The sequence below is a fragment of the Humulus lupulus genome, chromosome 2 (assembly GCF_963169125.1).
Source record: "Humulus lupulus chromosome 2, drHumLupu1.1, whole genome shotgun sequence".
Taxonomy (NCBI): domain Eukaryota; kingdom Viridiplantae; phylum Streptophyta; class Magnoliopsida; order Rosales; family Cannabaceae; genus Humulus; species Humulus lupulus.
Window position 1 is genome coordinate 121031928 of NC_084794.1, and position 72089 is coordinate 121104016.

The 72089-nt window shown below is 39.3% G+C and overlaps 3 protein-coding genes and 4 long non-coding RNA genes across 7 annotated transcripts; all 7 read left to right on the forward strand.

Annotated features, from left to right (window-relative positions):
- Positions 1-10566: 10566 nt before the first annotated feature.
- Positions 10567-10998, forward strand: LOC133814679 (uncharacterized mitochondrial protein AtMg00860-like). The gene has a single exon (XM_062247609.1). It carries the CDS (start codon positions 10567-10569, stop codon positions 10996-10998), a length of 432 nt encoding a protein of 143 aa, XP_062103593.1.
- A 19640-nt stretch (positions 10999-30638) lies between these two features.
- LOC133816275 (uncharacterized) lies at positions 30639-31731 on the forward strand. Its single transcript, XR_009885126.1, has 3 exons — positions 30639-30960; positions 31073-31183; positions 31346-31731. It is a non-coding gene; the product is annotated as an uncharacterized LOC133816275 (long non-coding RNA).
- A 335-nt stretch (positions 31732-32066) lies between these two features.
- LOC133816276 (chromatin-remodeling ATPase INO80-like) lies at positions 32067-33896 on the forward strand. Its single transcript, XM_062248858.1, has 6 exons — positions 32067-32334; positions 32441-32606; positions 32726-32816; positions 32970-33391; positions 33503-33611; positions 33720-33896. The coding sequence occupies exons 3-6, from the start codon at positions 32739-32741 to the stop codon at positions 33879-33881; spliced, it is 771 nt and encodes a 256-aa protein (XP_062104842.1). The 5' UTR covers positions 32067-32334; positions 32441-32606; positions 32726-32738; the 3' UTR covers positions 33882-33896.
- LOC133814680 (chromatin-remodeling ATPase INO80-like) lies at positions 33893-35690 on the forward strand. The gene is made up of 5 exons (XM_062247610.1): positions 33893-34059; positions 34220-34345; positions 34773-34934; positions 35031-35141; positions 35660-35690. Exons 2-5 carry the CDS (start codon positions 34305-34307, stop codon positions 35688-35690), a joined length of 345 nt encoding a protein of 114 aa, XP_062103594.1. The 5' UTR covers positions 33893-34059; positions 34220-34304.
- An 835-nt stretch (positions 35691-36525) lies between these two features.
- Positions 36526-37118, forward strand: LOC133816277 (uncharacterized). Its single transcript, XR_009885128.1, has 3 exons — positions 36526-36619; positions 36778-36894; positions 37009-37118. It is a non-coding gene; the product is annotated as an uncharacterized LOC133816277 (long non-coding RNA).
- Positions 37119-37571: 453 nt separating this feature from the next.
- LOC133816279 (uncharacterized) lies at positions 37572-38164 on the forward strand. Its single transcript, XR_009885130.1, has 3 exons — positions 37572-37605; positions 37725-37867; positions 38052-38164. It is a non-coding gene; the product is annotated as an uncharacterized LOC133816279 (long non-coding RNA).
- A 9-nt stretch (positions 38165-38173) lies between these two features.
- LOC133816278 (uncharacterized) lies at positions 38174-38816 on the forward strand. The gene is made up of 2 exons (XR_009885129.1): positions 38174-38377; positions 38507-38816. It is a non-coding gene; the product is annotated as an uncharacterized LOC133816278 (long non-coding RNA).
- Positions 38817-72089: the final 33273 nt, after the last annotated feature.

The window sequence follows — 72089 nt, forward strand, 5'->3', positions numbered from 1 at the left end:
ATTGTAGGCGATATATCACCTGGGCTTATATCCCAAGGCTCGTCGATGCGTTTGTACAAAGTTCACGTGTTTTTCGTATTCCCCGTGTGGCGATATATCACCCCTAAAGCTGCGATATATCGGCATACGCTGAAATATTATACATGTAATTGCACTTTTTCGGCATAGTTTGAATTGGGTAAACAGCTTTGACTGACTCATAAAACATTTTTAAAGCTGTTGGTAGGTCCTAGATTTTTTTAAATATTTCTCTTATAAAACTATTCATCAAAAATACTTAATTCCTTAATAAACATGAACACGACAAGTGTCATGAGCTTATTAATTCTATCTAAACCTTATAGTATAATTAAATAACATCTTTATAATCAGCTATATTAATCAAACCTTATGTTATAATTAATATTCTTAAACTATAGGTTAAACTTATAAAATCTATAAGAGTTGCTACGAGTGTTCAACTAAGTCCCGGCTTGAACCAAAATCTATAGTAATAAACATACTATAACTACTACTAGCTATTGCTAGTACTACTATCTAACTAGCTAAGTAAACATTATGGGACTCTACAATTCTCCCCTACTACAAAGAATTTCGTCCCTGAAATATACTTACCAAACAATTCCGGATACCGAGCTTGTATGTCCTCCTCCAACTCCCACGTTGCCTCCCGTTCAGAACTATTACTCCATAGGACTTTGACTATCAAAATACTCTTGGACTGTAACTGCTTCATCCCTCTATCTAGGATGCTAATCGGTCGTTCCTCGTAACTCAAGTCTTTCTGGAGTGCTATCATATCTTACTTGAGGACGTGAGATGGGTCTAACACATATCTACTCAGCATCGAGATGTGGAACATATTGTGGCTATCTGCTAGAGCTGGCGGTAAGGCTAATCTATATGCAACTGCTCCCACTTTGTCCAATATCTCAAAAGGACCTATAAACCGGGGACTAAGCTTGCCTTTCTTCCCAAACCGCTTCACACCTTTCATAGGAGATATCTTTAGGAAGACTTGATCTCCAACCTTGAATTCCACATCTCACCGATTGGCATCCGCATGATTTTTCTGACAGCGAGAATGCGCTTTCTAATCAGCGCTACTGCTTCCTAAGCTTTTCTAACAGCTTCGAGACCAAGAAGTTGCCTTTCTCCTACCTCGTCCCAGTGTAATGGCAATCGACACCTTCTTCCATAAAGTAACTCATAAGGTGCCATCTCGATCGTTGACTTATTGCTATTGTTGTAGGAGAATTCGATCAGTGGTAAGTACTTATTCCATGATCTTCCAAAATCAAGTACACAAGCGCGCAACATATCTTCTAAAATCTATATGGTATGCTCCGACTGACCGTCTGTCTGAGGATGAAATGTTGTAATAAGACTTAACTTAGTACCCATGGTTTGCTGTACGCTTCCCCAAAATCAACATGTAAACACCAACCCTCTATCGGACACTATTGTCTTAGGGATTCCATGTAACCGTACTATTTCTTGGACATAGATGTCTGCGTATTGATTCACTGTGTATGAAGTCTTAACAGGCAGGAAATGAGCTGACTTGGTTAGTCTATCTATTACTACCCAAGTCAAATCATGCTGCTTATTTGTTCGTGGAAAACCTGTCACGAAATCCATGGCTATATCGTCCCCCTTCCATTCTGGAATGTTAAGTGGTTGCAATAAGCCTGCAGGCCGCTGATGTTCTGCTTTCACTTGCTGGCATACTAAACACTTAGACACAAATTTCGCTATATCCTTCTTCATTCCTGGCCACCAATATATTGCCTTGATGTCGTGAGTCATCTTGGTCGACCCTAGGTGAACTGAGTACGGGGTATTGTGTGCTTCTTCTAAGATCTTCATCTTAATCCTTTGATCATTTGGCACGCATACCCGATCCTTATATCTCAATAACCCTTGACCTGATATTGAGAAATCTATGGCCTTCCCTTCTCTAACTGCATCCATATGTGCTACTAATGTGTCATCATGCCCTTGCCCAATCTGTATTTCTTCTAACAGATTTGCTGGATAGACAAGTTAGCCAGCTTACCGATGACTACTTCTATTCTGGCACTGATTAGCTCCTGCTGTATCAGCTTTTCTATTCCAGCTAGAGCTACTAGACTTCCATAACTCTTCCTACTTAGCACATCAGCAACTACGTTTGCCTTTCCCGGGTGGTATAGGATTTTGCAGTCATAGTCCTTCACTAGCTCTAACCACCTACGCTACCTCATGTTGAGCTCCTTCTAAGTGAAGAAGTACTTTAAGCTTTTGAGGTCTGTATAAATCTCACACTGTTCTCCGTAAAGATAATGGTGCCAGATTTTTAACGCAAATACACTGTTCTCCGTAGGATAGCGTTGCTCGTACTCCTTCAGCTGCCTTAAGGCGTAGGCTATCACCTTGTCATTCTGCATCAGCACGCAACCCAATCCTTGCTTCGACGCATCACAGTAGACTATAAACTTGTCATTGGATGTCGGTACACAGAGTACTGGTGTTGGGCACAACTTATCCTTAAGCAACTGGAAGCTCTCTTCACACTTTTCAGTCCAGTTGAACTTTTGCTGCTTCTGGGTTAGGTTGGTGAGCGGAGTGGCTATCCTAGAAAAGCCCTCTACAAACCTTCGATAATAACCTGCTAATCCCAGAAAGCTTCTTACCTCTAATGCATTCTTTGGTCTTGGCCAATCCTTTACAACCTCTACCTTAGATGGGTCTACTGCAACTCCGTCCTTGGATACAATGTGCCTGAGGAATGCTACTTGCGAAAGCCAAAACTCGCACTTCTTGAACTTGGCGTAAAGTTGATGCTCCTTTAGTCATAATAAGATCAATCCTCAAATGTTCCTCATGCTCAACTTCGTCCTTCGAGTATACTAAGATGTCATCGATGAAAACTACGACGAATTTATCCAAGTAGTTCTTAAAGACCCTATTCATTAAATATATAAATGCAGCGTTGGTAAGACCAAAAGATATAACTAAGAACTCATAATGCCCATAACGAGTTCTAAAAGTTGTCTTAGGAATATCCTCTCCCCACACCTTGAGTTGATGGTACCCGGACCGTAAATCAATCTTTGAAAACAGGGTCGTACCTCGGAGTTGATCAAACAAGTCATCAATTTGGGGTAGCAGGTACTTATTCTTAACCGTCACCTTATTCAGCTCGCGGTAATCTATGCACATCCACATGCTTCCATCCTTTTTCTTCACAAATAGAACCGGTGCTCCCCATGGTGAATGGCTTGGTTTAATGAAACCCAAGTCCAGGAATTCTTGTAGCTGCGTCTTTAACTCCTTGAGTTCGGTAGGTGCCATTCGGTAAGGTTCCTTGGAGATAAGCTTGGTGCCTGGTACTAATTCGATTGTGAAGTCAATTTCCCGAGTCGTCAACAACTCTGGTAAGTCGTCGGGAAATACTTCTGGAAATTCTTTTACAATGCAAACATCTCCAACCTTAAGTGGTGTTTCCTTTACAACATATGTGATGCTGGCTAAGAATGCTGGAAATCCTTTTTATATCATTCTTTGAGCTTTGAGAGATGATATTAACGGTGTGCATAGTCCTGAAACTTGTCCCATGAAGCACAGTCTCTGGCTGTCAGGAGTCTCGGGCGTCACTTTCTTGCATTTGCAGTCGATAGTCGTGCCATGCCTTGCTAGCTAGTCCATGCCTAGTATCACATCGAAGTCTTTGATCTCCAGTTCTATTAGGTCTCCTTCTAGTTCTACGTCCTCAATCTTGATCGGTACACCCCATGCTATCCGTGATGATAGAACTACTTTGCCTAAAGGAAACTCTGTTAAAAACCTAGTTCTAAATCTTTCACAAGGTTTGTCTAGTTTTTCTATTATTTCTAACGAGATATACAAATGGGTGGCTCCTGAATAAAATAATACAGAACATACATTATTGAGGATAGAATCCTAACCTGTGACCACTTTATTGCTAGCATCAGCTTCTCCTTGGGTTAAGGAAAATACCCTGGCAGGAACCATCTTGTCTTCTTTTTTCCCTTCTGGCTTGAGTTGGGGACATTCTCTCTTTCGGTGTTCTTCCTGACCACAGTTGCAGCATCCTTTGGTGTTCGCACGGCAATCACCAGGAAGTTTCTTTTGGCACTTAGCACATTGCGGGTATTCTACATAACCCGGTCTATTACCGCCATTGTTCGTTCGTGCCTTTTTATCACTATCGGACGACTTATTGTCAGGATGCCTTCTTTTCTGACTGTTATTGTTGTTGGAATGATTGTTGTTGTTGTTGTGGTTGCTCCGACCATTCTGAGGTTGACTCGGCTGTTTAGGCTAAGGATTACTGGCCTGCTCTTTACTAACATTTGCCTGAAGCCTTTCTACTTCTATTGTCATTTCTAGAACATCGACATAGGTAGTATTTCCCTGGTTTGTTAGCATAACCCCTAGCGCAATCTTTGGTCGAAGTCCTCTAATGAACTTGGTCACCCTCAGAAAGTCAGTTGTAACAATTTCCGGTGCAAACTTGGCTAATCGGTCGAACTGCCGAGCATATTCTGCCACTGATAAACTCCCTCGCTTCAGACGAGCAAACTCCTCGACTCTTAAAGCAATGACTTTCGAATTATAGTAATTTTTTTGGAACAACTCCACAAATCTAGTCCAAGTCATGGTGGCGACATCGTGAGTCTACTGAACTAAGTCCCACCATATTCTAGCATCTTTCTTGAGCAGAGATGAAACGCAGGATATGCGGTCCGTGTTGCTGAGGTTCATGTGCATCAGGATTGGCTCAACATTTTTGAGCCATTCTTCCGCTTCGAAGGGGTCTGTTGTCCCTTCAAAGTTTGGAGAGTGTTGTTTACGAAACCGCTCATAAACTGGCTCCATGTGCTGACCAGGGTATGGCGCATAGTTCACCACTGGCCATCCCCCATATGGACCAACTTGATGGGGTGCTTGAGCCATTTGCTGAGGCTGTGTTTGTGGCGGAGGCGGAGGCTGAGCCTGTTGTTGTTGTTGCTGCAGTAATTCCTCAACTTGCTGTCGCGGTCTGGCAATTTCCGCAGTGTTGTCAACCGGCGGCGACGCGCATTTTGGTTGGCAGTAGCACGCACTGTTCTTCTGCGAACTGGAGGGGCTTCACTGCTCTCAGGAACGGCGCTAGAGACATTAGCATTGGTGTGAGTGGAACTTCAGAGCGACATCTTCAGCACAGTTCTAACAGTTGAGAAAAACATGTTAGAACTTTACCCTAATAGGCTCTAAGGCAAAAACTTAATCTAAACAAACATAACTCGTACCTATTAATTATGATTTCCTTTGAAAATTATATAAGCCTTCTTTATCATTAGAGTGGGTTTCTATACTTGGAAAAATAAGCCATCCTTATTATTTTCTAAGTCTGTTTCTACTTATCCTATATGACTTAATCCTCAGGCTCGAAACTCGTCGCTATTCCAAAGTTAACCATATTGAGGGATGGCTGGGATCAGTAAAATCATTCCTACTACTATGGCCCCCTAACTCTCAATATGGAACCCGGTCCATTAATTTGTTTCCACCCTCACCGAACTTAGTCATTATTTATTAAATTTATTACTTATTATGATTGCAAAAGAAAATCAAACTCATACATGTCATAAAAATAACAATGATATTTATTTGGAAAAAAAAATTCACTAAATACAATCATAAAAGAAAAATAACAAATAAAATAAAGAAACTAATCTAATCTAAAAATCAGGATCTTCTACATCTGATCCTTCATCTAACATATCGTCATCTATCTCTTCATAGTTATCATTATCTTGAGCCTCAAAATGCCCTCGAGGAAGATTCATAAAAATTCTATGTTTTTGCTCATTTGTGAATTGGAATTCCATTTTAGAAGTGAACCTAAGTATGAGAAAATAATATCTCATAGCTACTGGTAATTCATCTTCATCATCTATCGTCTCCCATATATCTTCTAAAGTTGCGATTATAGCAGGATAATCTTTAAAGAGTCTAATTACTAAAACATATTGCTCTGCAGCTCTCATCATCATTTGCGTAGATTCTTGGAGGTGACCTATCTCCCTGTGGAATAAGAGTAGTCTTCGAGTGATTATTTCTAGCACTCCTATGGTGTTTCTTGGTTCTCTAATTCTTTTTAAGGCCTTAATGGCTCGGATATCCTCATAAGTTAATGCTCCATTCATTCTTAACTGAAAACATAAAGGCTAAAATCATTAGCTATACATATAAATATAATAATTATAACATAAACACTTACTTGGCGGTTACATTCGGAGCTTGAGCATGTGTATCAAGGAGAACTTCATGCGAATGAACCATTTCTCTGATACCAACTGTAATGTCCCAACTAATTCTAAGACTTTGGACCATTAAAACTACTATACATAGACACTATTCTTAAGAAAACATACATACGAAACATTCATAACTTTATTAAAAACTATAAAGTAAAAGTTGAAATACATAAACGTGGGGTATGGGATCCCATTGTTTGAAAAATAAAACATAACTTTAATCTTAAATAAATTTTTTACAAAACCAAGTGCGGAAAATACATAGAAAACATAATTAAAAAGACTGAAAATAGCATCGTCCTTGAATCGTTCACGCAGTCCATCGACTCCATTCTTTCTCAATACACAACCCCAAGCTGCCATGAATCCTTCCGCCGCCATAACTATTTTCTTGCATACATAAAAATAAGGGAATGAACCTAATGCCCAGCAAGGAAAATCTACTAAAAACATAAAACATACACATAACCTATATCAAAAACACATACTATAAACATATGTCATATACTACTACAATGGCCATTATACTACTTGGGGCTTGTTAACTAAGAAAGTCATATGCCCAAGAGATTTGTGGGGCTTGCTAGCCAAGCAAGTCATATGCCCATAAATTATTGGGGCTTGCTAGCTATACAAGTCATATGCCCAAGGTCTATAAACATACTACACATAATATAACATAACATAACATAACATAAGAAAATCATAACATAAGATAGCATAATATATCATATAAGCATATAAAAGTCTATCCTATTTTGCTTACCAAAATCGGGATATGAGAACAAAGACGGGATTTGGAACACTCCTAAAACCAACAATAAGAAGGTGAGTATTTCTAAAAGACAGAGATGAAAAGGAAATGAACTAAACCACTGAGAAGAAGAGCTTATCGAAAGGAAACCTTAAGTTCAAAGAACTTAAATACCTAACCGAGAATTGAAGACAATGAGTTAGTATCTGAATGAAAACTAAAGTAACTAAAGAATTAAACTGAAATGAACTTAAGATTAGGAATACCTTTGAATGTATTAGAACCGAACTACACCTCGATATAGAAAAACACACTATTTATCTTACTTCCCAAGTGTTTATAAAGCTTAAAATGATAAAGCTTATAACCCAACCCAAGTTTTTATCACTCTAAAGTAAACCTAGCAGCTTGAAGGCTCTGAAGACAGCTTGAAGAATGAGAGAAATGGCTGGGTACTAGGTCCTATTTATAGAGTTCAAGGAGTGGAAAGATCTTGTTTTAGCTTGAATAAAAATAATGAATAATACTTGAAAAACATTTGAATATTCGTTCAGCAGAGGCTTAAGACTCGGTCAAAACGTTCAGAGGCTTGCTAAGAGGTTGAGTGTTGAATTGAGCTCAGTTTCAAAAACATTTGAAATTATAACCCTAGAGCCGATATATCGCCCATGGTAGGCGATATAAAGCCTGGGCTTATATCCCAAGGCTCATCGATACGTTTGTGCGAAGTTCACGTGTTTTTCGTATTCCCCGTGTGGCGATATATCGCCCCTAAAGCTGCGATATATCGGCATACGCTGAAATATTATACACGTAATTGCACTTTTTCAGCTTAGTTTGAATTGGGTAAACAGATTTGACTGAGACATAAAACATTTTTAAAGTTGCTGGTAGGTCCTAGAGTTTTTAAAATATTTCTCTTATATAACTATTCATGAAAAATACTTAATTCCTTAATAAACATGCACCCAACAAGTGTCATGATCTTATTAATTCTATCTAAACCTTATAGTATAATTAATTAACATCTTTATAACCAGCGATATTAATCAAACCTTATGTTATAATTAATATTCTTAAACTATAGGTTAAACTTGTAAAATCTATAAGTGTTGCTACGAGTGTTCAACTAAGTCCCAGCTTGAACCAAAATCCACAGTAATAAACATACTATAACTACTACTAGCTATTGCTAGTACTACTATCTAACTAGCTAAGTAAACATTCTGGGACTATACAAAAGTAATTAAGATCGGATGTACTTGTTACATCGGACTGGACCGATATTGACAGTAGATAGGATAAGTAAACATACCATTATTTTCTATTCTAGTAATATCATATAGTTGACCATAGGTCAATTCAATCTCAATTTTGAGTGGTTAGTATTCTAACTAATTGTATTATTTGAGTTCTTTGACTTGTTCGTTATCAGCTTACCCTATGGACTAGCCCATACTTACATCTTGAGAACTCGGTACTATACTTGAGTTGGAGTGTTAATCATAGATATGAACATCTATAGCTTCTGATGAAGAAGTAAAACGATGGTTTCCTTTTAGTTTGGTTCAAGGTGCTAAATGATAGAGATCTCATTTCAGCAATTAATATTAGTTTATTGAAATATCATTTACAAGGAACTAAGTGTTGTAAGGATAAAATACAATGAGGGGTAAAACAGTATTTTAGTCCCATATCTTTGTGGACCGTCTATAGAGGAATGAGTGACAATTATGGTTGTAACAATGGATAATTAATAACGAATCTATATTGCTTTTTGAGCGTTCTATGAATTCAAGAGTGAAATTCCGAGTCTTTAGTGGAGTCACGAGGAATTAATAAGTTAGCAAATTTTTTTGTTAGATTTATGATAACTTATTGGAGCTTGATTTTATAGGTCCATGGTCCCCACTATACCTTGGATAAAATCATCTAGATAATCTCAATTAATTTATTTAATTATCAATTAGAATTATCAAAGTTGACCAGGTCAATTTTGGATAGTTTCATAGAGTTATGTAATTTAGAGAAGAAAAGAGAAATTAGGATAGATTTATTAATTAAGATGAATTGGTATCTAAATTAATAAATAAGTTTTAATCAAGGTTCAAATTATAAATAATTAATTTGATAAAGGATTGAAATAATTATTTAATTAATTAAATCAATAGAAAATAATACATACCTTGATTTTAAGTCCAACGGGCTTATAATTAAATAGGAAATTTCACGAGCCTATAGCCCATGATAATTTTGACCTAGGGCTGATATTATCTACTATTTTATTATTTTTTTATTTAAATTAAATTTCCTAATTGAGTCTATAAAAGGCGTACTTATTGAGAGTTGAAAACATAAGTTGAATCACAAGTTTCTAAGAAGATCTATTAGTCTAGGTGATTCTAAGGATACTTTGGAAGGTTGTGAAGAAAATTGAAGAACGGTTCAATTTCTTGGTAATACTCTGCGACAGAAAGGATACAAGGGTTAGAGAAACTGAAGGAAGGACTCTTTCATTCCGTTGTGTATAATGTAAGTGTTCTTATCACTATTTCTTTTTTAATTCAATTTTAGAAACATTTTCTAGGTTGTCTCATATTAACTTGTTTAATATTAGATCTACATGAAAATAAATAAAGATCTTGTATAAGTTTTCCCAATAGCTTGCACATAGTAGGAAGTGATGCAACAGGCACAGGATGTGAATATTATGGATTGGGACGAGTTCAGACAAGTTTTCAACGACAAGTATTGTAATTGTGTCATCCTAGATGTAAAGATGGATGAATTCACCCCGACTGGATTTAGGGAGTCTCACTCTTACTGTATATGCATAAAAGTTTGATAAGAAAGAAACCCCAAACTTTTATTATTTCAACGATGATGGCTTGAGAGGTGTTGCAACATGGGTGTCTAGGGTACCTAGTGAATATGGTCGATGACGCTAAAGAAGCAGATATGAGGTTTGAAGAAATGAGAATAGTTTTTTAATTCCTCGACGTCTTCCAAGAAGAGTTGCCAGGGTTACCACTACATAGGGAGATTGGGTTCGTGATAGACCTTATTCCAGTGACAGCACTAGTATATCGAGCACCATACATAATGGCACCAGCGGAATTGAAAGAGCTCAAGACACAGTTGGAAGAATTACTTAAGCTAGGGTTTATTAGACCGAGTTACTCTCCTTGGGGCGCACTGGTTTTATTTTCCAAGAAGAAGGATGGGTCCATGAGGATGTGCATCGATTACCAAGAGCTAAATAAGGTGACGATAAAGTACAAGTATCCATTGCCGAGGATTGATGATCTATTTGACCAGCTTCAGGGGACATAGGTGTTTTCTAAAATTGATCTTCGATCGAGATACCATCAAGTTAGAATCAAGAATGAAGACAAATCGAAGACATCTTTCAGAACCAGATATAGGCATTACGAGTCCCTAGTAATGTTGTTTGGACTCACAAATGCCCCAACATCGTTTATGGACCTCATGAACTAGGTTTTCATGGAGTATCTAGATCAGTTTTTTATCGTGTTCATAGATGATATACTGGTGTATTCTAAGACTAGGGAGGAACATAATGAGCACCTACATTTTACTTTGCAACGATTGAGAGAACATCAGTTGTATGTGAAGGACAAGAAGTGTGAGATTTTGTTGTCTGAGGTTGCATTTTTGGGACACATTGTCACTAATAGGGGAATCAAGATTGATCCTGCTAAGGTCGCCACAGTGAAGGAATTGCCAATATCGAAGAATGCCTCTGAGGTCAAATGTTTTCTAGGTTTAGTAGGTTATTACATGAGATTTGTGGAAGGGTTCTCGAAGATAGCTACACCATTGATGGAACTCAAGAAAAAGAATCTAAAAAAATCACTTGATCAGACAAGTGTGAGCAAAGCTTTACATCTGTTGGCATGTGATGTTTGGACATAGAATCGAGTCCTTGTGAATGGGCAGAGCCAGGTGCTCTTATTTTACGATGGTAGGGACGATTGTTTCCATTACTGACCAGAAAGACACAATTCTTCTTTAGGTTGCTAAGAAGTCTATAGCCAAAAAAACATTACGTGAAGGGGCTGTAAAGTTACTTTTCAAAAAAATATAATGTAAGAATTCCTAAATTTTTCGGTGCACTTGCTTTATATCTCTGACACACAAGGAAGGACGCAGTGGGAAGGAAGCAGCCCTAGCCCATTTCTAGGCGAATTCAGTGTCTTGTGGATGTTATCTATGAGGTAGTTAGACACGCCCCTTGGGGGATCTGTTGGGTATTTTAAAAGGACTCAATCAAAGGGCACAAACAAATGAAGGGAAAGTCAAAGTGGAAATGGGAAGAGATATCTATGGATTTTGTGACAAGGTTACCTAAGACCACAAAACAACACGATGCAAATTGGGTACTAGTGGATAGGTATACAAAGTCTGCCCATTTTCTACCAGTATGCATGACCTTTTCCATGGACCGATTTGCGGAACTTTGCATGAACGAGATAGTACGGTTGTATGGAACACTATACTCTATTGTATTCGATCGACAGACTCGATTTACGTCATATTTTGGGAGAGTTTGCATAAAGAAATGGGAACTCAGTTGAAGTTTAGTACATCTTATCATCTAGAGACAGATGGCCAGACTGAAAGAACAAATCAAATTTTGGAGGATATGTTGAACAACGTTTTATAGATTTTCAAGGATCGTGGAGAAGGTTCCTGCCACTGATTAAGTTTTCTTATAACAATAAATATTAGTCTACCATCGAGGTAGCACCTTATGAGATGTTGTATAGAAGAAAGTGTAGGTACTCACTTCATTGAGATGAGTTGGGAGAAAGCAGGCTTCTTGGGCCAGATGCTGTTCAACGTACCAATGAGGCTATTCTAAGGATTGAAGCTAGAATGATTACAACTCAGAGAAAAAAGAAATCTTATGCAAACCTAAAGTAAGGATATGTTGAGTTTGAAGTAGGTGATCGTGTATCTCTTCGTGTGACACCATGGAAATGACTCTTTGTTAAGAGGTTTGGTAAGAAAGGGAAGCTAAGTCTCATATATGTTGGTCCTTTTTGAGATATTGGACAAAGTAGGTAGTGTCGCTTACAGGGTAGCTTTACCACCATCATTTTCTGTGGTGCACAATGTGTTTCATGTGTCACAACTTCGAAAGTAAGTGTTAGATCCATCATATATACCGAGTTATGAAACATTGGGTTTGCAGAAGGATTTATCTTTCGATGAGTGTTCGGTGAAGATTCTTGATGAAATGATAATGATAAAAGGAATAAGGCTAATTCCTTGGTGAAGATATTGTGGAGGAATAGTGTTGCAGAAGAGGCAACATGGGAATTAGAGTCAGTCATGCTGCAACAGTATCTGGAGTTGTTTAAGTAAATTTCGGGACGAAATTCCTTTTTAGGGAGGGATAATTGTAATATCCGTTTTGCCGGAAAGATAGTTTTGTAATTTTTCCACTGAGAGTATTTTTTCATTTTACATATTTATGGATTCCAATGATAATAAAGATTATCGGTTTCTTATGTTTGAGAATTTGGAATGATATTTAAATATCGGCATGTGCATAATGCCTAATAAATAATTAATTACGTGGGTTAATTTAATTATTTATTTATGTTGTGAATATTATTATTATGAGCATAATAATATGATATGAGTTTATTTTATTTTAATATATGATTTATTGCATTATTATTTAAATGGATTAAATAATAGTAATTGCATGTAATCATGAAATGACCATAATGTCCATATGTTTGAATTTGGTTGAGGGGCATTTAGAGGACATTATAATATGATTTAAAATTCAATTGGCTGATTAAATTCGAAACTTTAATCAAATATAATAAGATCACCATTTCTTTTATTTAATTATAAAAGAAATAAAAGAAATTCATTAACCATAGGCTTAGAATCGGTCAACAACCAAACCAAGTGGTTAATGCTTCGTTACTTTTTGTTTAAGCACAACTTAGAGGGTCTCTCAACAGTTCAAAATCATGGGAATTGAAGGAGAGTCGTACTAGCAGTAGAAAGAGACGTTCTTGAATTTTGAAGAGAGAGAAAAAGAAAGATTTTGGGTTTAGGAGCTCTAGGGAATTTCTGGGTGGTTTTGAATGTTTGGAATGTCTTTCCTATGATCTAAGAATGGTATTTGAGGTAACCAAAAGGGCTATAATGTTAGTTTTCGAAAATTGCCATTTTTCACCATTAAAGTTGGTGTTCTTGAATGATTTCAGATCTAAGGGAACATGAGAGGTTTCGAGTTTGTTTGAAGTTTTTAGAAAGCTTAGAGGGACCCTAAGAAGTGTTTTGGATGTGAAGAAACAAATCAAAAAGCTCTAAAACAAAATTTTGCATTTTGACCACCATTTTTGGCTGTACAACGGCGACAGGGAACACAACCATGATCTGACCATCATGGGTGGATTTTCTTGAGCTTCAAGAGTTGTTTGATGTGCTGGAGTCTTTGGGAAAAAAATTCCAAGCGGTTAGGAGTGTCGAAAATAAGAGGAAAGAAGCGTTAGAATCTCGCCTACGACGGAGAAGAAGAAGAAGATTCTAGCGAGGCTCCGACGAACCCAATTTGGGTATTTCCGTAGGTCTTTTCTCTATTTTTTTTCTTGTTTTAGATTCTACATGATTTTGGGGGAAGTTTGGTGAAGTTTGAGAACTATTTGAAATTTTCTTGAATTATTGTGAATTATTTTATATTTTTCAAAGAATAATTATGAAAAATTCTTAGACTATTGTAAAATGCTTGAAATACTTTTTAATGAATTATTATGTGTTAGGGAACAGTTATGAGCAGTTGGTTTTATTTTTTGTTTGTTTGTGTATTTATTTTTAATTATTTGATTTAATGCATAGATTAATTATGAAATTACTTAGCACATATTTTAGTCACTGTTTGGATTTTTGTGATGTTAATTATTGATTGAAAAGTGATGTGGAACTGAGTTTGAAGCATAGAAGTTACAGTATGGAATTTTTAGAATTTAATTGTGAAATAAATGAGTTTAAAATAAAATAAATGGTATAAATTGTTGCTCTCTATTTGGGTACTGTTGAAATGACTTAGAAATAATTTTAAACAATTTAGAACAGATTTAGAAGCATGATTAGGAATGTTTATAATTTATGGATAATTATTTGGTAATTTATGCATTTTAAAAGTGTGATATTATGTGTATGTAATTATAATAATTGGTGCATGTTTCTAAAATAAATAATTATGCCTAATAATCTGTACAATTGATTTAGAATAATGTTAGATACTCACTTTGGTAATTTTATGGAATATTTAATTATTTTGTGAATTATGAGTAATTAAAGTGTTAATTATTGGAAATAAATAATTAAAATAATTGTTGAGCACTATCGTGAGTTTATAAAGATAAAATAAACCCATGGGTTGTTTGGATTAATTATGGTCACATGCATAGTTATTTGATTTAAATTATTTGACATAAATGGCTAATTTTAGGGTATAAGGGAATTTTTCGTAAATTTTCGCATAAAGAGTGTTTGTATGAATACACGTGTTACGTGCAATATGTTTATGTGTGGGTATGCAAGTCAATGGTATGAGTTTTGATGAAAAATAAATAGAGTTAGTGTGTCGTGCAAAGTGAAATTTGTTTTTCAATGTGTATTTTGGCGTAGAGATTTTAGAGTAGGTTTCTGTGTGGAAATTGTGATTTGTGTGCTCGATTGTATTTTGAATATGTCATTGTTTATGGTTTTTTATTTTATGTGTTGACGGTGAGAACTCGTCAACTATGTTAGGACGGAAAACTCAAAGTTTAGTAAGAGAATAACTAAGTACGAAATTAGAATAGACTTAAGGAAAGATAAATGCAGATCAACAATGGAGTAAAAACTTGTATATTGCTTAATAGGCTGAGTATACAATGAATTTTCCAACCCCCTTCAATGATGAAGTGAGGCCTTATTTATAGGTGAGCTCTAATGGCTCTTGGTACGTTGTGGTCCTGAAGAGACAAGGAGCTACATATCCAGGCTGCAGGTGATAGTGGTGTTGGAGTGGTGGTCGGCTCTAGTATATATGTCAGGGGTCTATAAAAGTACTCCTGCCTTGGTACCGTGTCATACCCCCACTACTTGTTGGGTACGTACGTCATATGTGTGCTTGGGGAGTCCTTACTATGTACCATTCTAATACTACCACTACTTGTTTGGCGTGGACATTGTGTCCGTACTCTAACTCCTCTTGGTTGGTAAGTGCATTTTGTACCTCTTCTGACTTCATTCTGAATCATAGTGAGGTCTTCCCTAACCTTCCTCAAACGCATGTTCAAGAGGTCCTTGACTCTACATCTTGTGAGACCCACAGGGGAGAATGTGCCCCGTCTCAGGGAGGGGGATAAGGCCTCTTCAACAAGAGTTGTGGCGTATGTGATGAGACACGGCACCTTGTATACACACCAAGGGCGAGATGCGTAGGCAATACATGGCGCTTTCAACGAGGCAGCTTGGTTCCTATGCGCGAGGCGGGGTTGTGGCTTCGCGAGGCGTGATGCAGCTGGGTGCACATGGATGAGACGAAGGGTCTCACAAGGCAGGGGTCATGGATTCACGAGGCGCGATGCAGCTGGGTGCACATGCGTGAGACAGAGGGTCTCGCAAGGTGGGTATGTGGCTTTGCGAGGCATGATGCTGCTTGGTGCACATGCATGAGACGGAAGGTCTCGCGAGGCGGGGGTTGTGGCTTCGCGAGGCGCGATGCAGCTAGGTTCACATGCGTGAGACGAAGGGTTTCATGAGGCGGGGGCCATAGCTTCGCAAGGCGCGAGGCAGCTGGGTGCATATGCACAAGACGGAGGGTCTCGTGAGGTAGGGATCGTGGTTTCGCAAGGCACGAGGCAGCAGGGTGCATATGCGCTAGATGGAGGGTTTCACGAGGCGGGGTTGTAGCTTCATGAGGCGTGATGCAACTGGGTGCACATGCACGAGAGATAGGGTCTCGCGAGGCGGGGGCCGTGGCTTCGTGAGGCGCGATGCAGCTGGGTGCACATGCGCGAGACGGAGGGTCCCGCGAGGCAGGGACCGTAGCGCCACAAGGTGCGAGGCATCTGGGTGCATTTGCACAAGATGGAGGGTCTCACGAGGCAGGGATCATGGCTTCTCGAGGCGCGAGGCAGCAGGGTGCACATGTGCGAGATGGAGGGTCTCGCGAGGCAGGGTTGTGGCTTCGCCAGGCGCGAGGCAACATGGTGCATATGCGCGAGACGGAGAGTCTTGCAAGTGCACAGTGTGGGCATGTCCAGGATTTTGTGACAGTGCAACCAAGATTGTGAGGAGCGAAGGTTACATTATTTGACCCATGGTCTCCCAGGACTACCTTGGGAGTGTGTTACATTTTTTTTTTTTGCGTCACCCAAGGTCATCTTGCATAATGAGGCCCATCCTTATATGATCATTAAGGCCTTAGGCTCTAGGCTAATCCGAACTCTATAACTTAGCTTGTGTTGCTTGTTTGGTCAATTCTTTCATGTTCGTAGACCCTTACTCATTTCAACACGGGATCATATATTTTTCCTTGTGGATTTTTGGCATCCACATTATGTACTTATATTATGTAATTTATTATTTTATGAGAGTGATATTAGCATGAGAATAGTGCTAGAATGACTAGATAGTTAACATGCTTGAATGATAGAATATAGGTTTGTTTTATGTGATTGCAGCTTGTGTGAGCACAACACTTGCAGGTATTATTATGGGTGAGTAGAATTCATGGTAATGAGATGCCCCGTGGGAATGCCAAGTGTGTGTATAGCACAAGGCAGAAAAAATTACATTTCATTTCTGATCAACATGGATGTGAGTTGATTATCGTATGTGAGTACAATGTGCGATATGAGAATAATGTATGTGTGTGAGTACAACATGCATTGTATTATTACTGTGGTATTGTGTTTATATCGCATGTGGTTAATTTTGAAATTGTTATTTATGCGTATGTTATCTGGTTGGGGGGGGCGGGGGGGTTATGTCCTCATAGCTCTTCTTACTGGGCGTTAGCTCACGGGTACTCTGTGTGCAGGTAAAGGCAAGATAAAGCAGTGAGTGATGCGGGTTTGAGGCATGGATCTTACATGTTAGCGGTGGGTGATGTTTTAGAGTTTAAAATGTTTTATTTTATTGGAACGTTTTAGCTTTGGTTTTGGACTTGAAATTGTTTATTAATGTTATTATGGTTTTTAGTTAAGTGTCAAACATTTTATTTTAAATAATGAGATCTCATGCCTAGTTTTATTTGAATAAATAAGTTTTTCCGTCATAAATGTTTATCGATTTAAAATGGATTTTTATAAGTAATGTCTCGGGAAATTGAGGCATTACAAATAGTTTCCAAAACTATTATCAAATTTTGGGAAAAAATTCATAATTATTAAAATAAATAATTTATAGTTTCTAAAACTACTATTATTTAATTATTATTGGGATTATAATTACTGAAAATTATATTTATTTAATAAATAATTTGTTTCTATAAACTGAATTTTGACTCCAATTAAGGTGTTCAAAAAATTTCCATTTCTCTAAATGAAAAATTAATTATTAATCTTATTAGTGGTTTCTTAAACCAATATTTGATTTCAAAAAATCAAATATTTTTCATTAAAAAGGAATACTAATAATCGTATTTCACAAACAGGGTATTTGACTAATTTAATAGTCAAATCTTCCCAATAATAAATTAAGAAATGTGAACAATTCACTTTCTTAATTTTGAATTAAGACATAAATGTCTTGTGTTACCAAAATAAACAATTACTAATTTGTTAGGTAATAAATTAATTAATTAAAAATTTTAATTAATATTGTTAATTTTTAAAATTAATTAATTAATTCAAATTTGAATTTGTAACCATCACCAACTTCTCTATTTTTTAGGAGGAGAATATTCTCTTTTGTTTCGGTTACACCCACATTTCGAGATTAAATAGATAGCCTCGAAATGTAGGCTCGAAAAGAGTAAGCTCGGGAATAACATGTGTTAGCAGTACACTTGTACAAATTTTCAAACAGTTCCAGATCTGTTATCAACATTTAAGCATGATCTGCAGACTCGAACATACCAACATTCTCCGAGGAGTGAGTTCGATAAACTCGACGAAAGAGGAGGAGGCAACAGCTGGAATGGTGAGCTCGAAGTTCGATTGGTCTCGAAAGCGTGTTAAGGCGACGATCGAGCTCGATGATACGTTTATCACACGGGAAAGATGTTAGGAAATCCATATTTCCTAGGGATTGGTCAACACCGTGTAACGAATCCCTATTTTTATGGGATAGTTATTTAATTAATGCATTTGATTTGTATTATTAATGGGGATATATATTTGAATTTAAACATTTCATTATAACTTCCCTAAATTGGGGGGAAGATATTTGTACTGGGAAGAGACTCTACCAAATTGCTTTCATCCGAAGCTTTGAGAGAGTGTTTATAATAGCAGTGACTCGTGGACGTAGGCATATTTTATCTGCTGAATTACGTTAAAATCTCTGATTTCTTCTATTTTTTATAATTCATTGCTTATTACTCTACATAATTAAGTTGATAAAAAACATCGTCAACAGTTTCTTAAACCAAAAAATTGAGTCATTCAACTAACAACTCATATATTTCTCATAATCTTAAATATTATAATATACATTTATTTAAATTAGATAATTAATCTTATTAATTAAATAATATAAAATAAATATCTCACCTTATTGCTAGGGAGACTCACAGCACCATAGCCACCGATTGTGCAACTCATGATCAACAATTGATCACAAGTGATCAATATCAAATTTGTGCACTCGACAAAAGCACACAACATTACTAAGAATTGATCAATTGATCATGTACACAATTTGGCATACCACTTCACATGCATCATATCACCATATATGTGATAATATCCCTATTCACATATATTTCTTCATTCATGGTGCTTGATCACATATTAAAAAAAATTAAATAATTACAATAATCATTCAATGCAATTTTTGGTGATTATAGTATTCAAGCTTATTGAATCACATCTCATTCAAAAACATAATTAAAATTCTAAACACAATAAAATTTAAAGAATTATAAATAATCTATCCCCAACAAAACAATATAGGTGTACATTGAATTTAATTCAAAAAATTAAGACCAAAATCAAGAACAAAGAGAATCATATAGTTAACGACCAAATTCTAATCCATTCATGAATATATATATATGGAAGATTTCTCAATGGTTACTACCTATAGATGGGTACTAACAATTATGATGATGTGGCAACATAGTGACTTGGTATAGCAAGTCACCAACAGGTAAATATTTTTTTTCTAAATTAATTTCGAATTTAGTTATTTTTTTTGTCATAATTAATGTTGTTTTCAACTAATGAGAGACACTAGCTATATTTATAAATTTACATGCATTTGAAAAATGAAAAAGTTTACAATATTATATTTTCATAATAAATACATGTTTTTTATCAAGTAACCATTCCAAAAATTTGAAAAAATTAAATTTTATTTTTAGAAATATTAATTAACAACTATAAATATGGATCATTGATCTTAATCTAATGGTTAATATTAAGTAACCATTCATGGGTAGTAATCATTAAGAGTGCACCCATATATATATATATATATCAACATATATAAAAAAAAATTATGCAAAGAACCATATACAACGACTAATATATATATATATATAAAAAAAAAACACACACCACTCTTGTACCAATTGTTGGAAAATATTTGTCCTGAGTGTGCGATATATGACTCAGTTAATTACAAAAAAAATTATATATAAAACTATTTTATGTATATGATCCTATGAATTGTATATATATTAATCTAAGAGAAAAATATTTACCTCTTGAAGTCTATTAAGTGTCATTGTTATCTTCTTGTATTGTAAATTAGCATCCTTTCCAAGCATGCAAGACTCACACCAAAGTCTTCCAGGTCGTAATCTTAGCACAACATGACGTGTGTGGGTACATAGAGATTCAATAGAACAATCTAGGACTCCATAAATATTCTCAACACATAAGATCAATGGTGTTTGGGTAGAGAAAATGGTTGAAACAATTTCTTTTCTCTTTGAGAAAACTCTCTTTTTCATTCAGACTGAAATATCACGATCTATGTATTGTTGATAGGAATATAATAATACATATTTATATTAGTCATCTAGAGTTTTATTGATTCAAACAATTTTAATTAATAATAATAAAATAAGACATGAAAAATTACCATAGTGTCCTTGGCACTTGGTCTGCACCAATCACAGTCTATTACTATAGTACAAGACATATATAGTTACAAGACATATTTTTCTAATTTATTTTATTTAATTAATTCAATTAAAATAGATCATATCTATTACTATATTTAAAATATATTAATTGAATTAAAATTGATTCAAAATCAATCTAACAACCTTGATAAGATATCTGATTGATTCCAAATCAGTTATCTAAATTTAAATTTAAAAAATTTATATATTAAACTAATTATTTTATTTAATGAATTAATAATTACGAAAATTACAATTAATTAAATAATATATATATATTCCATAATTATCTCATAATTACGTATTTGCCCATAAACTAATTTTCTTGACAAATATACCCATACTTGTTCTATTGCTATGCTTACCCTATATAGTGTTTATAGAGCCGACATGGGGACCTATGGACCTATAATTAAAAGCTTCAATAAATTTAGATTATTAATTAAACTTCTTCATATAATATTCTTATTTATTAATACAAATATTATTCCACTAAAAATATGGGATTGTACTCTTGTAATTATAGACTTATATTTAATTAGTACTTTACCAAGTATCCATTGATTTAATCAATTCATGAAATTCAATCCTCCAATGATTGTTTCATAATTAGAGCTAGGTTAAATTATCATTTTACCCCTTGAATTACATCTTCATCCTTAAGTACCATTGATTTGCTAGCAAACAATTAATTTATAAACTTTTTATAAATTAGAGGTCTCATACTGTTCAATTCTAGAATTAACACTTAAGGGAACCATTATTCAATCTTCTTATGAAGAAGGTTTGGATTCCATATCTATAAATCGTGTCCCTAGCCATCTACATCAATGAGCTCTCAAAACAAAAGTTGTTAGCTTGATCATTTTAACATACTCTAACGAGTGAATCAAAAGGCCCAAATAACATAAACATGAGTCCGTGATAACTTCAGGATTTAGATTTATTTGCATATGATCATCTAGTGATATGAATATAACTCTTTAAGGTTTTTCATAGCAACAGTTGATATGATAATAACGGTATTTAGTAAAAAGTTAAATACATATCGGGTCCAGTCCTATATAATCATTAGTATATAAAGCACCTCCACTGAGATATCTATCTACATCAGTGAGCGTATCTAGATCACATGTATTTATAATACCAGTGGGCCGTACTAGCAGTGTTTGATTAAAGATTCCATAACTTTAACATAAACTGAGAACTATTTAATTATTATCTATACTCTTAATCTTCTCGTACGCATACAAGATTATAGCTACATTAATAAATTAGAAATTTTCTCATATTTATCTAAATATTATTCAATAATAATAAACATTAATAATATAAAAATATTTCTTTTATAAATTTCATAAGCAACGAACTATTGTCAATGCTTTAAGGGCACCATGCCCAATACAAGCCTCCAACCTTCACATATACACTCCCAAAACCCCATAATCAGATTAAAACTAACTAACAAGTTAAAAACTAAAGAAACAAAACAAGAGCTTCAAGATTACCTCTTGATGTCTCTTGTTTCTTCTTCTAACTTCTAAAAGAACGAGAGAAGTCTAGGGTTGTTTAGAGAAAAGACTTAAGATGAGACTTTTAGGGAAGGGAAGGGAGGTCTCTGTCACACTTAGAGAGAAGGAGGAGGAATTTATCTTGAGAGAGAAAGAAAAAAGTAAAAAAAAAAAAAAAGAGGAATTAAGCTTAGTTTTTCCCATTTATGCTAGACTCAAAAAATGTACAAAATGACTAAAATAGCCCTTGGCTGCTGCCCCCCCACCCCCTATCCCTAATTAACTTTCTAATTTTCCTAATTAACTACTTAATTATTTACCCAAAAAAATTACCAAGTAGTAATTTTTTCTTACCTCACCAAATTGAATTCTTAAATTAGGGTAACTAAATTAAATGTGTCTTGTCGTTTAATTTAAGCTATCACACTCCTACATTTATATTTTAGGGAATTAATTATCCAAAAATTAGATTTTTTGCTAAATAAGCACTTCTCACAAAAATGAACTATTAAAGATTTTTCACACAAAAATTTTACTTTTTAGAACTTGAAATAAAACCAACCAATAATTTTATGTCCATTAATATTTTTCCATGATTATGCACTTCTAATAATATTTTATCTGAGAATTTACCCAGTTAGGGTTTCCATTTTGGTCTGAAACTGAAATTCTCGATTTGACAAAAAACAGCACATTTCACACATTAGTTAACATTAACAACATGAAATTTGATTCTCAAGCATATATTATTAATCGAAATAATATTTTATACATATTTCATCACCTCGACATAGCTACTATGTATAAGTTAAAATTCTTAGTGAGGTTTAATACCTTAATAGCATGCCTGGATGACATGAGTGGAATTAATTGGTTAATTATATTATTATAATTGAATATGTTTGATTATGTGAATTAAATGTATTTTAAAACCCCCTCATGGTGAGAACGTTCATTTTTTTAAATTTGACTCGCTGAGGGTATATTTGTGATTATATATATATGCTATGTGAAGTGACCACATTATTATGTGGGAATATATGAATTTCGACAATAGTGATTTTCCTCAAGCAGTATTAGCGGAATGTCACTATATAAAATATCTGGCTTTGGTCGATTCTAGGGGTATTATTGAAATTTTTACGATATTGGCGGAATAAAATTAGTTTGTGGAATTTTTATGTTTAATAGACATTAGTGGAATAATTGGAGACTAGTGGTATAATTAGAATTATGGGCAAGAGTACCAAATTTCCCTTGTGGTTAGTTAAGTAGGGATATTAGATGAAGGGGAATTTTAGTCATTTGGTGATATAATTAGTAAAAAGATCACAATAACCATTTACTTATCCATTCCACGTTACTTCCTCTCCCTCTTCATTCCCTTCAAACACTTCTGTTGTACCCTAATTTTAGCCCAAGTTCATTCACTCAGCTCGGGTACAGCCGGCAAATAAGTATACGGAGAAATAATCAAAGGAATGATATCTACTTATTATCCACGTGGACAATACCAGTTTAATGTTGTTATGCGTGGAGTTAGGCGTCCTGGGTTTAACCCAAGCTACAGGCACGAAGGCTGTGAAGCGCAAGCTCAGAATATTAAAACAGTTGTTGAAGCACAAGCTTGGAGGAGATATCTAGCTCGTGGTAGTTCTAGTAAATTGCATATCCGCGAATCCCAAGAGATTCGAGATCCCTTTATACGTATATTTATGACCAAATTGTCATATTTAATATCCCAGATATTAGGAGTACATTTACCATGTGATCAGATCATATCCCAATATAAATGGGAATTATTTATATAAAATGTAATAATTATGTAAATGTGTAATTGACTCACGTGATTACCCAAACCTGTCCATGAATTCCCTTATAAATACTAAGAATATTGGACAGGAAAGGGGACCATTTATTTTGTAATATTGAAACTCTGCCAAAATAGAGAGAGAAACAGCAATAATATAGACTCGTGGACTAGGTTGATTTTAACCACTGAACCACGTAAAAATTCTATGTTCTTGAGTGAAATCATTTATTTTTCATTACGGCTTATTAAGCACTAATCTACCTTATTATTTCTTAATACACTGTTGGCAAAAGACCGCGTCAACAGTTTGGTGCTTTCATTGAGAGAAAAATTAGTGTTTTATCGAAATCCCAGTCGAATCTCATCATGGTGCCCACCCGCTCAATGCACAATGATAAGATAGAACAGCCTGGTGGGCAGGAGGCCCATCATACTGCTGTTTCGAACGAGCATGCCATGAAGTCCAGCAACGTCCGGGAAAGCAACTGGCGGGTCATGGTGACACTAGGAGTTCGGCGTCATTGCCACTGAATCTAAACCCGGACTACTTAACTGTCTTTGAGATGGAAAATATGCAATTAAGAAGCCATCTCGCTAAGGCAAATAGGAAAATTGAGTTGATTTTGGCTCGGTTACCCCCTCTTGCAATCGACGTTAATGTTGGAAAGTGGTAAAGTGGGTCTCACAAGTCCCACAGGAATAAGCGATCCAAACCAAGTCGGTCAGTTAGAACTGCCACCCCAAGTTCTATGCCTACAGGGCGAGATCGCCAAAATACTCAACCTAGTGGCCCCCATAGGGGTCATCAGCATGTCAGTCGATCGGTTAGAACCGCAACGCCAAGTTTTGTGCCTCCTTCACAAGCACCTAGGAATGCCCATGGAAATCCACGAGGAGGGGCTGGGACAGGCTCACAGGGAAAAAATGTTCCAGCAAACCCTCCTACGTCACGATCAGATCATCAGGCCTAGAGAGCTAGAAATAATGGGGCAGAATAAAGGCGGGCAAATCTAGTTCGCCCTGATGGGACAAGGATTGCCTTGCCAATAAGGCATCCCCTGTCACTTATAAGACATTCGACGCCACCTTGTCCTGCACGAGACATTCTATCTTATGGAGACAGCAAGAGAAATCCTCCTCCATCTGCCAATACCTATGTCCCCTGGACAAGTGTTGAAAATCCAGATCCTCAGCCCCAAATGGGAGTTACTGGACCGAAATTTTTCATAGTTCTAGGTTCGAGGGTGACCTAAGAAATTAGTTGAGTTCAGTGCAAAGCCCTCAGTACAAGTCACAACCTGATTTGCGTGATCGCCTGAATTCGTAGAGAAGGAATCCAGCTCGAAATGAAGATGTTAGTTATACTCGGCAAGAGGGAGGTCTGTCCATAGTACGCGATAATGGGAATGCCCCACCAAACCAAGCTTGAGCTTGGAGGGACAATAACCCATCAAACGCCTACGATAGGATGAGAGTTGTTGAACAGCCCCCAGGTAACCTAGGGACCAAAGACCAAACCCTCGAGAGGCTAGATCTAATGGAAGAGCAAATGGAGAAACTTTTATCTGGAAAAGACAAAGATGATTGCGACTCAGAGGATGAGCTCGAGCCTTTCGCTCCAAATATTGCGGCAGCCACATATCTGGTAGGCTTCAGAATGCCACACTTGTCAACATTTGATGGAGATGGAGATCCGTCAGATCACCTTAGAATGTTTAACACAATGATGATGGCCCACAATGTCGGACTCGATCTAAGGTGTATTTTATTCCCTGCAAATCTGGTCGGGCGAGGCCAGGCAGGCAGTGGTTTAAGCAGTACAGAAGACATTCCATAAGCTCGTGGAAGAAGTTTCCCTCCGAGTTCAAAAAAGCATTCTGAGCTTCACAAGCAGCTCGAGTTGAGGCTGATTACTTGGCCAATGTAAAGCAACAACCCGACGAAACTTTGAAGGCATATCTGAGTTGGTTTGCCAATGTTGCTGCACGAGCTAAGGATGCTGATGAAAGCTCCAAGCTCATGGCATTGAGGACAAGAATCCTCGTCAGGGGAGACTTGTGGCAAGAACTTCAAAGGAAAGGAGTTAAGAATGTGGACGAATTATTGGCCCGAGATCAATAGTGGATTAACCTAGAGGAGACGCAAGCTTCTGTTGCAAGAACCAGCCCGATCCCCGTCCAGCCTGTTGGAACGGTAATAGATGTTGCAACTATGGCTCAAACCATTACCCAGAATAACCAAGGGGAAATAACAAGAAGAAGGGAAATGGCGAGGGCAACCAGAGCGGGACAAAGAAAAATAAGTCTGGGGAGAAATTCAAGCCTGTTTACGCCACTTACACCGACCTAACGGATACTAGGGAGCGCATCTTCCTAGAAAATTCTAGTCGCCATCCATGGAAGAAGCCAGATTTGTTGAAGAACCAGAGGGCAAAGAGAGATCCTTCGAAGTCTGTTGATTCCATAATGACATCGGTCATAACACCGATGACTATCGATAGCTGAAGGATGAGATCGAAACTCTCATTAGAGTAGGACCTTAGGCCCAGTACGCCCGAAATCGGGTGGTCCCTAACCAGCGGGCTGGACCAAATCCTCCATCAGTCCCCGAAGCTTCAATAAGTCAAACCAGAACTCAAGGAAATCAGGACGATCCTCCTCCGATAATAGGGGGAGATATAGCCACCATTTTGGGAGGACCTCATCTGGTAGGCACGAACAGAGGGGTCCGGAATAAGTACATTAACGAACTGAAATCCCATGACGGAGTGGAGTTCATTCTGGAACAGCGATTTTCAAAACAACAACAATTGGAAAAACAACCAATCATTTTTACAGAGGAGGATGCTAGCCACGTCCAATTCCCACCTAACGATCCCTTGGTCATAATCGTTCAGCTCGCCAACCGAAGGGTCCGAAGGACACTAGTAGATAACGGGAGTTTTGTGAATCTACTTTTTAGGTCCACCTTGGAAAAAATGGGGTTGTTTGTAACAGAATTGAAGGCGCCCTCAATGACTCTGTACGGGTTTTCTGGTGAAGGGTCAGCGACCATCGAAACAATCAAATTAGTGGTAACATTGGGAGAAGGCTCACGAACTATCTCCAAGTTACTTGAGTTCGTGGTAATTGACTGTCTAGCTACATACAATGTGATTTTGGGTCGACCTGCGTTGATGGCATTTGAAGCCATAACCTTTATCTGCCACCTAGCGAGAAAATTCCCCTTAGTTGCGTGAATATGCACCGTCAGAGGTGATCAGCTCACTGCCAGAGAATGCTATAGCATTTCTATGAAGGGAAAATCACAACCCGGGCAGCAAGCTATGGTCATAAATGACAAAGGTGAGGAGTCCCAGGAAGCAGAAGTTACTTGTGGGACGGAAGAACCTCAACAAGTAGAGGATAGTGACGTCTCCCCACGTGAAGACATTGACCCATGGATAGGTGAAGATAGGTCAGAACTCCAGGATATAGAGGAGCTCGAGGAGGTAAACATTGACCCCAATGAAACTTCAAGAGTCGTAAAGATTGGGAAGAATCTTAATGATAAAAGGAAGAATGAGCTAGTCAATTTCTTACAAGAGAATCTGGACGCTTTTCCCTGGTCACATGAAGACATGGTGGGAATAAGCCCGAGTGTAATCATGCACACTTTAAATTTGGACAAGAACGTGCCTACAAAATCCCAAAAATGGAGACGCTTGGGAGCAGTCCAAGTTGAAGCTCTTGAGGAAGAAGTAGCTCGACTATTAAAATGCGGGTTTATTCGTGAAGCGAAATACCTGATCTAGGTCACCAATCCCGTGCTGGTCCCAAAGCCAAACGGGAAATGGAGGACCTGCATCGACTTCTCCGACCTGAACAATGCTTGTCCCAAGGATTGCTTTCCACTACCAAGAATTGATCAGTTGGTAGATGCCACGGCAGGACACGATCTCATGTCCTTCATGGATGCGTATTCTAGATATAACCAGATCGCGATGAATCCTGCGGACCAGGAACATACTAGCTTCATGACCCCAAACAACGTATATTGTTATAAATTCATGCCCTTCGGGCTGAAGAATGTCGGAGCTACAGATCAATGCTTAGTCAACAAAATGTTCGCTAATCAGATCGGGAGAAATATGGAAGTGTATGTCGATGATATGCTTGTCAAATAAAAGACTGTCGATAACCATGTATCCGATCTAGAAGAATGTTTTGGAATCTTAAGGAGATATAACATGAAGCTGAATCCTCATAAATGCACGTTCGGAGTGGCATCTGGAAAAATTTATGGGTTTCATAGTCAACACGATGGGAATAGAGGCAAATCCTGAGAAAATCATGTCGTTGTTAGAAATGCCCTCTCCCAAGTCACATAAAGAAGTTCAACCTGACTAGAAAGGTGGCAGCTTTAAATCGTTTTATTTCAAAATCTGCTGACAAATGCCTGCCATTTTACAACTTGATCAGGAGAAACAAAAAATTTGAGTGGACTGAGGAGTGCGAATAGGCATTACTCGACCTAAAATCGCATCTAGCCGAGCCACCAATGTTATCTAAGCCTATTACTGGAGAACCCCTGTTCCTTTATTTGGCCGTGATAGAAAATGCAGTCAGTGTCGTGTTAGTCCGAGAATAAGATTGTGCTCAAAAACCAGTATATTATATAAGCAAGAGACTTCTCAGAGCTGAGTCACGATAACCACTGATAGAGAAGCTGGCGTTCTATCTGATATTGGCTTCCAGGAAGCTCCAACCATATTTCAAGTCTCATTCAATCAACGTCATGACCGACCAACCTTTAAGGCAGGTATTCCAAAAACCTGAAACGTTGGGACGTCTTTTAAAATGGGCTACGAACTTAGACAGTTTGAGGTATTGTACATTCCAATGACCTCAATCAAAAGTCAGGCCCTTACTGATTTTGTGGCTGAATGCACCAGATTTCAAGAGGAGCTCTTGAAGGAACCGGTGCAAGAGTTATGGAAAATCTTTGTGGATGGATCATCCAATGAGAACGGATTGGGAGTAAGGATCATCTTAATCTCCCCAGACGGACATCGATTCCATACATCTCTGAGATTCGGATTCGAAGCATCCCACAACGAAGCCGAATATGAGGCTTTGCTAGCTGGGCTCAGAGTGGCAAAGGAGCTCAAGGCAAAAGTATTCCAATGCTATAGTGATTCGCAGCTCGTGATCAATCAGGTATTGGGAGAATACCAAGCTCGAGGTACGAAGTGAAGAGAGAACTGTCAAAATTTGAGTACAATTTTGTTGAACAGATACCTCACGAGAAAAATTAAAATGATGACGCCTTGGCACGACTTGCCACCACAAAAGAAGCAAAGACATTGAATGTAGTGCCAGTGGAGTTCTTGGAGAATCCGAGTGTAGCAGAAATGGTAGAAGTCGAAATGATCAACACAAGACCGACCTGGATGACTCCCATAATGGAATACCTCACAATAGGAAGGCTACCTAATGATAGAAATGATGCAAGAAAAATACTATATCAAGCTTCGCGGTATGTGATAGTGGATGGGACGTTGTACCAACGTGGTCATTCATTGCCTCTCCTACGATGTGTTCTACCCGAGGAAGCTAAAACCATTTTGTAAGAAGTGCACAAAGGTTTTTGTGGAGATCATGCTGGGGGCAAAACCTAGCACTGAAATACTGAGGCAGGGCTATTTGTGGCCCACTTTAACAAAAGATTCAATCTCGTATGTCCAAAAGTGTGACAAATGCCAATGTTTCTCCATAGTTGTCCGAGCTGCTCCAGTTGACCTAACGATGATATCATCCCTATGGCCATTCGCGGTATGGTGAATCGACCTAACAAGGTCCCTACCTATGGGAAAGGGAGGAGTTCGTTCTGCGGTGGTGGCGATCGACTATTTCATGAAGTGGGTAGAAGTCGAACCTCTGGCAAGCATCACTTCAAAAAGAGTCCTAGACCTCATGGTGAAGAGTATTATATGTCGATTTGAGATTCCTAAAAAGATCGTGTTAGACAATGGGACACAATTTGACAGTGATCTCTTCACTGACTTCTGTGAAAAATACGTCATTATTAAGAGTTTCTCCTCAGTAGCACATCTACAGGCTAATGGACAGGTCAAGGGTGTGAACAAAACCCTAAAGGCGAGTCTGAAGAAGAGGTTAGACGAGGCCAAAGGATGACCCGAACAGCTCCCGTGAGTACTTTGGGCATACCGAACTTCTCACAGAACCTCCACGGGACATACTCCTTTTTTCTTAACTTTTGGAAGCGAGGTCGTCCTTCCAGTCGAATCCATGGTAGCCACTCATAGACAAAGGACATTCAACCAAGAGCATAATGAGGGACTACTTAATGCATCCCTCAATTTGATTGAAGAAAAACAAGAAGAGTCGCAGCTACAGCTCGCCCATCATCAACAAAAAATCACTCGCTATTTTAATTCTAAAGTTAAGACGTGTAGATTTGGATTGGGCGACCTTCTCCGAAGGGTATTTCTAGCAAATAAAGATCCCAAGGATGGTGTTTTAGGCCCGAATTGGGAGGGCCCATATCAGGTCATTGAGATTTTGCGTGAAGGAACTTTCAAGATAGTTCGGCTGAATGGAGAAGTAGTCCCATGGACCTGGAATGCCCTACATTTGAAAAATATTATCAATAGCACCACCGTCAATGTAAGTCTTATTTATAAAAGCCATTTTATTAAATAATAGGTGGATTATTAAATAATTTTTAAGATTGTATGAGTTCGTGTTCTAATGTCTGTAAAAGCAACCAAGAAAGTTTCACTACACCAAATACCCATTTCCATAACACATGAATATAATAGTATTAAAAATGTGTTATGCTAGAGTATAATGGGCCATTTGTGAAAAAAAGGGCGGTAATAGAAAAGGGCGCCACTTATATTTTTTTTCATTTTTGACCTCAAAATTTTTGAGACCCGATAGAGACCCAATTCTCAAACCTTTTTTCCCCTTCTCCTTCTCGTCTCTCTCTTCCCTTCGCCCTAGCCGCACTCCCGTAACCACTGTCATCCTCAGCTCCGACCACCTAACCACCATCCTCACACCCATTTTTCTCCGAGCCAAGCTCCAAATCTCAGGCACTTGTGAACCCCACCCCCGAACGAAGTGACCCCAGGTGCGAGCCCACCTCTGCGTGCCTTCGACCCAGTGGTCTCATCGTTCTTGGAGATCGCCGTTGGACAAACTGCCGAGACTGCCAGGCAGTTCTTGCAGGTTTCTCTATCTCTCTTTCTCAATTTGTACTTGCCTCCATTGGTCTTCTGGTTTATTTAATTTTGGTTGTGTTGAAATCGGAAGATTTTGATTGAGAATTGGGATTTTGGAGATAATTTATGGAATTTTGTTGGGAGAACAAGCCACAAGTTGGAAGCTTGAGGAGGCTATTCAGCTTGGGATTTCCACTGCTCACCGCTCGACTTCTATTACTATAGGCCAGGTTTGTACCAATCTTTTCACGTCTTTATATATATATATATGTATAAAGATGAGAATTTTGGGGAGCGAATCTTTGTTAGATCTTGTGATGGGTTGGTGATGATGATTCTTAGTGTTGTTTACTGATATATATATGTACTTGCTACTTGTTACAAACAAACAGAGCAATATTCTGGAAGATTTGGAGACACTGCGACTGCTCTCAAATCTTGTATCTTTTTATTTTAAACGGTTTATGATTTTTATCACATTGTCCACACAAAAGCCATTTTTTTACATGTTTCTATGTTGGGTTTATTATGAAATGTTTTAGCATGTGTATTCTTCTCTGCCCTTTTTCTCTCTCTATTAAAAAAATATTATATCACATGAATAACTTGGCAACTTTCCCCCTTTACCATAGATATTTTTTGTTCTGCCTTTTGTCAATTATTCTTAGCATGTATGTTCTAATTTCTATGAAAAGGGCATGAGAGATGTATTATTAGGCAAGAGCACAAAGACTGTTTCCACTTCTTTTGCTCTACTCCACTTTTGGTAAGTGTGAACTTAAATTCATGTGCACCATTAGCTCACTTTGCAAAATAAGAAATAATTTTTCTGTATTGGCATGTTGAAGCCTTTACGAAAATGTCAACAACTTCATTTGCCTCACAAATCTCTTAGTTAGGAAAAGTATGACATTGGGGTCTTGGTGAACCCTGAAAATTTCCAGCTGAGCCTTCTGCCATGTATACTTCACTGTGGTGTTTCTTTTGGTCTTATTTATTCAATTTTTTCCCCTATTTTTTTCAGTCTTTTGTACAGTATATCCATTTTACAATTTGAATGGGTTTTATTTCCATCAAATTGTTATCTAAATAAGTAGGTGGAAATATCTGTATAAGTTTATTCCTTAACTAGCTTTAGGTGCTGGAGTATTCTATGTCTCTAGATGAAGAGGGTGTTTGCAGGACTGCTTTTGAGCTGATTTTTGCTTTTGACGAGGTTATCTCTCTTGGACACAAGGAAAATGTAACTGTAGCTCAGGTTAAACAGTACTGTGAAATGGAGAGTCACGAAGAGAAGCTGCACAAACTTGTAATGCAGAGCACGATTAATGAGACGAAAGATGTCATGAAACGTAAAGCTAGTGATATTGACAAAAGCAAGGTACTGTACGAGGCTTCTAAAATGGCCTATTCAGTAGTTTTATTCATTGTATAATTTCCTTCATTTGTATATATATCAACATTGCGCATCATCATATCGTTTGCAGATTGAAAAGAATAGGGTTGATAAGGGAGGGTTTATGTCAATGGGCTCAGGAAGAATAGAGAGCAGCTTTAGTGAGATGAGCATTTCAAATACTAGAAGCGGTTTTGGGAGTGGTTCTGGTTTTGGATTGAACACTGAGATCGATCCATTTTCTATCAAGTCTAAAGGTTTGTTCATGCTCTTTAATATTGAATTTGATGTGTAATGCTGGTACTTGTTTCAACTTTACTTTCAGTTCTTTCAAAATAATTCAGCAGTACTTAATTATACTCTTTGAACTGAGTAGATCACTTAAATTGATGAAGGGTGCTCCAATTCGCACAAGGAAGATAGCTAGGGACATGCTGCTTTTCTGGAAGAGAGTGGATAAGGAGATGGTAACTTTCAATTTTTTTAATGGGAGTACATTGATTACAGTTAAAATATATTCTTGATTTGCCTTCAATTGTTCTAAAAAGTCATTGAAGAATTTTTCCAATGTCAACTATAAGCTGGACAGGAATTATTTATTTATTATTTTTTTTTTGCAGGCAGAATTGAGGAAAAAGGAGGAAAGAGAAGCTGCTGAAGCCCTAAGGCATGAGCAGGAGCTTCGAGAAGCAAAGAGGCAACAACAAAGGCTGAATTTTCTTATTCAACAAACTGAGCTTTACAGCCACTTCATGCAGAACAAGTCGAGCACTCAGCCATCTGAAACTACACTTATGGGGGATGAGGAAAGCAATGAACAAGAAGAGCATATTATCTCTGTTGATGCTGGGAAGGTTGAGGAAGATGATCCTGAAGAGGCTGAACTAAAGAAAGAGGCCTTGAAAGCTGCGCAAGATGCAGTTTCTAAGCAGAAAAAACTGACAAGTGCATTTGATAATGAATGTATGAAGCTGCGGCAAACTAGTGAACCTGAGGCTCCACAGGAGGTTGCAGGAGCTAGTAACATAGATCTACTCCATCCGTAAGTTTTGTTTTGATCTGTTTTTCTCAGATTTCTATTCTTGTTTAGAACAAATTAGTGGGGTAAAGTGTTTTTCTCAATTTGATATAATTTCTGTTTCTAATTTTGCAGTTCCACCATGCCAGTGACATCAACTGTTCAAACACCACTGTTGTTTAGAGGCACCCTTAAAGAATATCAGCTGAAAGGTCTTCAATGGCTGGTCAATTGTTATGAGCAGGTTGATAAATGCAACACATATTTAAATTATACATATAATTTCTCCTTTTTGTTTTTTATTTTTCTTTTTTTTTCCGACTGTTTATTTGGGAAGTTTTGTCATTTGTAGGGTTTGAATGGCATTCTTGCTGATGAGATGGGCCTTGGAAAGACCATTCAGGCTATGGAATTTTTGGCTCATCTAGCTGAAGTAATTACTCAGCTTGGTGTCTGGCTTTTCTTTGGTGTAACTTGGGATTCTAACTTTAATTTTTTAAATTTATATTTTTAATTCAGGATAAAAATATATGGGGACCTTTTCTTGTTGTTGCTCATGCATCTGTATTGAACAACTGGGCAGATGAAATTACCCGCTTTTGCCCTGACTTGAAAACTCTTCCATATTGGGGTGGGCTTCAGGACTATACAGTTCTGAGGAAAAAAATCAACCCGAAGACACTATACCGCAGGTAAGCATCTTTAGTTCTGTTGTATTTTCGAAGATCATTGGTGATTTGGTAAAAGAAGCATTTTGGCTTTCATTTGTCTTCTTGTGTCCTATTTGCATTTTAATTTCTAGTCAAGGGCTGAGATATTTTTCAATGTAATTACTTTTTCCTTCTCTTCCAGGGATGTTGGGTTTCACATTCTTATCACCAGCTATCAGCTACTTGTTTCTGATGAGAAGTACTTTCGGCGGGTGAAATGGCAATATATGGTGTTGGATGAAGCCCAAGCAATTAAAAGTTCAAATAGGTTTGATTCAAATCATTCGTGTCAGTGTACTTTGTAGTTTGTGCTAACATTTAATTGTCATAATTGCAACCAAGCAAGATAGATGCGCAGCCTTTAGAAAAAAGGAAATTTTTTTATTTCAATGGTGCCGATTGTTTTCTCCTTATCTGATAGTCTTAAGCTTAATTTTATTGTAAATTGATGTGCTTGGTTAAAGATTAACAATAGACATTTTATTGATTTGGAAGAAGGTTTAATGAAAGAAGTTATTCCTGTGAACTGTACGTTAGTGGTCATGTTGCTGAGGTGCTTGTGTCTTATCTTTATTTGGTTTACAAGCTATATAGTATATCTATCTTCCTGAATCCCTTTACTTTCTTAATGGTTGTTTTCTATTTTTAATTCTCTGTACTCATACTTTTTTGTTGTCTTGCTTGTGATTGGACAGTATAAGATGGAAGACACTGCTTAGTTTTAATTGCCGAAATATGCTTTTGCTTACTGGCACTCCAATCCAAAATAATATGGCAGAGTTGTGGGCCTTACCACATTTCATTATGCCAACCTTATTTGATAGTCACGAACAGTTTAATGAGTGGTTTTCTAAAGGGTATGCCTAATTTTTTAAGTTTTCTGACATAACTGACAAATAGTTAATATTCCTATGCGCAATGTATTCTTATTAACTATATTTTATCACGTGCAGAATTGAGAGCCATGCAGAACATGGTGGTACTTTGAATGAGCACCAGCTTAACCGATTGGTAAGCATCTTTTATGCAACATTATTTTTATTTGAAACAAAACAATACTACTGGTGTCTTTTTTTTTTAATTTTTTAATGAAATTTCTAAACTAAACTAAATTTTATGAATTATTCACACTGATTAAGAACTTTAATTCTCATTTAGAAAAAAAAAATTATGTATTAAGATTATTTTCTGGGCTAAAAAAACATTATATAGTTTGTTATTTTGAGCATAATGAAATTTGAAATATCAAATACTTTAAAAGCTAACTGAAATTTTCTGTCAGTATGATTTGTGGGTCTTAAAGAAATTCTCCTTTTGCGATCGCCATGGGAATTCTGTGTGGTCTTACGTTTATGGAGTTTTAGTCATAGTGTTTTAGTGATGATTAAGATGGTTTGGACAACATTAGAAAAGAGAGGATTGCTGATTGTCTTTCTCTTTCTCGTTCTCCATCTCAACACCAACTTTCTCTTGCATTGTGCACATGCATTGTCACACTCACACATGCGTGATAGATTTTTGTTTTGTTTTATGAACCCTTTAATGTTATGTTCATTGGTACAAATGGTTGTGATTATTCCAGGAGTTCTAATCTTTTCCAAGGTTTCAAGTGAACTTTACTATTTGGAGCTTGAACTATGAAAATCCATTAGATTTCTCCTATTTATTGTTGAATTTTTTTTTTATCAAGAAGGAAAGGAACTTCATTGAACAAAACAAGCTGTACAAACAAAGTCCTTTTTAAGGCAATTACAATGTAATTAGTGTTGGGGCTGTTGGTTTGTTTTCAGTCTCGGTTTTGTATTGTTGAAAATTTTGATTCAGCTTATTTTATAATATTTTGACATCAAATTAACTATGATTAATATGTGTATATTTTGACCTGATGGCTTTTCGAGAACAAGCTTTGAGGCTTATATTGGATTTAAGCAGTACTGTTATTAATTGGTGAGTCTCAATTTCTTTTACCTTTTGGTAGTTTGATGTTATAATTAGGATGTTCAAACTTGACTCAGGTAGTAATTCTTTAACAGACTCAAGTCTCAAATTTTTTATAGCTCAAGAGAGTTACCTCTGGTCATACATGCAAATCATGGGAGTAAAAAACAGTGATGCACATCATGGCAAAGGTGCAAAGTTTGTCAAAGGTTAATTGAAGGGCCTTAACAATAATGAAAGGACACAGCCTTTTGAATGTGTTAATAGTTTACTTTTAAATAGATAAAAGAAACTTATTAATTTGTCCTTTTAAATTTAATCTGTAGATGGAGATCAATATCTATATGCTTCATTCCATGGCCTTTTGATTATTGTGTTCCATAAAGATAGTTTGATGGTCATATGCATCAGGAATATTAGAAAGATAAATCATTACCTTGTTTTTGGTTGTGAATTATTGGGAAATTAAAGTAATTGTATTTTATACATGATATCTCTAATAACTTGGCACAGTATTTTGCAGCCCCATCAAAATGCACTTATACTACATGCATTTATGGATCTCTTTTGTTCGTTTGTTTGTGTTAATCTTTTCTCAGAGAAGGTAACTGAATTTGAAATTTTATTTTTTTCTCTCTCTGTCTCTCTACAAATTTTATGGATCTCTTTTGATGATGCTACAAATGTACAACCTTTTGCATGCCATGTCAAGAGATGATCGAGATTGTGATTTTTATTATCGGTAATTTTCAGGTACTAGAGGCAGTAGGTCCTATTATTTTTTTATCGACAGATACAAGAAAACTTAGAAATGAAGGCTTTTTAAGCCCATATCATCCTCGATATCCAGATATTCTTACAAATTCTGCTCATCCAATGGTAGACACTTCTTCTGCGTGATTTTTAGCTGTATTATTTTCAATTGTCCCCCCACCCCCCAAAATTTCAACTGTAATTGTTAGCTAACTGCTTCATTTTATTTGCTCCTTGCAGAGAGCCCAGGATCTTGCAAATGTTACTTCTTATCGAGAATGGGTGTTATTTGGGTATCTTGTTTATCCAGATGAGCTGCTTCGTGTTACTAGCATCGATATTGCTATGGTAAACCTTAATAGATTACACTTCTTGATTGTAAAAATAAATTTGGTGATTCGTTGCTATGTTATCCTTGACATTTTTATGTATTATGTGCCTTTAAGTAGTTCTCATAGTTTTTTTAATAAAGAAACAGGGGAGATGGCACTTGATTGTAATACTTGTGATTGTTGTACATATGTAAATGCTTTTGATCTTTTATGAAATCTGTCAAAGAATTTCAAGTTTTTATTATTCTATTAAGATTTTTCTTAGCATATCTGATAATTTAATTTGGGACTTTTTCCTTGCAGGCTTATGGTTTTGAAAATTAGTTCAAAATTTGAATTAAGACGATTTTGCCGCACTACTGGTGCTGTTGCTATGGTAAGTCAGCTAGCATTTAATAGTACTCAAATTTTTTGAATTTTTTCCAAAATTCTCTAACAATATTCTTATTTGTGTTACAGTTAAAGCTTAGCAACCCAAATGACCTGGGACAGTTAAAGAAACAGGGTAATTTGTTTGTTTCCACTTTTGTTTTTTTTTCCCAGTTTTTGTTTGTCTTGTTTAAAGACTGGTTGTTCTTTACAGGCCAGTCTGATTTTCTTTCTTTTTAAAAAAATCTATTTTAGGTGCTTAAACTGATTAAAAAAGGTATCGCGTTGACATCATACGCTGGAAAGCTGGTTGGGGTCATCTGGGACATGCTACTTCTGATTCTTCAATCCATAGTGCTCTTTTTCGGATTGTTTGCAGGACTTCACAAGCATTGGAGGTTTGAATGCTCTGTATCTGTTTGGTCAGAATTTGCTATTTAATTTTGTTTCTTCACTGATTTGAGCCCCTTTATATGCTTTGGACCCCTTTTATGGTTTAATGGTTGTATGTAGACTGGCTATTCCTATATTTTTGGCAATCTTTACTACATTTTACTAAGGAGTTTTAACTTATCCATGCAGGCCATACAGATTGGTGCCACTAAAGTACTGTCAATGTTGTTGATGACAGCAGATTTCTTGCCACCATATTTTTCTGCAAGCATCTTTGGTCTAGAGGATAAACAGGTATAGAGTGTTCGAGTTAATCCATTTTCTTTCCTGATCATTAATTTTTTTATTTGAATAACTGACCCATTGTTTCTCATTTAATATATTTTAATTAATACACCGTCTAGGTTGCTGATTTGAAATATTCTGTAAGCTTTATTCTACTAGAGCAATCTGAAGAAAATGAAGACTTATTTGTTGCTACTGTCAATCTTTTCACTGTTGCTGCTCGTTATCAGGTGTGCTACTTTTTGACATTTGTATATGTTTTCTGGTGTCAATAAGTGTATCACTCTTAAGTAATTTTCCGTTGTTTCATTTTGGGATTTCTCATTAACTGTTTATATTGAACTTTGTGTTCTATACAGCCTGCTTTTTTTATTGTTGTATTTGCCACCAAAGAGTTTATGGACGTCCAACTAGGTAATGCTAGTGATGGGAAGCTGCCAGCAATTGAGGTTTCCTCTGGGCCAGTAGAGTCTAAAAGTTCAAGCCTTGTAGATGCAGTACTTTGTTATGTTGTAAATTCTGACAGTCATATCAATAAGAATGTTTTGTGTTGAAAGTAGTAACTTTTAACTATGTTGAATATTTAAGACTCCTTGAATACTTAAAGAATATTTTGTATGTTTTAAACTAATTTGTGGATTGTTAATACAATGTTGAATGTTTTTACTTTTTGTTATTTGAAAATCAAGTTCATTTGATGCTAGTATATATTAGAAAACTAATTTAAATATATAAAAAAATTAAAATATAATAGAATAAATTAGTGTTATATAAATAAAATATATAATGAGAATTTAAACATATCTAAATATAACAATAATATGAAAATTGTGTTATAATATTTATTACAATAACACTTTTTATGCAAAGAATTGTGTTATGCAAACTTCATTATATAACACAAAAAATGTGTTATAGTAAAGTGTAGTATAACACAAAAAAAGTGTTATACTAAAGTGTAGTATAACACAAAAAAAGTGTTATACTAAAGTGTAGTATAACACAAAAAAAGTGTTATAGTATCGACTATAAATAACATAATTCAACACTTATCTATATATTAAAATAACACAGAAATTGTGTTATCGTTGACAGTACAATAACACATCTGTATAACACTGATAAAGTGTTATGTAAAGTACCCTGACCTACGATAACATAGTCTATCTTAACACATCAGAAAGTGTTATCGTAGGTTTTGATAACACATTTTTGGTGTTATTAAAAGCATTTTTTCTTGTAGTGTTTCTACATTCTAGTTACTTAGGGAGCATATAACCCGAGATTGGAAAAATTAAGCTTGCTTGATAAGTTTAAATCATTAAAATCCCTAGATACAACCAGGTCCAAAACTTAGAGGCTTGGAAAAATTGATTATTCGACGGCTTTTTAAGAGCTCGAGTTTTCAATAAACCTAGCACAGACTAAGTTGAAATCATTTCAAATCCTGGACGTAACCAGGTCCGAAATTTAGAAGCTTGGAAATATTGATTATTCAATGGCTTTTTAAAGTTTGAATTATCAATAAACCTAGCATGAACTAAGTTTAAATCATTTAAAGCCCTAGACGTAACTAGGTTCGAAACTTGGAAAGTTGGGAAAATTATGTAATATCAAGGGTTTGTTAAAGCTCGAGTTATCAATAAACCTGACACAAACTAAGTTTAAATAATTAAAAACCTTGGATATAACCAGGTTCAAGGCCTGATTCTTAACAGGTATGATATAAATCAGCACACAAAACTTTGACATAACCAAGCTTGATAAATTCTATCCCGATATAAAAATCAATTCCTAAAATCTCGAATGTACAAGTCTAAGGATTCATAAACATGAGAGATAGTAAAGGAAAGATAAATGGATCAAAAAGTTAGATGTATATTGAAATAAAGCAAGCAAATTATCCCAAGGAGAAAAAACCTTGAACTGAGCCCGTAGGCAATTGTTTAATAAAAAAAACTGTTAAACAATTACAAAAGAGCTATCATTGATCTCCATCAGCTCGCCATGCCGAGGTGACCTCCTCGCCATCTACCTCCGCTGCACTGGAAGCCTCACCAGTCTCTAAAGGTTCTTGCAAGAGCTGAGCCTTGAATCTTACAAGGTACGGATCCCACAGTTCGACTCCCATGAAAGAGAAGTTCCCATCTGGGTTGAAGGCCCAGCACTGGTATAGCATCTCTTCCATGGCCGGCGATGAGGCCGCCTTTTCTTCCTTGACTGCGCCCTCGGTCTCTAGCAGTTTTGCTTTGGCTTCATCAACCTCAGCTTGAAGTTGTGCAGTTTGAGCCTGGAGAGCAAACAATGCAGTCTTTGCAGCCTTCTCACTTTCCTGAGATGAGGCGAGAGCAGCCTTGGCATCATGCTCACTCTTTTGAGCAGCCGCCAAGGCAGCTTTGGTGGCCTGCTTGCCTTCTTGAGCGGCAGTCAGGGCAGTGTTGGCAGCGGTCAGATCGGCCTGGAGCTCATCATTTCTAGCCCTAGCATGGGCTACGCTGCGATACTGGGCCAGGACAGACTGCAAAATAACAAAACAAGTCAGAGATATACCCTTGATCACAATAAGAAAAAAAAAACTTCACCAAGGAATGACAACTTACAATGAGGTTCATCCCCATAGCTGATTCCATGACATTCTCTGTGTTGCACTCCTCTATGGTCTTCAGATCCCTCGAGCTAGCCTTATAGGCGTGCCCCTCCATATGGCTCGCAATCTCATAAATGATACCATGAAAGGCTTCAGGTATCTTCTCCAGGTCCTGAGGATCCACCGGTATTCGAACGGTGGGAGCTGGGGCAGTAGGAGCTGGGGGCTCAGCTCGTATCACTTCAGCCTGGGGAGGTACGAATTGAGGTGGGGGAGGAGGGGGAACCTTAGCAGTAACAGAACTCACCAGAACTGATTCCCGAGTTGAGCTCGTTTCTTTCCCCTTGGCAGGGGATCTTGAGGTGTTTCCCGCTGCAAGGGGGTTTTCTTCGTGATCTTGAGCCTCTTTACGACGAGGCCCAAGCCAGCTTTCTTAGTCTGGAAAGCATTTCGGAGGTCAAGAGCTCCAGGTTGTTCCATCTCTTTGCCTGAAAAGAACAAAAAGTAATTAGTTCACAAATAAAGTTTTCATAAATATATATAAAGAAAGAAAATAAACAAAGATCCTACCCTCAGGGCTGGGGGAGGAGTCTATTATCACGACCTCCGACCTTGAAACTAATGGAGGGGAGGGGGATTCTACAACTAATATTTCTAGTATCCTAAGGGGTTCAGGTTCAGGTCCTTCCTCAGGGCTGGAGTCCTCTACATACTGTCTAAATCAAGGGGCAAATGCACCCTGGAGCAAAGAAGGCAAGGTCCTACGGTTGGTCCCATACTCTTCAAAAATGGCGGATCTAAAGTTTAAAGTGTTATCTACTACGACTGTACCCTTAGGATAATTGCTGTCATGGCATACCACTAGGTGGTCTATGCACTGAAGCATGGTTATACTTTGATCCAGGTTATAAGGATGGCGGTGGACAAGATGATTTGGATTAAAACGAACTAACCTAAAATCGGCAGTAACCCTATCTAAGTCCCTAAAGGGGTATGGGTTACCTTGGCCGGTGGGGCTGGCTGCTGCCCCTGATGCAACTCGCTCTAGGTCGAGTTCCCAGACAGCCTTGGGAGCCCGCCTTTTTCGCATTAGAGGCACCTCATCCTCTTCATCCTCCTCGTCCTCAATGGCTGGCAAGGCCTCTTGAGAGGATGGGAGCTCGTGGATCGCCGAAAGGGTAGCCCAGGTCCTCAAGGCCAGTGTTTGGCCTTCGCCAATCAGCTGGCAGGCCAGCATTGTGACGTCATTCATGACCTGGCGATAGTCCTTCTCATGGGGGAAGCCCAAATAGCTTCTCATATTGATCCCTGAGGGTCACGGACTTTCCCGTCCTCGCAAATATGGCTGCACGAGAAACAAATTCACTTAAGAAAATATATATATCTTAATAGGAATAGAAAGTTACGTCCTGAATTTGCAAGGACAGAAGACTTACGAGGTCAGTTGAAGTAGCGGTGTTTGCAATTCCGGAATCCATTCGACATAAAGAACAAGTCTTTGTAGTTGTTTGGATGACTGGGAAGCTCAATGACGGAGGCCGAGTTAAGGAATCATGTGAGGTAGTAGAATCTGTCACCACGTCCTTTCTGGTCAGGGCTTGCCTTGAGGCAGAAGAAATAAAGAATGTCTGCCGGAGTAGGGACCTCCCACTTGTGTTTCAGGAACAAATATTCCAGCCCCGCCAAAAGTCTATAAGAATTTGGGGGGAGCTGAAATGGAGCCAACTTCACATAATTTAAAAAATATGTGAAGTACTTATCCAGGGGGAGGAAGGCCCCAGCCTTCAGATGTTCATCACTCCAAGCTGGGAAGTCGTCTTGGACAGGGGAGCAGCTTCGCTCCCCTTCGAACGCAGGTTGGGCTAAGAGAGTTCCAGTTCTGACCTCTATGTTGTGGCTCAGCATAATTTTTTTTGCCCTCTCTTGAGTTGTGATCTTGGAAATGATCCACTCAGCCTCAAAGTATGCATTCGGGTCGACCACGATTTCCTTCTCCACCACCAGGCCGAAGTGCGAGATGGGAGATTATGGGCAATCTGCTTCCCCTTGTTTTTCTGTTGGGAGGATAAGCTCGAGGTGTTCTTATTTGAGGCGTTCTTCTTTTGAGGAGCCATCAGATCGCCTAACGACAGAACGACCTAATTAGTAGGCGACCTAAGATGATTTAAAAATGTGACGCGAGAGTTAAAAGAGGGAAATGGTTTACTTTTGTTATACGAGCTAAGGTTAGCCTCAGCCCCATCATGTCATGCCACGCAATATTCTAGGCTACGCGCCTCGGTTTCCTAACAGATCCCTGATATTTAGGGATCTATGTGTCAGAATGCCAAACCACTACTTTCCTTGGGAGGCGGTTTAGTGCAAAACCACCCAAGAAACGTAACCTCTAAGCAATCTAGTTCTAAACCTAAAAGCTCTTCATTTCCTTTATCCCCAAATGGGTATTCTTTAAATTAAGGCACCATTAGGATTACCGAAACAGATGACAATCGTGGAACACCACGTGTTCAGTACTCAAGTAGTGGGCAGGCGTGGTTTTGTGTAGGTCTAAAAGCCTCTACTGTGTAGGTCAAAAAGTGACGACGTCATACACAAGCAGGAGCTTAGGGGGCAAATGTTGTATACTAATTTTAGCCTAAGTTCATTCACTCAGCTCGGGTACAGCCAGCAAATAAGTATGCGGAGAAATAACCATGGGAATGAAATCTGCTTATTATCCACGTGGACAATACAAGTTTCATGTGGTCATGCGTGGAGTTAGGCGTCATGGGTTTAACCCGAGCTACGGGCACGAAGGCTGTCAAGTGCAATCTCAGAATATTAAAACAATTGTTGAAGCATGATCTTGGAGGAGATATCCAGCTTGTGGTAGTTCTTATAAAATGCATATCTGCGGATCCCCAGAGATTCGGGATCCCTTTATACATATATTTATGACCAAGCTGTCATATTTAATATCCCAGATGTTAGGAGTACATTTACCTTATGATCAGATCATATCCCAATATAAATGGGAATTATTTGTATTAAATGTAATAATTATCTAAATGTGTGATTGACTAGCATGGTTACCCAAACCTGTCCATGAAATTCCCTTATAAATACTGGGAATATTGGAAAGGAAAGGGGACCATTTATTCCTTAATATAGAAACTCTGCCAAAATAGAGAGAGAAACGACAATAATATAGACTCGTGGACTGGGTGGATTTTAACCACTGAACCACGTAAAAGTTCTATGTTCTTGAGTGAAATCATTTATTTTTCATCACGGAATATTAAGCACTAATCTACCTTATTATTTCTTAATACACTGTTGGCGAAAGACCGCATCAACAACTTCTCTAACTAAAAGCACTTAAGTCTAGGCTCAAGTTCTTCAAATTTTTAAGGATTTGTTAAGAGGAATTCAATCTTCAAAGGGGAAACTTTAAGCTTCTAGGCGTCGCCCTCACCATAGGAATAAAAAAAAATCAGAGAAAGGTATGAGAATTCTCTTACTTGTTCTTCATTGTTCTTGAGGAAACTTTTGAGGTTTTGATTGAAAATAAAAAATTGATTACCTTAAGTTGTTTAGATGTGTAGAATGATGATATAAACATGTTAGGCAACTATTGTAGACCTTGAATTTGAACTAAAAACCATGAATTTCAATTTGATTTTGGAATTGGGGGAAAATGGGGCTTTAGAACCCTAAAGGTTCAATTCTTGTTTGTAGTTTGAAATTGGATGTTTAAATGGTAACTAGATGGTGTATTTGGTGTTATATAACTATTTTAGTGTTAAAAATATACTTGGAACTGGCTGGAAACAAGTTTTGGTGGAATTGAGTTAAGGATAATCGTAGGGGAAATTTGATTTTCTGGGTTGCGATTCGTGTTTTTGGGGCACGAGTGCGATCATGCCTAGGACCTAGCATAACTGCGCCAATGCCCTAATTTTCCAAAACTTTCAATGAGCGCGACCGCACCTGGGGGTTGGTGCGACCACACTTGATGCCCCAAAATGCCATTTTTCAATTTTCGGCTAATTTCATTTGAGATATCTGTATTCTGTTTTGAGGACCCATTTGAGGTTCGTGGGACAATTCCAATAGCATGTTGGATTGGTTTAGAGGTCCCAAAAGTTAGGGTTTGACTCTTGAGTACGTAATTCGATTTGGTTTCTAATAGGTGTTCGGTAATTATTGTGACTAGGGTTTCCGAAAGGCTTGAAAGGGGATCTCACTTGAGGCTGTCTCATCTTTGTCACTAGACTCTAGGTAAGAAAAGTTGGCATTGCACATAGAGCGGTCATTGGCCCTATTATTTTTGTAAACAGTTATAACCGTATGGTTTAAAATTGAACTAGGGTTTTGCACCCTTATTGAGTACTTTTGCTTGTTATGTATCTTTGTGATTGGTCGGTATGGATCGTATTCGACCAAGCTCGTGTGGAATGTAGTCTGTGATGGTAGGGCCAATATGGTAGTGCAGTATACACTCACTCGGCATAGGCCGTAAGCGTGGTGCTTAGTGATGCACCTTATTCGGCATAGGTCTTGTCAAATGTTTATATGTTGAAATATATGTGTTTATGATTTATGAATAAAGTGAATTTTTATATGTATTCATACTGTGATTATTGTTTATGCCTTGTGAGACTTTTCTTGCTAGGCTTTGGCTCACAAGTGTTGTATGGTGTAGGTGAGGGTAAGGGAAAGGTAGATCACCCATGGTTGGGGAGCTTGGTGATGGAGTGTACATATTCGGCCTACTTAACATACATGGTTGAGTCATCTAATGGACTTGAGTCAAAAGTCCATTTTTTGTCGTTTCAGTTGACCCCTTTTGAGAACAAGAGTTGTAAATATTGTTTTGTTTAAACTAAATGGGAACCCATGTAAATTTTTATGAATGTAATGAAGTAGTTTGTACCTTTTTATCAAGTTTAAGGGTATTAATTTCTTGCTAAATTTTAAATCACACTTTTTGGTCCAAACTTCTTGCTTAGCAAGATAAGCACTATTTTAAACACAATGTGACAGTCATGTGTTAGTAGGGCGTCACATACTAGTAGGTGCCTGAAAAGTGGGGCATTACAATACCTACAATTTATAGAATTTTCGTCCCGAAACATAAAACAAATAGGGATGCAACTCTTTCACTTTGGCTTCCTTCTCCTAGGTGGCTTCTTGAATGCCATGGTTACACCACTGAACTTTAACTAACGACACTGACTTGTTCCTCAACACTTTTTCTTTCTGGTCCAGAATCGCCACCGACTTTTCTTCATAATGGAGTTGAGGATGAACGCTTATCTATTCGTAACTGAGCACATACGCAAGGTTATTCACGTATTTTCTCGACATCGATACGTGAAACACATCGTGAACCTAAGATAATGCTGGAGAAAGAGCAAATCGATAATCCAGTTCCCCAACTCTTTCCAAAATGTCAAATGGTCCAATAAACTCAAACTAAGTTGTCTCTTCTTCCTAACTCGCATAACTCCCCGAAATGGTGCTATCTTTAACAACACTTTGTCGCCAACATTGAACACCAGGGGTCTCCTTCATCGGTCATCATATTTGCATTGTTGACCCACCGAGGTTTGTAATCATTCCCTAATTCGCTAAATATCCTCAGTGGCTTGATCGACATCATCTGATCCAAGGAACTTTCTTTCACCAGCTTCATGTTGATGAATTGGTGAATGACACTTCCTCCCATACATAGCTTCATATGGAGCCGTCTTGATAGAATCGTGATAGTTGTAGTTGTAAGAGAACTCTATTAATGGCAGCTTCTCATTCCACAACCCTTGAAAATCACGTACACAAGCTCTCAACATATCTTCCAGGGTCTGAATTGTCTGTTCGCTTTAATTGTTTGTCTGAGGATGGAAGGAGTTTCTAAATTTTAGCTTAGTCGCAAGTCTGGTCTGAATCCTATCCCAAAATGCATAAATGAAGCACCCATCACGATTAGATATGATGGAGATGTGTACCCCGTGAGGTCTTACCACCTCTGCTATGTAGATATCTACCAACTTATGCGCCACATAAGTTATCTTAATCAGCAAGAAGTGCACGAACTTAGTCATTCTATCCACAATAGCCCATATTGTATCCTCTCCCTTAGGGGTAGTCGATAGAACTGTCATGAAGTCCATTGTAATCATTTCCCATTTCCATTTCAAGATCTCCAATGGTTGTAACAATCCAACCGGCTGCTGATGTTCTGCCTTCGTCTACTAGCAAGTTAAGCAGTGAGCCATGTGCTCCACTACTTCCTTTTTCTTTCCCGGCCACCAAAAACATTTCTTCAAGTCCTAGTACATCTTGGTAGTACCTAGGTGCATGGCATAACGGGCGTTATGAGTTGTTGGAAAATATTTCCCCTGAGTGCGCAGCGGAATACGATATATGGCCTAGTTAATTACAAAAAAAATTATATATAAAACCATTTTATATATATATATACGATCTTATGATGTATTGTGGATGCCAAAAATCCACCAAAGAAAAAATCTCTAGTCCCTGGTTGGAATACATGGCTAAAGGTCACTTAGTCATGCTATTGGGCACGTGCCTATAGGTATTGTGAATATGGAATAATTTCCCTGAGATCTTCCCTTGGTGAAAGTATGAAGACCCTAGGCGGACATCTCCCTCAGCCAATGGCCTCGCATAGAGAGGCCCAATCACTGTGTGCAGGCCTCCAGGCTTCTCGTGGGTTGGCGCTAGGTGCATATGAATACGGGAGATTCTCCAAAGGGAAACATCACACTATGAACCATGAAGTTTGTCCTTGCTAAGCTAAGGGGCCAAACTAAACATTGCAAGAGGATGGGTGCATAAGGCCCTCGCATAGCAAGGTCCGGCGTGCCTGCGCGAGATTGACATGCTCATGGGTCGAGATGCACTCGCATGCTTAAGGGTCTTCAAAGGCACCCGAGACATACACCTACCTCCATGCAAAGGGAGCCTCGCATACCGAGACCCTACCTTCCTTGACGCTGAGAGATGTCGAGGGCATCCGAACCATATGCCTCGACCGTGCCTGCGTCTCGTGACCCTGCCTCGCGCCAACATCTCGCGCACCAAGGCATGCCGCACCACGGTCCCGCACACCAGTGCCTCGCACAGCGAGGCACACCTCACCTCGCCTCGCCCATGCCTGCATCTCACAACCCTGCCTTGCACCAGCATCTCGCGCAGCAAGGCGCACCGCACCATGATTGCCCACCCATCACAAGGGGCGCCGAGGGCGTCGTGAGCATCCTATGCCGAGGGTGTCGACCCAGGAGTGTCCTGAGGGTATCGCACCAAGGGTGTTGCGAAGTCACCCATCACAAGGGGTGCTAGGGGTGTCACGACGAAGGCCTCACGAGACACCTCTTGGCTCATTTTTGTAGGGCCATCTTGCAAGGTCCTTGATTGCCAAGCATCTTGGAATAACATATAAGGATTTCAACACTTGAAGTCCTTGGGAATAAGGTACCTTGCAAGGATAAAATCCTGTAGCTCGAAGATCTCGTACAGGTAAGGAATGCATCTGCAAACCAAGAGGAGTTAAAGTACGGACACGATGTCCAAGCCAGACAAGTAGTGGCGGTACAAGAATGGTTCATAGCAAGTACTCTCCTAGCACGCCTATGAGGTTCGTACCTGACAAGTAGTGGAGGCATAATATGGTACCAAGGCAGGAGTACTTTTGCAGACCCCTGACATGTACTAGAGCCAACCACCACTCTTCCAACATCACTACCACCTGTGCTACTACCCTAACAGTGTACCCAAGTACCTTCTTGTCCCCTGGGACCACCTTGTATTAGAGGCCATTAGAGCCAAACTATAAATAGACCTCCACCCCTCAAGCTAAGGGGTTGGAAATTTCATTGTATACTCAGGCTATTAAGCAATATACGAATGCTTACTCCATTATTGATCTGTGTTTATTTTTCCATAAGTCTATTCTAAGTTCTCATCTAGCTATCTCCATACTTACCTTTGAGTTTTCCGACCTAACATCGTTGACGAGTTCTCACCGTCAACATGTATATATATCAATCTAACAAAAAAATATTTACCTCTTGAAGTCTATCAAGTGTCTTTGCTATCTTCTTGTATAATAAACGATCATCCAATCCAAGCACACAAGACTTACACCAAAGCATTCAGATCGTAATCTCAACACATCAAGAGGTGTGTGGGCATGTAGAGATTTAATAGGACAATATAGGACTCTATTGATATTCTCAATACATGTGATCAAAGAAGTTTAGGTAAAGAGAAGGGTTGAAAAAAATTATATTCTCTCTTTATTTTTCTCCCTGAGAAACTCTCTTTCAATCAGACTCAATAATACGTTTTGTATGTTGTTGAGAGAAATATAATAATATATATTTATATTATTCATCTAGGGTTTTATTAATGAAAACAGTTTTTCCGAAGAAAAAAAACAGTTTTAATTTATAATAATAAAATAAGATAGATAAATAACCACAGTGCCCCTGACACTTGGTCTGCATTTCTCACAGTCTAGGGAAAATTACTGACGTGTAGATGTTGTACGGTTACAAGACATATTTAATTAATTCAAGTAAAATAGATCTTATCTATTGCTATATTTGAAAATATATTAATTAAATTTAAATTGATTCAAATTCTATCTAACATCCCATATCTTATTTATTTCAAAACAATTATCTAAATTTCAATTTATAAAATTTAAATATTATATTAATTTCTCAAACTAATTTAAAATAAGATGACATAGTTAATTCAAAACTAATTATTTTATTTAATTAATTAATAATTATAAAAAAATTATAATTAATTAAATAATAAATATATTTTCCATAATTATCTCATAATCACGTATTGGCCAAGAAACTAATTTTATTGATAAATATACACATACTTGTTCTATTGATACTCTTACCCTGTACAATGTTTATAGAACCGATCTAAGAACCTATGGACTTGTAATTCCAAGCTCCATTAAATTTAGATTATTAATTAAACTCCTTAAAATAATAATATTATTTATTAAACCCATTATTGTTCCACTAAAAATATGGGATTGCACTCTTGTAATATTAGACTTATATTTACTGAGTATTTTATCAAGTGTCCATTGATATAATCACTTCATGCAATTTAATCCTCCAATATTTGGTTCATAATTAGAGCTAGGTTAAATCACTAATGAACAGTTAATTTATAAACCTTATATAAATTAGAGGCCTCAAACTGTTCAGTTCCGGAATTAACACTTAAGGGAACCATTATTCAATCTTTTTATGAAGAATGCTTGGATTCCAGATCTGTAAATCATGTCCTCAGCCATCGACATCAATGAGTCCCAAAAAAAAAAAGTTTTTAGCCTAATCATTCTAACATACCCTTACGAGTGAATCGAAGGACTCAAATAACATAAACAGGGGTTCATGATAACTTCAGGATTTAGATCGATTTGTATATGATCATTGTAACATCTCGTGTTTTGAACACCGTTAGTAGCCGGTTAGAGCCGGTGAAGAATTATGTGAAATATTATTTTGATAAATAATAGTATATGAATTTGTGATGATTAGTGAATTTTATAGTCGATGTAATGATCCGGTAATGGATCTAGCTTTATGCAAAGAAATATTGGTCTCAGATCAAGGAATAAACCCTAATGGGAGAAAAATCTCATATTAAATAAAATAGGAAATACTATGGCATAAAATTATAATTTTTTTTCTAGAAACTGGGACTTTATAGTCGAGCCAAGAAGTTCAAGAAAATTTGATTGAGATTTTAATTCCAATCAACCGGGCTTAAGAATGAGAATTTCTTGCTCAGGCCTCTAAGGGCATTTTGGTCAATTTGATAAAATTACCAAAATTATGTGATATGTGACAAATTTATTTTTGGGTCACATTTAATATAATTATTTCAGCTTGGAGATATTTAAAAACTACAGGTTAAAAGTTAAGGGAAAATAAGAGCACAAAATTCCCAAAGGGCCCTTAGATCCCTTAAATGTGAGGTGAAATAAACAAGGGCATAAAAGTAATTTCCAATGGTAGAGAGAGAGAGAGGAGTGGGAAGCAAGGCTAGGTCCAAGGGCTCTCAAGAGCTAGGACATGTACCCCAAAGATAATAGGAGGAGTCTTACCTGTTCACAAGCTAAGGGTGTAATCATTGTTTTTTTTTCTCAAAATAATTTTCCCTACCATTTTCCCCCAAAACCGAGGCACCCTCTTCCCCTTCCCTTTTCATTTTTTTTCTAACTCTAAAAAACAAAAATCAGAGACTCTCTCACTCCCTCTCATTTCATTCCTCACTCTTTCTCTCTCAAGAAGAGACTCCATTGAAGCTAGTGTTCAACCCCAAGCAAACCAAGTTCAAGGTAAGTGAAATCCTCTCTTGTGATCCATTCTTCTCCTTCTTATTCAAACCTGAAATCCTAGGGTTCCTTGTGCATGCATGTGATCTAAAATCCATGCATGGCCTTGTTCTTGTGTTCTAGGGTTCAAGAGAAGCCTTACTAGTCGGATCTCCAAGTTGAGTACCATTAGGATCAAATAAAGCAAGGTAAGAGGTTTTTGTGAGCTTGCATGTTCTTGTCCCTCATCTAAGTTTCTTTCTACCCTAATCCTTTTCTTAAAATCTGAATGTGGTACTTGGGGCTCAGTTTTGATAGTTTAGAGCACCAAAGTAAGGTTTTGAAGAACTAAGGAACACATCTCCAAGCTATGGCTTCGAAAGGTAGAATCTATGGTTGAGTTTTTTATGGTTTGTGGTGATTCTTGTAGATCTATCTATATAGGGTGTTTCAATAGTTTTTTAGCTTATTTATTGCTTATGGTTGAGATTTATGTGTGGTATGATGACTTTCATGCATGCATATGGCTAGGGTTATGCTAGAAATGCTTATTGATGTTAGGTAGTGTAAAAATGCATGTGGCCAAAATTTCGTGGTCTGGCTTCCAACGGGTCAGATCGCACTCTACTGCCTCTGTCTGTGAAAAATATTTATATAATTGCATAACACTTTGTGATTACTTGATGATAAGCTTTATAAAATCATAAAAAGGTGTTTTTAAACCCAAGTTAAGAATGTTTTGGCATTTCAATGTAAATTTGGAAAATTTATGGGCAGCATGCACTGCCCAGATTGTTTTGACTTTTTGAACAAGTTTTACTAATCAAAAAGCTATGAAATTTTGTAGCGTGTTAGTTTAAACATGTATAAGAGTTCACTGGAAAATGTGTTAAGGTGTAAGAGATATGATTTTTCAAAATGTTTCCTAGATTCTGGAAACAAAACTTCTGGGCAGCAAGCATTGCCCAGATTATGAAATTATGAATTTTAGAGGAAGCTAATCTAGACATTTATAAAGATCCCTGTAAACATTTATAAATAACTGGGTTACGGTGTAAGAGAAGTGAATTTTCAAAGTTACCTTAAAATCTGGAAAAATTTTATGGGCAACAGGCACTGCTCAGATTTCTTCACAAATTTGAATGAGTTTTTCCATCCCAAAAAATTATGAAATTTTGAAGAGAATTAGTTAAGATGTGTGTAAGGATTTCTGTAAATTTTAGAGAAAAATGTGTCGCGGTTTAAGAGAAATAATTTTTTTAAGTTTGCCCTAAATACTGAAAGGTAGTAATTTTGAACCTTAACGAAAAATGATTTTTGGGAGGTTAGTTCTCTTAACCTAAAGCAAGTTTCGACGTGAGGCTTTCACCTAGTTCCCGTCCTTATGAAACATAACCTGTGAACGATAGTTTAAGGGGTTTTTCCTAAAACTCAACTTAGGATAAAAGTTTAAAAAGGAGACTTTACCCCTTACGTTAAATAGTGGAAGTAATGTTAAGGAAATTAAAAGAAATAATCATTTGTAAAGATAACTAAGGATTTGGAGACCTAACCAATCCCAAATCAGTTTGAGTTAAATTAAAAGTTGATTTTTACCATTTTTAAGTTAAGGGTCCAAATGCCATTCTTTTCAAAAATAACATAAAAAAGAGATCCTAGGTTATGGAGTAGAAAAAATATGGTAAGAATGGGAGTTGGGTTTTCGTAGAATCTTTAAGACAACAGGATAACATTGTCATATATTATTTGTAAAGGACCAAAAAGCAGTATTTTGGTAAATGGTAGAAAACGGTAAGCTTTCGTGAGAGGACGACAAGTTGGTATTTTTCTAAAAATACGAGTTGAGTAGAACTCCTTTTTCCCAAAACCAAAATAAAAGTTATCCGATAAGAGAGTTCTCTTGTTAAAGAATATTAAGATGCATGGCTGTAGTGGGAAAAGCTGTCTACTTGATAAAAAAGAGTCCAACAAACAGTCGGGTTAGCCTCTTGGCCCAATACGCCAGCCTGACATGTAAATAGGCTTGCATATATAATAAACCATCCAAATGCCCAAAGCCATACCCGGAATTGAATCTGGATACGCTCAGTCAGCCAGGGACCTTGAATTTCGAGAAAGTAACTACTTGGAGCGAGTAAGATGAATTAGGAAGACGGAGGAACAACGGTAGAGAAAATTAATTATAAATTGGACCCTAAGGGGGAGAACAGAGGATCGGATAATCACTACTCGATATAATCTCTCTTACTTCTCTCAAGTCGATCCCGTCAAGCGAATCGAATCAGTCAAACTAACCTAACCATATACTAAAACTCTGCCGTCACTTGACCACAAACTAGTCAGACTGACCTGACCGGACCGTCAAGCTCCGATGTCATTCGCCCATCATTCTACTCATTCATTCAATATTATTTGCATTATTATTTTACTTTTCCTATTATCTTTAACGATTATCTGACTAACTTGAGCGTCGGAGTCCCTTTGGCTGACACCCCACCGGTGCTCCCAATTGAACTACCGCCTCATTCTTTGTTCTTGACAGGTTGCTAGTGCCTGTTTGATCAATTGTAGGAAAAAACCTCTATAATTTGGCCCCGACCGTGGGGCCCTAGCAACCAGACAATCAACAAAGAATTACGGAGTTCATTTTGAGAGCTATGGCCGATGCACAAGAGGGGTCTGACCTAGCTGCCCAACTCACCGTCCTAATCGAGCAAATGAACAAGGAGCGTGAGAACAGGGAGGGGGTTGAGGCGGAAAATGTTGGACTTCTCATACAGATCGAGGCAATTGAAGTCTCAAAACCAAGGAGTGCAATCATCTCACTTTAGGGTTTCAGTCAACCCAATGCAATCTCTGGGAGACGGCACTCGAGATGCCTACAATGGCGGATCTGATCAACTTGAGGCAGATCCGACATCCTTTGTAAGAAATAGTAACACTCCTATTAATTGACCTGACAGTGTGAATGCATCTTCCAATGCAAGTGATCATGCGATCCTCAACAATGGAATCAGCCAGTCAGCCTACGTGGCAAATCAGATGACTCTGGGGCTGGAGCCAGTTAGTCAGCCCTAGGCGGACAAACCAATACACTTGAAGGCAACGAAACGAATCCTGGGGTTGAGACCAGTCAATCGATCCTTGGAGCTGGACCATCCGTCAGACTCGGAGTCAGCTAGCCTCCCCCTGGAGCTGGAGTCAGCCAGCTTCCCCTTGGAGTAGGAATAAACCAGGCAGCACTTGGTTCCAGTCAGACCATACACGAACATAGCCTACCACCGACCAACGAGCCAGCCCGCCAAGCAACCATAAGCTCCTTTCCAATCCAAGATCCCGAGTTGGCTCGAAAGTTGGCTGAGATGGAGGCGCTCATCAAACGGATTCCTGGGATGCTGACTCCAATTAAGAAGAGTGCAGCAAGTTATTATGCAGACTCTCCATTAGTAGACGACATTGCACTAGTGGAGATGCCAAAGAAGTTAAACTTCCCAAATATGAAGATGTTTGATGGGATGTTTGACCCGAATGATCACATCACACAATACCGATAGAGGATGTTCACCGTGGCCATTCCACGCGAGATGAGGGAAGCATGCATGTGTAAGAGGTTTGGTTCAAGTCTGATAGGACCAGCTCTCCAGTGGTACACAAATTTACCTAATAATTTTATCTCTACTGTTGCACAATTAACTGATACTTTTGTTGAGCGATTTGCAAGTAGCAGGAAGTTAGCAAGGATATCAGAAGACTTGTATGTGATTGTCCAAAGGAAGGGCGAACCCTTGAGGGATTATGTTGGACGCCTCAACAAAGAGAAGGTGTCCATCACCAATTGCAATCAGAACACTACCGTTGTAGCCTTCCGCAAAGGTCTCCGACATGACTCAGACCTCTACAAAGAGCTAACTAAGTATCCATGCAAGATGATGGAAGATGTTCTAGTCAAAGCCTAGGCACAGATCAAATGGGAAGAAGACAAAGTCAATTACTATTGATCCTCCCCACAGAGATAGATTCTGAGGGAATCCAGGGCAAATAGACGATCAAGCGACAAACGCTCAGAGCCATACCCAACTCCCAACAGATCTGAGAATAGGAAAAGAGACTACAACCAGCCATCTAAGACACGCTCCCGGAATGGACCCAAAATACAAGAGTATAATCTTTCAATCTCACCAGCAGAAGCAGTGTTGGCATTGAAAGGGCTGGGTGACAGAGTGAGATGGCCTGAGAAGATGAGAACACCGACTGATCAAAGAGATAGAACCAAATGTTGTGACTTCCATGCTGACCATGGACACCGCACTGACGAATGCATTGCTCTGAAGCCGAAGTATCAAACCTTATAAAGTGTGGACACCTGACTGATTTCCTTATAGACAAGGGCAAGCAAACTTTCCAACAAATGGGAGACAGACCAGACGACCGAAGAGAAGTAACCCCTCCAAGGCCACCCACTCATGAGCGAATAGTGAATGTTATAACATGAGGCTCTGAGGTAAGCGGACTCACCCATTCAGCGGCCAGGAGACATACCAGGTAGACCAACTGGGCCAGAGGAGAATCCAGTGGAACAGAGAAGACTATGACCAAATCACCAGCTCAAACCATAAGCTTTTCTACATCAGAGTTGACCAAAATCCTCAACCCACATCATGATGCTCTTGTTATTCAACTTTATATTGCAAATTGTTTAACTAAATGCATTCTTCATGATAACGGCTCCTCAGCTAATGTATGGTTTTTGAGTGCTCTCATGGAAATGGGGATAGACGAGTCAAAGATTGTGAAAAAGACTACTGTCCTCATCGGTCTCAGTGGAGAACAAAAGAACACGGTAGGGGAGATTGAGCTACTTGTCTACGCTGAACGGGTCAACCTGTGCACGAGGTTCCTAGTGGTAGAATCCTCTTCCACTTACAATGTCATTATGAGCCGGCCCTGGATACATGAGATGGAAGTCGTACCATCAACCTACCGCCAAGTATTGAGGTTCCCAACCAAATGGGGAGTCAAGGAGATCAGAGGACAGCAGAAAGACTCAAGGGCATGCTACCTATAACGCCCTGCTAATTAGGGTCCATTACCAAGTGTGTTTAAAACCAGTGCTGGACTTGCTAAACAAGTCATTTGGACTAAACATGTGATTAAGCCACTAAAGGTTTAGGTATTAAAACTTTTGGTCAACTCATAAACATTTCCATTAAGTTAAAAACATGTTCTTTACATGGGATCCCAAAAAACATCAGCTTAAAAGTCAATTACAATATTCAGGTTACACAATAAGTCGACCTAGGCAGCAAAAGATGGGTTTGACCCTAGTTCCCCTGAGCATCTCGGTCGTGGTGGTCGAGTGGACTGCATATGTACATACCATTGCTAATGCCCTCTGACTCATGGCTGGTTGAGCTTCTCTTTACCTTTACCTGCACCACAAAGCACCTGTGAGCCAGAAGACTTAGCAAGAAAACATATTCAACAGCTTACAGAATAAAACGATTATCAAGCAGTAATAACTGAAACTGATGCATTCATTAAACCAAACTGGAGACCATAGAGTCACTCAAGTGCATGTTGCACTTTCTTTCAAGTTGTTGGCATCCGAGCCAATCAAGTGCATGTCGCACTCCCCGGTTGGCCCAGCCATGGTGGCCTACACTCCACGTGCATTATGCCAATCTTAGCTTATAAACTAAGTTCTTTAAGCCCTTGACTTATAAGTCAAGCCACCACATGCCTCCAACTTATGAGTTGAAGCTTTGGGACTCTCAATTTATAAGGCGAGTCTCCCAGAGTTCAATATATTCTCAACTAATAAGTTGATCCCCACTTAACACTCTAATAATCCTTTAGTTTATAAACCAAACTTCATAGTCATAACAGACAGTCACATGTTTCACATAGCATACCTATCAATAATCACACAATGCATTATAATACATTCACACAGAAGTCATAAGCATAATCATAATTATGCACGTTACAGTGTACCTAACCAGATATTCACAAACATAATTATAATCATGTTCATCACCTTAACTAAGCTCTAATCATGCATTCACATAACAAGTGCAGTTTTCTTACCTTTAGTCCGTATGCAGGTTATTAGCGACGACCCTCTAAGTACGATCCCCGATTCAAGCCCTTAGTGAAAACCTAGTCACAACTGCAATAAGGAAGTTCCATCAACAACAGGTAAATAACAACTTCCAAACCAACTCTTAGCCTCCGGAACATCGAATTTCACTTAACAAGGAAGTAGAATCAATCCCGAGCCCAAATGGTTAAGTTCCCAATCTAAAAAAAATCCCATTAAGGCCAAATTTCCCCTTAAGGGTCGCGGCCCCTCACACCCAAGCCGCGACCCGCCTCTAATTCCAGAGGCTTGGCCTCCCTGAAAACCAACGCGCGCCGCGGTGTGTGGCGTGCTGCCCCTTTGGCACACCCACATGGGGCCATTTTGTAATGAGCATGCCTTGGTGCTTGATCATTAGTCAAGTCTTGCACCAAGCAACCTCATGGGATAGGGTAGTGGCAGTTTTGTAATATTGCATATGTCTCCCAGACAAAAATCATATATGTTCCTGGGAAGACTTTATTTCCCTAGAAGGCTCCTTAGGGGGAGGTGACCTGGTGACTTAGGGAAGCACCATGGCCATCAGCAGATAGGGGCCAAAGCTGTGTACTCCCTTGCCCTATCAAGGCTATATATTAATGAAATAACATTTATCCATACTTGCCCCTGTGTACTTCCTTGTTGCTTATGTGTTACTTGTTTGTTACCTTCGTTGGGCCTTTGTGTGCCACTTGCCTTGTTGTGTGCTTTGTGTTGTGTGGACGTTCCTAGGAATGACTTGCTTTGTGCTTGCTCATACTTCGTTATTGCCCGTTGCATGTCCGAGATGTGTATGTGGCTAACCGCTGAGTTTGTTTGCCTGTAGGTGTGTGTTGTAGGCTGACTTGCTAGCTTGAAGAGTCTGCAAGTGCCGCACGTTCCGTCTAGTTGGGATCCCCAAATAGCCGGCCCGTGACAGTTGGTATCAGAGCCAAGTTAGAAAGCGCTTGGCAAAAACACACTATGGTGAGCAACACTCAGAGGATCGAAGCTCTTGAGAAGCGAGTAGGGGAACTAGATGGCCTGGACGAGAGGGTCAGGGATCTTTCCTCTGCAAGTCAGGACTCGGGTTCGTCTGATGCATACAATCGCATAGCTGCGTTGGAGAAGGAGAATGATGTTCTTCTATCCAGAATTATCGCGTTGGAGAAAAGAAACACTCCAACAAGTACTTCTGTTTCCCCTCGGTGGGAAGAGCGCATCGCGGCAGTGGAGCGCATGCTAAGGGAACAAGAAGTTTCAATAAATGACACAACAGAAGATTGCAGGGAGGCAGTCGGTGTGCTCAGAGAAGAAATGGCTGAGCTAACTGCCAAGGTAAACCTGACCATGCGAGCGGTTGGGAATGCCCCTGCAACAGGGCCGATAGGTATGGAATATGGCCGAGCCAAAGTACTCGAACCGAGGCCCTATAATGGGGCCAGAGATGCAAAGGATTTGGAGAATTTCCTCTTTGACATGGAACATTACTTTAGAGTCGTGCGGGCCGATTCGGAAGATGGAAAGGTCGCCATGGCTACCATGTATTTGTCGGGGGATGCCAAAGTGTGGTGGAGGACCAAATATGATGATATAGAGAATGGCAGGTGTACCATCACATCTTGGGCGGACCTGAAGAGGGAATTAAAGACGCAGTTTCTGCCAGAAAATGTAGCTTACATAGCTCGTCGCCAGTTACGAGAGCTTAAACAAGTCGGGACAGTCCGAGAGTATGTAAAGAGATTTTCGGGACTGATGCTCGATATTAAAGACATGTCCGAAGTGGACAGGCTCTTCTGCTTCCTCGAGGGACTGAAACCGTGGGCCAAGCAAGAACTTCAAAGACAGCGGGTGACTGATCTAGCCACCGCTCAAGCTGCTGCCGAACGCTTAACAGACTACACTCCGGAGAGTAGCCTGCCGAAAAAGGCTACCCCTCCAGCCAGCTCAAGTAGCGTCGGGAGTAAGAAGTTTGGGAAGTCCTGGCAGGGCAAGAGTGGGGGAGAGAAGAGGACAGCTGAGTCCAATTCTTCCAGTGGGACAGATGCTGCTGTAGGGAAGAAGCCGCTAGCTTGTTGGATTTGCAAAGGCCCACACAAGTCGGCAGTATGCAAATTCTGGGGCCAGATAAATGCCCTCATTGGCCAAGAACAACAAGGTGAAGGAGAAGAGGAAGAAGAAGAAGAGTACGCGCACATGGGCGCTGTCCGCCTGTTGAACGCTCTCAAGAAGCATGGCGAGAAAGGGAAGAAGACCTTGGGGAAAGGGCTAATGTTCGTGGATGCCGCTATCAATGGCAAGCCTGCCAAAAGCGTGATGATTGATACTGGCGCCACCCACAACTTCATCTCTGAACTCGAAGCAAAGCGACTGGGACTAAAGCTGGAGAAAGATGCAGGCCGCATGAAGGCGGTCAACTCCAAAGCCTTGGCCACATCTGGCATGGCTAAAGGGGTAAAAGTGAAGATCGACACGTGGGAAGGGCAGACTGATTTGGTGGTCGTCCATATGGACGACTTCGATGTAGTTTTGGGAATGGACTTTCTAACCGAGAAAGGTGCCATTCCAATTCCTGCCACTGGAAGCTTACTCATAATGGGAGAGACTCCTTCAATGGTACCTGCAAAGGTGAAGCCACCCCCTGCTGTGAAGCTTCTATCAGCTTTACAGTTCAAGAAGGGTGTGAGGAAGCAGGAGCCGACTTATGTAGTTGTGCCCACCGTGTTCGAAGAAGTAGTGGAAGAAATTGTTCCACTAGAAATTACGAGGGTCTTGAAGGTGTATGGGGATGTGATGCCAGATAAACTCCCCAAAGCCTTGCCACCAAAGAGGGGGATTGATCACCAGATAGAACTGGTGCCTGGAGCGAAACCTCCAACAAAAGCGCCATACAGAATGGCACCCCCTGAGCTAGAAGAATTGAGGAAGCAATTAAAAGAGCTATTGGAGGCAAGCTTCATCAGACCGTCGAAGGCACCATATGGCGCACCGGTGCTATTCCAGAAAAAGCACGATGGGAGCTTGAGACTGTGCATCGACTATAGGGCTCTCAATAAGGTGACAGTTCGCAACACATACCCCATTCCTCTAATCGCTGATTTGTTCGACCAGCTAAGTGGAGCTAAATACTTCACAAAGTTGGACTTGAGATCAGGCTATTATCAGGTGAGGATTGCAGATGGGGATGAACCAAAGACTACGTGTGTTACTCGATACGGAGCATTTGAGTTTCGAGTAATGCCGTTTGGGTTGACAAATGCACCTGCTACCTTCTGTACACTAATGAACCAAGTATTCCACGAGTATCTAGATAAGTTCGTGGTGGTGTACTTGGATGACATCGTGGTTTATAGCGCCACGATAGAAGAGCATCAAGAACACTTGGCTCAAGTGTTTCAGAAGTTGAGAGAGAACCAGCTATATGTGAAGCGAGAGAAATGCTCGTTTTCACAGGAGAGCATCAAGTTCTTAGGCCACGTGGTGGAACGTGGCCGTATTCGTATGGATCTGGAGAAGGTGAGGGCAATCCAGGAATGGAAAGCCCCCACAAACGTGAAAGAACTCCGCTCCTTCTTGGGCCTAGCTAACTACTATAGAAGATTTGTGGACGGCTACTCAAGAAGGGCGACACCCTTGACCGAGCTTCTGAAAAAGGGTGTGATTTGGGCGTGGACTGACAAGTGTGCTGAAGCGTTCAGAAGTTTGAAAGAAGCCATGATGAAGGATCCTGTTCTTGCCTTGCCAACTATTAGCAAGCCCTTCGAAGTACAGACAGATGCATCAGATTATGCTCTGGGAGGGGTACTAGTACAAGAGGACCACCCAGTCGCATACGAAAGTCGCAAGCTGTCTGAAGCTGAGAGGAGGTATACTGCCCAGGAGAAGGAGCTCCTCGCAGTTATACATTGCTTGCGAGTGTGGAGGCATTACTTGCTGGGGTCAAAGTTCGAGGTGAAGACGGATAATGCAGTTGTGAGTCATTTCCTTACTCAGCCGAAACTGACCCCTAAGCAGGCTCGATGGCAGGAGTTTGTGGCGGAATTCGACTTTCGTTTTGAGCACAGGGCAGGACGCTTGAACCAGGCAGCTGACGCCTTGAGTCGTAAAGCGGAGTTGGCGACTCTAAAGATCATGGCTAGTTTATCGGCTAGCGTGGTGAACACTCCACTCAAGGAACGCATTAAAGAAAACCTAGAAAAAGACCCAGTTGTCAGGACCATCCTGAAGCTCGTAAAAGAAGGCAAGACTCGCCAGTTCTGGGTGGAGGATGACCTTCTGTGGGCTAAAGGGGGACGCTTGTATGTTCCAAAAGCTGGAGATTTGCGAAGGACATTACTAAGCGAGTGTCATGACACTCTGTGGGCAGGTCATCCAGGGTGGCAGAGAACCCATGCCCTCTTGAAGCAGGGATACTACTGGCCACAAATGCGGGACGATGTAGTGGAGTACACCAAGACATGTCTGGTCTGCCAGCAAGACAAGGTCGATAGGAACAAGACACCTGGGTTGTTGGAGCCCTTGCGAGTCCCAAGCCGACCGTGGGAGAGCGTGTCGCTTGACTTTATCACCAGTCTTCCGAAGACAGGAGATTTAAGTGCGATCTTGGTGGTCGTGGATAGATTCTCGAAGTATTCAACATTCATCCCAGTGTCGAAGTACTGTTCGGCAGAAGAGACAGCCAGACAATTTTTCAAACATATTGTCAAATATTGGGGAGTGCCCCAGAACATAGTCAGTGACCGAGATGGAAGATTCACGGGGACGTTTTGGTCCGAATTATTCAATCTCTTGGGGTCACAACTGAATATTTCCTCGAGCTACCATCCGCAGACAGATGGGCAGACAGAAAGATTCAACGGGATGTTGGAAGAGTACTTGCGCCACTTTGTCAATGCCAATCAGAAGAATTGGCCGCAACTACTCGATGTAGCTCAATTTTGTTTCAACTCTCAAAAGAGTTCTTCGTCGAATAAGAGCCCTTTTGAAGTTGTTAATGGACAGCAACCACTGTTACCCCACACAGTGGACGAATATCGCGGTCGGAACCCGCGAGCCTTTCACTTCACCAAAGACTGGAAGAAGACAACAGAGATTGCCCGAGCTTATCTAGAGAAAGCCTCAAGAAGAATGAAGAAGTGGGCAGATCAGAAGCGCAGACCACTGGAGTTCAAAGCAGGTGACTTAGTGTTAATCAAGCTGCGGCACGAACAGTTGAGATTCCGAGGGGACAAAGACATCAGACTCATCCGCAAGTACGAGGGTCCAGTCTCAGTCATCTCAAAAGTTGGCCTAACTTCATACAAAGTCGACCTACCCGCTTGGATGAAGATACACCCGGTCCTTCACGTCAGCAACTTGAAGCCGTATCATGAAGATCCAGCCAATCCAGAGCGCAACCAGTCAACCAGAGGAGGAGTCAGTGTTCAACCAAGGAGCAAGCGTCAACCTGAAGAAATCCTGGCGGAAAAAACGGTCACCACTGACCGTAAAAAGCATAAGGAATATCTGGTAAAATGGAAGGGGCTCGCTGATGACGAAAGCAGCTGGGAAAGGGCGGAAGACTTGAAGAAGCTCACGCAGAAGATTGAAGATCTACAAGCTACTTCGTCGAGGGCGCCAAAAGATTAAGTGGGGGAGAGTGTGGCGTGCTGCCCCTTTGGCACACCCACATGGGGCCATTTTGTAATGAGCATGCCTTGGTGCTTGATCATTAGTCAAGTCTTGCACCAAGCAACCTCATGGGATAGGGTAGTGGCAGTTTTGTAATACTGCATATGTCTCCCAGACAAAAATCATATATGTTCCTGGGAAGACTTTATTTCCCTAGAAGGCTCCTTAGGGGGAGGTGACCTGGTGACTTAGGGAAGCACCATGGCCATCAGTAGATAGGGGCCAAAGCTGTGTACTCCCTTGCCCTATCAAGGCTATATATTAATGAAATAACATTTATCCATACTTGCCCCTGTGTACTTCCTTGTTGCTTATGTGTTACTTGTTTGTTACCTTCGTTGGGCCTTTGTGTGCCACTTGCCTTGTTGTGTGCTTTGTGTTGTGTGGACGTTCCTAGGAATGACTTGCTTTGTGCTTGCTCATACTTCGTTATTGCCCGTTGCATGTCCGAGATGTGTATGTGGCTAACTGCTGAGTTTGTTTGCCTGTAGGTGTGTGTTGTAGGCTGACTTGCTAGCTTGAAGAGTCTGCAAGTGCCGCACGTTCCGTCTAGTTGGAATCCCCAAATAGCCGGCCCGTGACACGGTGCGCCCCTGAGGCGCCGCAGCCCGTCCCTGCCTCCAAGCCCTGCTGGCTCAAAATTCTCTTCGCAGGCCGCGGCTCAGCCCCACGAACCCAGAAATTTCTGGGTTTTTCTTCAATCGAACCTAGCCAAAACCTAACCAATTTCATCCCACTCCTCCAATTTAATTCCCACAACTTACATATTCATCCTTACCAACAAAACCCAACCAATTATCACAATAAAGCTTATCAAACAACCAAACCCAACCTCTCAATTATCAAGCATGCATAAACACCTTTACTCTAAATATTTCAGCATAATAAACCAAACAATTTATAGTTCAAAACTCTTACCTCAGCTGAGATGAACCTCTTGATCTTAACCTCTGCTTTCCCAAAGCCTAACACCTTGATTCCTAGACTTTACTCTTCAATTCCCCAAGAACAACTCAAGCATCCATGGCACCTAGAGAAAACGAGGGAGAATAAGAGAGCTGCTGAATTTCTTTTCTTTTAGTTTCCTGTAATTTCTCAAACCTTCTGAGTATAATCCAACCAGCCAAGTCGAAAACCCCAAGTGGAATTGACTAAATTGCCCCTTGCCCTTAACCTATACAACAAGTGCCCACAAGGGCAATTTTGTCATTTGCCTTAAATCCCGCTATCCACAATTTGCATCCTATAATTCCGGCTACTTCCAATTTTTCTCACATGGTTACCAATAAATTTTCCCATTACCCACTAATTCACGGTAATGTACTAAATCAATAAAATACCCCTAAGCTTTACCCCAAGCCGGGTATTAAGAGCCCATTGTGACTTTTCCGCTAACTTGCTCATCGGGATCGCCTCTTGTCAAGTAACTCAAATATATCCACATAATAATGTGGTCTCAATCACACAAACACATATTTGCATTTATTTCCCCGAACGGGTCAAATTACTAAAATACCCTTCTTATAAGAAACGGGCCCACATACACATATTTAATATCTCTAACATGCTAACATAATTATATTATAATATAATTCACATAATAACTCAATTATTGCCTCCCGGCCCCCTAATCCAGGCACTAAGCCACATTAGGAAATTTGGGATGTTACATTACCAGACTACCATGAAGGCCAAGCCTGCCCAATCATAGCAATTACAACAAGACGAACTTACTAGTTCACCACCTGACCAACCGAACACGAAGGAGTTAGACGAAGTCCAGATCCATCCAGACTTCCCGGACCACAAAGTCCAAATCGAATCAAGACTAGACCCTGAAATCATAACCAAACTCATTGAATTTATCTCTAACAATTATGATTACTTTGCGTGGTCCATGCAGACATGATTGGAATTAACCCCAAAGTAATTTTCCATAAATTGCAGGTTGATACAGACTACCCACCAAGGAAGCAAAAAAGAAGAAAGTTCGCCCCTGAGAGAAACAAGGCAATTGACAAAGAGGTCCAGAAGCTCATTGAGAATGGATTCGTAAGGGGGGTCCAGTATCCCGAATGGCTGGTGATTGTAAAGAAAAATAACGACAAATGGCGAGTGTGTATCGACTTTACAGATCTCAACAAGGCGTGCCCCAAGGACTCATTCCCATTACCACACATAGACATGCTAGTAGATGCCACAGCCGGCCATGAGCTCTTAAGCTTCATGGACGCATACTCGGGATACAACCAAATGCCAATGCACCCAGACGACCAAGAGAAGATAGCTTTCATGACCAACTTGGGCATATTCTGCTACAAGGTCATGCCATTTGGACTAAAGAATGCAGGGGTGACTTACCAACGCTTGGTGAACAAAATGTTTGCAGACATGCTAGGGAAGACTATGGAAGTCTACATCGATGACATGCTCGTCAAATATTTCATGGCAGAGGACCACATCAATCATTTAAAACATTCATTTGATATTCTTAGAAAATATAACATGAAGTTGAATCCTACTAAATGTTCATTTTGTGTGACTGCAGGGAAATTCTTGGGCTACTTGGTGACTCAAAGAGGGATCGAAGCCGACCCAGCTCAGATACACTCTATCCTAAAGATCTCGTCACCCAAGTGCGTCAAAGACATACAGAAGTTAACTGGCAGAATAGCCGCATTAGGTAGATTCATTTCAAAATCTTCAAAGCGGTGCCATCTATTCTTTAATAGATTGAGAAAATCAAAAACCTTTGATTGGACAGCTGAATGTGAAGAGGCACTAGCCCAACTAAAACAACACCTAACCAGCCCACCTCTCCTCTCAAAGTCAAAATACAATGAGACAATATTCATCTACCTAGCAGTATCTGAGACGGTAGTTAGCGCGGTCCTAATCCGAGAAGAGAAAGGCAAGCAATCTCATGTCTACTATGTAAGCAAAGCCTTACTTGATGCAGAAACCCGATATAGCCAGCTGAAGAAGCTTGCAATAGAACTCATCCACACAGCAAGGAAGCTATGCCCATACTTCTAGTGCCATCCAATAGCGGTCCTGACCACCTTCCCACTCAAAACAATCCTCCATAAACCGAAACTACCAGGCAGACTTAACAAGTGGGTGGTAGAACTCAGCGATTACAACGTAACATACAAGCCACAGACTTCCCTCAAATCTCAGGTATTAGCTAACTTCATTGAAGATTTTACACCTAACATGCATGGGAAGGTAAAGAGAGAACTTTGCTGTCTGACCGAGGGACAGTCAGCCAGAATCTGGAAGTTGCAAGTAGACGGCTCAAGTAACACTAGAGGAAGTGGACTCGGACTCGCCCTGACTTCATCCCAATGTGACATAATCGAACAAGCAATCTGATGCGGGTTCAAAGCTACCAACAATGAAGCCGAATACGAAGCAATGATAGCTGGACTCGAACTAGCCAAAGACATGGGAGTCAAGAGGATCGTGGTCTTCAGTAATTCCTAGTTGGTAGTCAACCAAATGCAAGGTATCCATCAGGCTCAAGATAACAAGATGACAGCTTACCTCAACAAGACCAAAGAGTTGCAGTCAGACTTCGACGAGTTCACTATCAACCAAGTACCAAGATGGGAGAACAGTCGTGCGGATGCATTAGCAAACCTTGGATCTTCCATCCAGACAACCAACTCCAAGACGATACCAATATTATATCTCCAATGGCCAGTTGTCTGGAAAGGTGACGAAGAGTAAGTTAGTGACATATCCAACAATCGAACATGGGTGACTCCAATAGTTGAGTACCTAGAGGAGGACATACTTCCTGAAAATAAGAACGAAGCATGCCAGGTCAAGGCTTAATCAGCTTGCTTCACTATTATACGAGGTAAACTCTATAAACGTTCCTTTTCTGGTCCATATTTGAGATGCATTGACCCTGCAGAGGCCAAGTACGTATTGGTTAAGTTGCATGAAGGATAGTGCGACAACCACTATGGAGGACGAAGCTTGGCGCACCGTGCCCTAACACAAGGCTACTACTGGCCAACTATGCTAGCCGACTCCTCTGACTATGCAAGACAATGCGACAAATGCCAACAGTTTGCTCAAATATCCCACCAACCTTTAGAGCATTTCATCTCAATTACATCCTCTTGGCCATTCATGAAATGGGGGATGGACATGTTAGGCAGGCTTCCGACCGCACCAAGACAGAAGGTGTACATGCTTGTAATAACTGACTACTTCAACAAGTGGATCAAAGCATACTCATTCCACCAAGTCAGAGACAAAGAAGTAAAGGGCTTTATTTGGAAGAATGTGATCTGCAGGTATGGAGTACCAAAAGAGATCGTGACAAACAACGGCTCTTAATTCATCAGTTTCGACATCCAAGACTTTTACAAATTTTGGAATATCAAGCTCAGCTTCTCCACGCCAAGGTATCCCCAAGAAAATGGAGAAGCAGAGTCATCCAACAAGACTATCATGAACAACATCAAGAAGCGCCTTGAAAAAGCTAAGGGAAGATGGGCTGAGGAGTTGTCGGGAGTCCTATGGTCCTACTGTACCACAACCAGGACTTCAACGGGAGAAACACCATTCTCATTAGCCTACCGAGAGTGATGTTCCAATAGCCAGATATGAGCTGACGACATACGAAGAAAATTGGGAAAACATGTGCCATGAACTCGACACCATCAGCAAAAGAAGGGACAAAGTACTCTTAAGAGTCTCAGCCAATCAACAGAGCATAGCCAGGCATTACAACAAGAACATCCGCACTCAAACATTCAAAGTGGAAGATTGATTACTGCGAAGAGTGTTCCATAACACTAAGGAAACGGGAGCAAGTAAGCTCGCCCCGACATGGGAAGGTCCATACCTGATCACAAAGGTAGTCGGACATGGAGCATACAAGCTACAAACTAAAGAGGGATGTGAAATCAACAACAGCTGGAACGTTATCCACTTAAAACAATATCACTTTTAACTCAACCCAGTCTTCTTTCATTTTCTTTCATCAATGATCTCACAGGATTCTCGTTCAAGCAACATATTTACACTGTCATGCAGGAAGTGTCAGAACTACATTTGGGATTGATCCTTGACAAGGGTATGTAGGAAGCTCTATGGAGTGCAGCCCCAATTACGGCCAATTTTTTTAACTAAGATTGGTCGTCCAACAAGTCAGTCAAGAAAGTAAACTAGCCTGACCATAATTTATCCGAGGACAAACGCCCGAGTTAACACAAAAAATAAAACCAATAGTATAAGTTTAAAATACCAAGTATATTACACTTAGACTGGGGACAAAGATAGAGTAAATCACCAGCCAAACAGCCATGGTGAATGATGTGATTAGCCAAGTCAATCAGCCGTCCGGAAAAAAAAAACAAGAAGGATGGTAACACAAGTAATCATTTAAAGAAAGCATACATCAATAAAATATTACCTTGATTCAAAATACAAGAGTGCTACATAACCATCAAGACTGCCATCTTACCATATCAACCATTCAGGCTAGCCCGACTACTACCAACATAATGAAAAGATAGAAATGACAACAACATATAACAACAACTTATAAAAAGTTTGTACAGTCATAAAAAAAAAGGCTTCTACAACAAATAGATAGTAAATCAAGCAAAGGTCAGAAATCAGTCCTCCTGCCCAAGGTCTCCTATAGTCATATCTCCACAAGAGATAGCCAGGTTGTCAGCTTGAATAGCCTCCTCAGCCCTCATTTGCTGCAATTCTTCATAATCAGCAATGAATTGAGTTACATTCCAAGAATCAGTCTTCCCATCACAAAAATCAATCACCATTTGACCGCGACATTGGATCTCGGCCTCTAAGGCAATATCAGTCAAACAACCCTCCAACATACCAACCTTGGCTTGAACATTGGCCAAGGTAGCCAAAGTTGGTTGTGGTCGACTGTCATCTAGCTCCTTAGCATCCAATTGGATCTTGAGTTCCACGTTAAGTTTCTCAAGGTCTTTCTTGCAAGTCTTCAATCCCTTAACCTCAGACCGCAGAACAACATTCTGACGGTTCAACATTTTCACTTGTTTTTCCAATTCTTGAATCTTCTCCTTTGCCCACATAAAGCCTTGCATACCCTGACATAATATAGAAAAACAATAACAAAGCAATCATTCTGACTATCCATCATTATGCAATAAATTTGATAAATCAAACATACCTGAAAAGCATGGGTAATGGAAGCAGAATGTGATGACTTTGATCCAAGCTAATCAAACTTGTCTTTATCCTCAGGCCATAGTAGCTTGTTAAACTCTTCAAGGTGAGGGTCGAACTCAGAATGTGCTGAGGCAGACGATGAAAAAGAAAGCTCTATCTTCTCAACAAACCAGTCAGACGAATCAGTTGGAGACATCCGCTTCTTCTTGTTCTTCTGAGTCTTTCCAACAGTAGGAGGAGGTGGAACTTCATTAACAACATCCTTTTTAGCACTTGAAGTTGCAACCACCTGCTTCTTACGTGCTCATAGGCGTTCCATAGCCCCAGAGCCCATCAGATTTAGACGAAACATTTCTCCATCCATGAGAAGGTCTGCAAAATTTCATTCATCTGGCGTAAGTTCAGTCAGTAAAGAAAATTCATACCCCAAAATCTCAAGACTTCTTGTGTTAAGTATAATGCGAGATTGAATACAAATCGTAGGAAGGGTAATACCTTGAGGATGAGGAGGAACCTGACTCCACAAAGAGCTACCCCAAAGATTCTAATAGACAAGATCGCTTGCCACCTGCGATCTTCTTCCTGAAACTCAGCAAATCGATCAACCCTTCCTTGAGCTCCTACACACCCAGGCAAATGATAAATTCACCCTGCATGCAAGATAAACAAAACAACCTGTCAGAAGAATGTCAGTAAGACTACAGAAAGAAATTAATAATTTCATCACACACAAGTACCACTGGTTGAAGACCATGCATGAGGAATCTTACAATCAGCCGGCAACCCCAACACATTATGAGAAACAAAAAAGTATCGATCCTTCCAATATTTGTCACAATCTTTCAGATCTACAATAGGGGAACTCTTCAACCCAGACAAGAATCGGTATATACCCTTGTCCTTATGATGCTCCTTCAAAGAGTAGGCGTGTAACGCCTCTACAACAGTAAACTCAATGCCATGTTTCTCACTAAAATCCTCCATAGCCATCAAAGCACGCCAGACATTTGGCATCAGCTGGCTGGGTGATATAAGGTGATACTCACATACTTCCTTCACTAACCTAGGAAGAGGAAATCTAATTAGCCCGCTCCCCACCAGGCGGGGCATGTAGACTAGCATAACTAGGTATATCATAAGCCTAACAAAGTCAAGGCAAGTCCTCTAAAGTAATTTTTGACTTTGTGTTACAACCCAGAAGTATGCGACCAGACAGACCACCAACTATAGGCTCGTCACTATCCACACCAATTTCGATCACGCCAGTAGGAATATTAGGATTGGTGCAGCTACCATCATCACTAGATGAATAGGTCATCCTACCATAAGACCCAGCACAACTGCCTTGATTATTGGAAGACTTGCTCGAAAGACCACCTAGAACAAAGGCACTATCTAAGATCGAGTGGACGTACAAAAAATTATAAACATTATTTGCCTACCAGACAGCAAGACAATATAGATCAATAAGTTACTGGCTAACAGGTAAATAGTGCTCATCTATCCATCTAGATAGTCGGACATAGCCTAAAACACCCTAAGAGGAATGGAAGAAGAACTAGAAAAAATAATTAATCAACTTACATACTCAGTCGGACACTACATATTCACTAAGGCAAACTATCATAATACATGGAAAACAGTAAAAATACATGTTCCTACTATCGGCAAAGATCAAATGCAAACGACAATAATAAGTGAATCGAACTAAAGCTACAACTACAATCTATACAAAACGACTTCAAGATCAAATAATAACACGAAGAACAACATAAGAACATTCAAAGAAAGAAAGGAAAAGGAAACTAACCTCTTGAGATCTTTCCTCAAAGCCTTCAAGACAAACCCCACCAAATGCTCCACCAAATGTGAAGAGCATGTAAACAATGCTCACTTTTATAGGGCCAAAGGGACCTTGGATGGATGACAAGTGTCAACCATCCAACAGGGTAAAATAGTACACATACAAATTTTTTTATCAAAAAGCATGTTTGGGTTTGGACATACTTAGTAAAATATGAGCCCAGGAAAAATCATACAAAGCTTGATAAAATTTGTGAGTTCCAATTGGACCAGGCGGTCCCTATGTGTGCTGGTAGTTGGACCTGGCTCCCCTCGTGCGCACTGTTCGTACCAGATGGTTTACGCTCTAGTTAGTAAGGCATTCGGACAGTCCACCACCTGGTCGTGTGTGTACCTGGCCAATTGGCATCTTGACTGGACAGTCAAACAACCGGACTCACGAGTGCGTGTCAATCGGCCAACTAGGCTCGCGCACGTCAGCAGGCCCCTCGGCCACTCAGAAAACCAGACACTCAGCCGCGCACGCATCAGCATGCCCTTCAGCCACTCGGACAATCGAATGGACGGGTGTGTGTCACTCGGCCAACTAGGCCCGCGTGCGTTAGCAGGCCACTCAGACGCGAGACCCCCGTAAAGGATTGCTGAAAGGGGTAAATAGAGTCAAGGCATATTCTAACAAATTTTCTCTAACTTTTGGGACTGATTGAGTTGGATAAATTCCAAAAGAATTAATTTCTTTTTTCTACTCTTTGATAAGAATGAATTCTATACCAAAGAGTGAGGGACAAACTGTAGTGGGAAAAATCTGTCTAATTGATAAAAAAGAGTCCAACAAGCAGTCGGGTTAGCCTCTTGGCCCAATAAGCCAACCTGACTAACCAGTAAGGCCCAAACCCATGTAAACAGGCTCGCATATATAATAAACCATCCAAATTCCCAAAGCCATACCCGAACCCAAATCTGGATGCTCAATCAGCTAGGGACCTTGATACAGTCAAGGCTCACGCCATATTTTCTGAGAATTTCGCAAAGTAACTACTTGGAGTGAGTCAGACGAATCAGGAAGACAGAGGAACAATGGTAGAGAAAAATAATTATAAATTGGACCCTAAGGGGGGAGAACAGGGGATCGGATAATCAATACTCGATATACTCTCTCTTACTTCTCTCAAGTCGATCCCGTCAAGTGAATCGAATCAGTCAAACTGACCTGACCTGAACATACAGTCAAACTCCGCC

Excerpts from the sequence above, each read along its gene's own strand:
- LOC133814679 (XM_062247609.1), top strand. The coding sequence starts at position 10,567 with ATGGAGTATCTAGATCAGTTTTTTATCGTGTTCATAGATGATATACTG.
- LOC133816276 (XM_062248858.1), top strand. The coding sequence starts at position 32,739 with ATGAAGGGTGCTCCAATTCGCACAAGGAAGATAGCTAGGGACATGCTG. Across the intron at positions 33,392-33,502 it reads AACATAGATCTACTCCATCC|TTCCACCATGCCAGTGACAT; the intron begins GTAAGTTTTGTT and ends CTAATTTTGCAG. Across the intron at positions 33,612-33,719 it reads TGGTCAATTGTTATGAGCAG|GGTTTGAATGGCATTCTTGC; the intron begins GTTGATAAATGC and ends TGTCATTTGTAG.
- LOC133814680 (XM_062247610.1), top strand. The coding sequence starts at position 34,305 with ATGGTGTTGGATGAAGCCCAAGCAATTAAAAGTTCAAATAG. Across the intron at positions 34,346-34,772 it reads GCAATTAAAAGTTCAAATAG|TATAAGATGGAAGACACTGC; the intron begins GTTTGATTCAAA and ends GTGATTGGACAG. Across the intron at positions 34,935-35,030 it reads AATGAGTGGTTTTCTAAAGG|AATTGAGAGCCATGCAGAAC; the intron begins GTATGCCTAATT and ends TATCACGTGCAG.